At 43.4% G+C, this 72089-nt stretch overlaps 3 protein-coding genes across 3 annotated transcripts; 1 reads left to right on the plus strand and 2 right to left on the minus strand.

Moving 5' to 3' along the window:
* Window positions 1-2311: 2311 nt before the first annotated feature.
* On the minus strand, window positions 2312-18290 carry pamr1a (peptidase domain containing associated with muscle regeneration 1a; the record flags this gene model as incomplete). Its single annotated transcript, XM_083792234.1, has 12 exons — window positions 18137-18290; window positions 17645-17764; window positions 13503-13688; window positions 12367-12492; window positions 12003-12117; window positions 9408-9619; window positions 7729-7926; window positions 6952-7152; window positions 5821-5887; window positions 4937-5175; window positions 3318-3688; window positions 2312-2896 (listed from the first exon to the last, which is right to left on the minus strand). Exons 2-12 carry the CDS (start codon window positions 17727-17729, stop codon window positions 2312-2314), a joined length of 2385 nt encoding a protein of 794 aa, XP_083648360.1. The 5' UTR covers window positions 17730-17764; window positions 18137-18290.
* Window positions 18291-28333: 10043 nt separating this feature from the next.
* On the minus strand, window positions 28334-35854 carry sh2d7 (SH2 domain containing 7; the record flags this gene model as incomplete). The annotated part of the gene is made up of 7 exons (XM_083791174.1): window positions 35729-35854; window positions 34970-35059; window positions 33932-34100; window positions 31771-32214; window positions 29891-30392; window positions 29050-29327; window positions 28334-28381 (listed from the first exon to the last, which is right to left on the minus strand). Exons 1-7 carry the CDS (start codon window positions 35830-35832, stop codon window positions 28334-28336), a joined length of 1635 nt encoding a protein of 544 aa, XP_083647300.1. The 5' UTR covers window positions 35833-35854.
* Window positions 35855-46148: 10294 nt separating this feature from the next.
* grpr (gastrin-releasing peptide receptor) lies at window positions 46149-70743 on the plus strand (the record flags this gene model as incomplete). The annotated part of the gene is made up of 9 exons (XM_083791185.1): window positions 46149-46276; window positions 48676-48788; window positions 48916-49146; window positions 50085-50357; window positions 56173-56289; window positions 67427-67553; window positions 68192-68540; window positions 69682-69795; window positions 70462-70743. 9 exons carry the CDS (start codon window positions 46149-46151, stop codon window positions 70741-70743), a joined length of 1734 nt encoding a protein of 577 aa, XP_083647311.1.
* Between the last annotated feature and the right edge of the window lie 1346 nt (window positions 70744-72089).

Below are 72089 nucleotides of genomic sequence, written 5' to 3' on the forward strand. Positions count from 1 at the left end.
CATTACCTGCTGTAGAGGGCGAGAGCATGAGACTAGTGGGTGTACTACTAGAGGCATTCATTGGCCGGTCTTAAAGGGTGTTCTGAGCTGGAGGAGAGAGACAGAGAGAGAGACAGAGAGAGAGAGACAGAGAGAGAGAGAGAGAGAGAGACAGAGAGACAGAGACAGAGAGAAGAGAGAGAGACAGAGAGAGAGAGAGAGAGAGAGAGAGAGACAGAGAGAGAGAGAGAGAGACAGAGAGAGAGAGAGAAGAGAGAGAGAGAGAGAGAGAGAGAGGGGGAGAGAGAGAGAGAGACATAGAGAGAGAGAGAGAGAGAGAGAGAGAGAGAGACAGAGAGACATAGAGAGAGAGAGAAGAGAGAGAGAGCGGTGTGTGTCTGCATCTCAGGAGTAAGAGCTATGTTTAGCAAATCCCTTCAGTGCCATTCTCAATGACATGCACATGTTGGACAGTCTGTGGAGGAACTCACGAACGTATGAGCTCACATGCAAACTGAGCGCAGACACACACACACACACACACACACACACACACACACACACACACACACACACATGAATGTACGCACACGCACATGTACTCTGTTCAGATGGGTATAGGCCTTGTATTTAAGCCCTTTGGGCCTCTTGCCTCCTCCTGGCAATCGTTTAGTTTTTAAAGATTTTGTGCACACATTTAGTACTTAGTTTTAAAAACTGTGCGAAATAAAATCAATCTAATTGAAGTATAGGCTACTTGAGTGTATTTACTCCAATCAAATATTACTCCACTACAATGAAAGTTGCTATAGACTTAAAAAGGCTTAAATCATGAAATGTCTTTCCTCTGCTACACTAATGACTGTTAATGATTCAGTCGAATCATCTGATCTTTTTAATTTTACGTTCAGTATCAGGAACACATGACAACATGCATGACAATTACTTTGTTGATAAAACAAGTGGCATTGATCACACAATGTTTGGCTTTGAGTAACAACTGTTATATTTCAGATACCAACATAGATATTAGGGCTGCGAATCTTTAGGTGTCCCACGATTCGATTCGATTCCGATTCTTGGGGTGACGATTCGATTCAAAAACGATCTTTTCGATTTTTCCGATTCTCGATTCAAAAAAGATTTTTTTTCGATTCTAAAGCAGTTTATTTTATTTTATTAAAAACAATTAAATAGAATTTTAGCATGATCTACTCCAGTCTTCTGGCATGAAAGCAACTCAACATTTAGTAAAAAGCTTGTATAATTGTAAAGGTTTTATCAACTGAATGATTTAAACACACAAAGGTTAAATCCAAGAGTAAGAACATGTCTCATTTATTTAGCTTGCACAAATTTGAACCAGTACAAATCTCTTCTCACTCAATACCAGAACAATACATTAGTATTAAAACAGGTGTAAAATAAATACAATTGGCAGGCTTGGTATGCAGAAACCCAGGCCATAATGCATTGCATGCACAGGTACATTGTGCATGCAATGCATTATGGCCATTATTATTATTATTAAAAAAATGATTTTTGGAAAATGAGAATCGATTCTGAATCGGACGGCATTAGAATCGCGATTCTAACTCGAATCGATTTTTTTTGACAGGCCTAATAGATATTGTCGCTGTTTGGGCAGAAACCTCCACATGATCTCCATATTTCAATTTCTTCATAAATGATTTCCACATTTTATATCGTCGCATAGCAGTGCATAGCAAAAGTAGCAAAAGTAGCAAAAATAGCGCCTTTACAAGCTCATCACATGGTTCTAGCCTGGCCAACTAGGGTGGGCAGGAAGAATATATGGGGGGGGGGGGCAACTCAGCACGTGCCACTAAGCGGGAGAAATATTTTTGGGGGTTCAAAATAAATCCCCCAAAATGCATAGAAAACTATCCAGACTTCCTATAGACGTACAGAGTAGGCTATAGGGCGCCATGCTTTTTCACTAGGCAGGAAAAATCCTGTTTAGTGCAACAAATTGCTAAGGGTCGGCACTGCCATCATCACATCAGGTTGCGGTCTCAACAATTGTCTGTTGTGCATATTTCGCGAGCCATCGGCCTGTCACAATCTTTCTCCGCCTCTTTAAGGAGAGAGACTCCTTTTGCGTTATGTGTTTAGTTGGGTTTGAAGTTTTGATTGGGTTTGCCCCCCTAGAACCGGCCCTGCATTGTGATGCATTGCTATTTATACTGTTTATGAATCTGAATGAGTCTTGTGTCTGTGGTTTATTTTATAAATATTTAACCAATGAAAATTATTCACAAGTGCTTGTGGCAATAACTATAATGGATCCATTTCCACCCTAAAGTGACATCTATTTCATGTTTTTCTCGATCCAATTTCTGAAGTTAAGTATCTGCGTGTGCCCAGTGTAAACGAGCTTGTGACAGTTCTTTTGGTGGTGAAAGAGGCTCTCTAAACTGAACAGCTCCCACACAATGGCAGAGACTCTGTGCGTCTCCGTGTGACCTGCCGATAACGGGGTCCTTGCGGTGGGGGCGACCGCCGGGGAGGCGACGTACGGTACGACGGTGATGCCTGGCAGGACGTTTGGACAAGGGACATCGGGGTGAGTGGACGACGGTTTGCTAACGAGACACAGCACATTGTCTGTGAGCATGGACACGTCCGTTCCCATTCGTGCAAACTCCCGTTTGCACTGAAGAAAGTCGGCCACCTCGGCGACGTTGTTGTCGACGACGGAGTGTGTCGGGTCGTTGTGTCCTAGCGTCCACCTAGCGGCGTACGCCTCCGTGGCCATCACCTCTCCGCCTTGCCTCTTGGGTAGACAAACCGGCGATACGAGCCGGCCGATCCTCACCTTGTCTTGTAGCTTGAGCATGGCGAGATCAGAGTCCAGGGTGGACTTGTAATTCGGATGAACCAAAATACTTGAAACCTAAAATGGGGCAAAGAAAAAGAGAAACAGGTTTGAGTGAGGGCTGGTTAATTAATCGTTGCACAGTATGTCTAATCATATCACACCAGCTGCTACAGTAGGCCTATGTAGATACCAATTTGACCATGTGTTTAACCTCATGCTTTAACCCATTCTGACCTGAGATCAAATTCTAAAAATGTATGTTTGAAAATGATTTGAGTTTGATTGATGATGATTGAGTTTTCTGAAAAAGCTATGTTTCTATGTCAGTCGTTCTTCGATTTAAAAAAAATAGCAGATCTACAAGCTCTATGAGCTTGTAGATCTGCTATGTGTAGCCTATAATGTAGATTATGTTTTACATGTGTTCTCCCTGCTCTCCCTCTCCCCTGCAGCCCCACAACACACGCAAATAAAATAAATTTGCTTCTGATTGTACCCTCAAGCGTTGAAGGACATTGGCCTGCAGGCCCTCAGAGGCATTCTTCTCGTACTGCATTCCCAGCACCACCCTCACGTGTTCCGGATGGAGGGGCCGACGCTGCCGCTCGGTGTCCGGGGACACCACGCAGTGTGCTGCCACCAGGACACTGCGCTGGGTGACCAGAGCGCCACTGCACACCAAGTGCCACAATGCTGCCTCCTCCGCCTCCTCCTCGTCCCCCGACGACCCCTGCTGGCCGCCCGGGGCATTACCAGCAGTGCTGTGACCACCACCAGTAGCAGGTGAGCGGACATAGATGGCTGCGTGCCAAGGCCAGTGCGTCCCTGAGGGATTCTGGGAGTTGAAAGAGGTAACTCTGCCACACACTGGGGGGGGGGTAGAGTGGGGGGGGGGATGAGATTATACCAACAAAAAAAAGAAGAAAGACAGAATAGAGAATTACATTTTATGATGAAATTCAGAAACATAGGCTGCATGAAAGGAACTTGAAAAAAAAATTCCCAATCCCACTTAAAGGAGTAGTTCACCCAAAAATAATGACTTATTTTCTATATACACACATATTATTATATGCACAAATTGGAAAAATAGCAGATCTACACAACCACACAATGCGTCACAATGCGACTCGTTGTGAGTTTGCGGTCCGATAGTTTCACCAGGTGAAATGAAGCGTAAAATTGGGCTTATAGAAGGGTGTGAGGATAATTGATAGAAAATAAGTCGTTTGTTTGGGTCAACTACTTCTATAAGCCCAATGTTACGCTTCATGTCACATGGTGACATGATTGGTCGCATTGTGATTATATTTTCCCAATTTTAAAAAAATTGGTTTTTGTTTTGTTTTTATTATGGCCAACATATAGGGATGATTGAGAAGTGGTTAAAAAAACTAGGCTATATGGGGAATAATGGAGCAATAGTCAATGTTTCTCTCTTGCTACTCGAAGGAGGCGGTCGCGCTATGAGAAGTATATAGCAGCGCCGAAATATGGCTGCAGCTGGTGTAACTCTGATTGTTGTCTCTATCCCCGTAATTGCAATGAGTGTCTGCACAACCAAATTTCACCCATGTTACTTGTAATGTGTTGTGACAATAAAGTCTGATTGATTGATTGATTGATTGATTGTTGAGATCTTTTATCATATTCATTTGACTGTACGCACTTGAGCCATTATGCCAAATCGCCCGGCTTCATCAGGAATGGTGTGCTTGTACTTTGCTAAGAGTACAAGCATCCTCAAAAATTGCAGAAATCATGAACCATGTCCAATCCACCCAAAATTTGAATCACATGTCGTGGGTGATGGCATCAACACAGAGCCAAAAGCAATTCCATTTTCATCCATAGGGGGTGCCATAAATTAGAATATTTTAACTGTTTGTTGAAGAAATGTTTTTTTTGGGGGGGATAAATCCCATCCAAATTACTTACACATGATCACAGGGGTGACGTGACATTGTAATTGGCTAGCAAAATGTGTGGGAGGGGCCTATATATGCGATTGCGGCAACCACGCTTTGCAATTTTTTCAAAACTCTAGTTGTTTTTGTCTTTGCCATCCATACAATTAAGGGTGAAAGACAGCGACTGAGCCACTGCTGCCCCCACCTGGTGAACAGGACACATGGCGGCCGGTCCACTTGCCGGTCTTCAGACAGCTGCGTCGGGAGCTGCCACTGTGGTGGTACAGTGGGGAGGAACACTTGTACTCGATGCTGGTGTGGAGGTGGTGAAAACCACGAGGGAGCTCCGGCAGATGTGTGGCCTCACTTTTCGGGCGCCTGTGTGATGTGAACAGCCTGAAAGTGGACGGCAGCACGTGGTGGTATGCCGAGGACATGTCCAACCTGTGTGGAGGATTTCATGAGCGATCATTAGTCAGGTTTGACCTGACAAAAATGACTTGTTTACTATCAATGTGATGGTCATAACATTATCGGCTTTAAAGGGACACTTCACCATTTTTGCAAAAATATATATGTTAATGACGTTTAGAAGCTTTAGAACACTTTCCTGGGGGGCTTTATGTGTGTAATATGTGGTTTTAGATATTTTAGATTGTAGCAGTGAGCCTGTTGTCTCTGATGTCATGGACACTGGGCTCACTTCCTTCCTGGACTACATGTTGTCTCAGTAAGACAGCTCTCCCCCTATCCGCAAGGAGGAGCAGTGCACCAAAGAATTATGGGAATTGTAGTCCAGGAAGGTAGTGAGACCAGTGTCCATGACATCAGAGACAACAGGCTCACTGCTACAATCTAAAATAACTAAAACCACATATTACACACATAAATACCCCCAGGAAAGTGATCTAAAGCTTATTAACATATATTTTTTTGCAAAAAGGGTGAAGTGTCCCTTTAATGCGACACAAAAGAAGAAAAAAAAATCACTTATAGCACAAATCGTGCTATATAAAAACGAAACTATAGGACTAAACTAAAAAGCTTATTGGAAAAATCTAATGAAGCTAATATAAAATAGCGTCATACTTTGATGTTTGATGTGGCTTCAGAACCGTCTGAGTCACCAGCTGTGATACTTTGGGCTCTCTGCAAGCTGGGAGACAAATCAATGACATCATCCATATCATTGTTATATATATTGTTATATATATTGTTATATCAGTAGGCTAGTTCAAAACATGTTGTGTCAAGGACCCCCAAATTTATGTAGGCTATAGAGCACCGAAGTCTGACGTCACTTTCAGTAGAGGGCGTCAGTCCCCAGGTTCATGTATTTGTTTAGTTGCATTGAAATCCCCATTGAGGCGATTTGAGATCGCCTCATATAACAACTGTGTTTGAAAAATAAACATGTCACCCTGGCCGCTTCACTCATATGGATATGAAGAATCAACTGACTGAGAGAAAACGCTAATGTTACTGCTGCTGAATTAGTTAGATTTTCGCTAGAAGCAGACTGTATCATATATGAGTGACTGACTGTTGCAAACGATACAGAGACACCTTCCCGACAATAACGCCAAGACAGCTTGTTTATTTTTGGACCACAACGCTTATAGTAGACGATATTAAGATCACCCCATGTTATTCGCCATAGAGAAATTACTTCCGCGAACCAGGGGAATCGTCGGGATGAGCGAGTTACGTCAGGACTTCGGTGCTCTAAACAATACTGTATGCAGATATACAAGCTCGAAGCATGGCACAAAGTGACGCACAGATGCACAGTGATCTTGTAGATGCTATATATATATTTTGTTATATATATCCAAGGTTTTTTTTTTTTTTTAACTCAAACTTTTTCTTGCCAAGAACACAAAACATTTTAGATATTTTTCAAAAGATTTCTCTCCAAAATAGCATTTTTTTAATAGCCAAGATAATACATGCGTATGAAGTGCTTACAATGATTGAAAATGGTAAATGGTGCATTTACATAGCATTATATTCACACACACATTCAGACACGATGGCAGAGGGTAACCATGCAAGGCACCAACCTGCACAAAAAACAACTGGCCGCTCTACCCGCCATAGCCCACCAATGAGAACAACTATAAACCAGGTATATAGTTATAATGTTGTATAAACATTTGAAGTAGTTCCTTCCCTTGGGGCTCAATTACGATTTTGGTTTTGTGAAAGTGAGCAGCCTACCTCTCACACACTGGGGTGGTCTGCTACTCCATGATCCATTGGACAGGCAGGTAAGGGTGGGTTCTCCACACAGAATGTAGGAACCTTTACAGAAGAACTCCGTCTTGCTACTACTGCTGCTGCCACCAGATCTGGCAGCTACAGGTTTATGATAGCCATTGGAGATTTTGGGTGGTGGAGCACAGTGTCCCCTGCTTACTACTGGAGACGAAAGGAGAGGGAAAGAGAAGAGAGGGGAGAGATAAGACCATTGGAAAGTTGAGGACGGGGGAGAGAGGAGGAGAGGACGAGAGAAGAGAAGAGAAGTTTCAAAACCAGGCAAAGTGCAAATTTCGGTCGACAACATGGCACGCCAGTGGCGTGCACAGACATTTAGAGGGGCAGGTGCTCAAGTGAAAAAAAAGGGCACCTTGTGCAGCGCATTTTGGGGCGGGAACCCATTTTGGTGCTTTAGCTATTGAAAAATAGCAGATCTACAAGCTTGTAGGTCTGCTATTTTTCTTTAATCGAAGAACCACTGTCTGACAGAAACATAGCTTTAGATTGTGGGGGCTTAAATAATATAGTAGAAGCGTTTTTTTTTATCAAGATTTGATCAATGTCACCGTGTTCCACACACTACAAATTAGGGGAAAAAAATTAACTTTTTTTCCCCTTTTTTTTAAGAGCAAAATTGCCAAAAGGGCTCTAGCACCCCCTAGTGTCTATCTGTGCACGCCACTGTGGCACGCAACTAATAAATCAGGCTTGGGTCCAAACCTTCATAATGAAACATACCTTTAACACACTTGGGTTCAGTTCCAGTCCAAGTCGCGTTGGGCAGACATGTCCTCTGCTCAGAACCAATCAGTGTGAAGATGGGGTGGCACACATAGCTGACAGAGAGGAGGCGGTGCCCCGGGCCCGGCCCGTACACAGGCAGGGCATCCCCGTTGGCTGGCTTCTCTGGAGGCCTACACTCTACTGTCTTGGCAGCTGGAGCAGTGTTAGGGGGGGAAATAAATAAATCATTTTATTTTTCTAGGCTGTGGTGGACAAAGTATATATACTCAAGTATTAAAACTTACAAATACAATATTAGTAGTATTCACTTTTTATTATTTAATTATTTAACATTTACCTTTTTTTAAATCCAAAATAAAATCAGCAATGTGCTTTTAAATAGTGAAAATAGCAGATTGTGGTTAATTCATAATATTTTGTTCTGAAGCAAAGATTTGAATTAAACATGTTTGGCTTGAAAAAATAATTATATATATATATATATATATATATATATATATATATATTAGGGCTGTCAATCAATTAAAATATTTAATCCGATTAATCACATGATTGTCCATAGTTAACTGTGATTAATCGCAAATTAATCGCATATTTTGTATACGTTCTAAATATACCTTAAATCAGTGGTTTTCAAGACTTTTCATATCAAGGCCCATTATTTATTCTGCATTTGAGCCACGGAACCACCATTTGATGACATTTAGCCTTCCAGACCCAAACTAAAGAACTGTATTGATGTTGGCCAATGGTACCATTACGAGAGATAACAGGCCATGTTGATCAAAATAACATGTTTTCAAAGTTTTCTAATTGTGTAGACTCACTGGGAGAGAGAGAGGGGGAGAGAGGCGGGGCTCACTGACTGCCTGCATTCACATGCATGCGTCTCTCAACCATTCTATCAAACTTCACAGTGCGTTAATCGCGCATTAAAAAAATTAGTGCCGTTAAAAGGATTGTGAGTTAACTAGTTAATAGTGCGTTAACTTTGACAGCCCTAATATATATATATGCTATGCAAACAATTAAAGATTTCTCAAAAAAAACAAAAATGGCAGATCAATAGAGCACCGAAGTCCTGACGTAACTCCCTCATCCCTTCGATTCCCCCTGGTTCGCGGAAGTAATTTCTCTATGGAGAATAACATGGGGTGATCTTAATATCGTCTACTATAAGCGTTGTGGTCCAAAAATAAACAAGCTGTCTCTGCGTTATTGTTAGGGAGGTGTCTCTGTATCGTTTGCAACAGTCAGTCACTCATATATGATACAGTCTGCTTCTAGCGGAAATCTAACTAATTCAGCAGCAGTAACATTAGCGTTTTCTCTCAGTCAGTTGATTCTTCATATCCATATGAGTGAAGCGGCCGGGGTGACATGTTTATTTTTCAAACACAGTTGTTATATTAGGCGATCTAAAATCGCCTCAATGGGGATTTCAATGCAACTAAACAAATACATGAACCTGGGGACTGACGCCCTCTACTGAAAGTGATGTCAGACTTCGGTGCTCTATATGGCCAGCATATAAAATTCAAGTGGTTCAAGTGGTCATACGGACTCTTTCCCGGTTGATAAGAGGTATAACTGCCTGAGCTCTGCTGATAGTGGAGAACTAACCCTAACCCTAACCCTAACCCTGGGTTGATAAGAGGTATAACTGCCTGAACTCTGCTGATAGTGGAGAACAAAGCCGTCCAGGTTGCTGTAGCCGTCTGAGACGAAGAAGATGTGGAGAGTGTTCCCTGTGGTTCTGACCGGAGCAGGAAGCTCTGGTCCACAGTACCGGCCCAGGACCGGCGAGTTCAGACTGTCGCCGTCACGCAGTTCAATGTAGTCGTAGCCACAGAGGTGGTCAGACTCCACACTGAGCACTGAAAACCTGCCGGGTCAGGTCACCAAAAAACAGAATAAAGGGGGGAAAACGTGTTCATGTTAACCCATTCTGACCTGAGATCAGATTCATACGAGGTTTCCACTGGACACACACTGGTCTGATTAACCCATTCTGACCTGAGATCAGATTCTAAAAATGTCAGTCGTTCTTTGATTTTTCAAAAAATAGCAGACCTACAAGCTCGTATCGCGCCACTCGGTGGCGCGATATGAGCTTGTAGATCTGCTATTTTTAAATAGCTAAAGCATAACATGATGCTAACACCAAAATGGGTGCCCGGTCAGAATGATCACCAAATTGACCTGCATCAGAAAGTGTTTTGTGCCAGGGAATCCCAGAAGAGAAGATTTATGTAAAAAATTTAATATATATATATATATTCCAAATTATTCAAAGATTTCAAAACATTTTCTATAATATTTTCAAAAATATCACATGTACAAGCTCGCAGCGCAACACCACGTTTGATTGAAGTATACAAGTGACATGCTGTGAGATTGTATGCTATTTTTTAATCGCCAAAATATAAATGGATTAAGTGGTTAAACCCACCAATGACCCCTGGTATATATATATATATATATATATATATATATATATATATATATATGCTTTTCAAGCCAATGACTTTGAGAACCAATGTAGTAGCCTACTAAATAAATACTTTGTTAAAAGGAAACAGCCTGCATTAAAACATGTATACTTCAATAAAAGTATTCTAGTCCGGCAATCGGGGTTGTGGAGTGGGAAACTTGGTATATAGCCTTTTTTATTGGCCTAACAGTCTACATACATTCATGAATCCACTTGCTGATCAGCTGTCTGTATTGTGCAATTTGTTTATATGTGACCCTACCATTAACATCCTATATAGGCCTAATGCAAAAATGTCAAACATGTCAAACTTTCATTATGCTTTAAGTAGCATGTGATATGTCAAACTAGGGGGTTTTCATGATTCTGAATCCATTCCAAGCATTAGTTTTGCACAAAAAACACTCCTTGGGCTAAAAACAGCCATAGTCACTTGCCCACATTTGCCCAACATGTGCTGACCTCATCACATTATTTTGTGATGACCTCATCACATTTGTCATGACGGACGAGTGATTTTTGTGCAAAACTAATGCTGGGAATGGATTCAGAATCATGAAAACACCCTAGTTTGACATACCACATGCTACTTAAAGTATAAGGAAACTTTGACATTTTATATCTTAAAGGGACACCTTTTTGCAAAAGAATATATGTTAATGACTTTTAAGATTTAGAACACTTTTCTGGGGGTCTTTATGTGTGTTATATGTCGTTTTAGATATTTTTGATCTTAGCAGTGAGCCCAGTGTCTCTGATGTCATGGACACTGGGCTCAATTACTTCCTGGACTACATGTTGTCTCAGTAAGACAGCCCTCCCCCTATCCACAAGGAGTAGCAGTGCACCAAAGCTTTATGGGAATAGTGTCCCTTTAAGAGTTGTGTGAAAATAAATTAAAAAGTCCCCCCATTCTGTCTTGCCTGGAGATCTGAAAGAAATCAGTAACATACAGTACATCTTTGTGATGTCACTGAGATGTACTTCATGATGTCACTGATTTATTTTCAGACCATAACAATATAATGTTGAAAATGAGTCGTATTCCCCTTTAAGCCCTATTTTATATTATATTAAAATAGCTGATTTACAAGTTCACAGACATGAGCTTGTAGATCTGCTATTTTAAACAATGAACTATTTCACTAGTTAGTATTATCTAAATCAGCAAAGTAACTATTAATGTGTAATAACCGTGGCAACAGTGGAGGTCAGACTTCAAACAAGAAAATTGCAGTGGGAGCAAGTAGAATGGGACAGGAGTTTTGAAAGAAGGTCCCACCTCAAACAGAATGGGACAGGAGTTTTGAAAGAAGGTCCCACCTCAAACAGAATGGGACAGGAGTTTTGAAAGAAGGTCCCACCTCAAGCAGAATGGGACAGGAGTTTTGAAAGAAGGTCCCACCTCAAACAGAATGGGACAGGAGTTTTGAAAGAAGGTCCCACCTCAAGCAGAATGGGACAGGAGTTTTGAAAGAAGGTCCCACCTCAAGTAGAATGGGACAGGAGTTTTGAAAGAAGGTCCCACCTCAAGCAGAATGGGACAGGAGTTTTGAAAGAAGGTCCCACCTCAAGCAGAATGGGACAGGAGTTTTGAAAGAAGGTCCCACCTCAAGCAGAATGGGACAGGAGTTATGAAAGAAGGTCCCACCTCAAACAGAATGGGACAGGAGTTTTGAAAGAAGGTCCCACCTCAAACAGAATGGGACAGGAGTTTTGAAAGAAGGTCCCACCTCAAACAGAATGGGACAGGAGTTTTGAAAGAAGGTCCCACCTCAGCTCAATGCTGTGTCCAGGGTCTACTTGCACTCTCCATTCACAGCGGGCATTGGTCGGGTAGCTTTCTAACGCCACAGATCCATGGGCCCGCTGAAGGACTCCTCCACATGCTGAACAAAACACATAAAACACAATATTTACATAGTTTGTATATATTTTAAATGTAATGGTAGATTTATTACAGGCGAATTACACTCAACTGTTATAGATTTGTTTCAAGATAGGATCATTGAACCATCATTGTTTTTTTCTTTTCTTTTTCTTCTTTTTTAATATAGAGCTCTAACATTCAAAAGTATCACAAAAAGTATCTAAAGAAAAAAAGCCCTTCGCCAAACTTTATAAACATGCCACTGTACTTTTGCAGTCTCCTCCACTCCAGCCCTGACGACAGTCCTTACAGAACGTCCCTCTGACAAAGAAGTTATCGTTGGACTTCCATGTCCCATTGTTGCAACTCTTACAGTTTTCAAACAGACTGCAGCCTGCGGGGACAAACAGACAGACAGCGCACATTGTTCAGATCACGTCACACATCGGTGTCGCTTCCTGAAAGGAACAGATCACCAAGCTAACAGGTATTGTTGACAAGAAACACAGCGATGGTGTTTGTTGACTATTAGTCTATTCTGATGTGTGTTGTGACTTGTAAGTAGGCTGGATATTATTCTCTCTCTCACAAAGGCTTACCGAATATCGAATAAAACTTGTTTTGGACAGAATTTCAGAAATGCCATCTGGGACAAGGAATCTGAGATAAAGGCGAGAGAAGGAACAGAAACAGTGGGTGTAGATGCATGCGGCGATCAAGATGGACACTTTTTTGAAGGGCGCTAGCTTAGTAGCTAGTGTTGCACGGGTCAGGACCTGCGGGCCCAGCACGTATTAATAATTTGACTCAGCCCAGCCCGCTCCGCACCACCGCATCAATCACAACCTGACTTGGCCATGGACAGTTTCTAACCCCTGCTTCGTACAGCCAAAGATTGAGAGCTCTGGAGATCCCTGACTAGTAGACCACATACCAAGCATCCACCTTGACACCCCTACAGCCCCTGGGCCTAGGCCATATATGTCAAACTCAAGGCCCGGGGGCCAAATCAGGCCCGTGAATGAATTATCTTTGGCCCACGGGATGATATTTAATTATTATTAGCACTATGGCCCTCTGATATAATTGCACGGACCACCATAATACTACAAGTCCTGCTTTGTGAGGATCATAGAACAGGAAACTGAGCTTAATAATAATGCATTTTCAGTTTTAAATGCATTTACTTTTATGCTATTTGCCTGGGACGTCCTCCTGACCGCGTGTGTTGAAACACAGTCCGGCCCTTTGACTTCTACCAATTTCTTTATTTTGGCCCACTGTGTATTTGAGTTTGACATCCCTGGCCTAGGCTATGGGATGAGTGATGAGTGATACCGGTGTGTACGATACAAGGGTCATATGATATAGGGTCCCATACTGTATGTGATCAGACTAGTATACCTGGGTGAATGATACAAGGGTCACACTGGTCCAGAGCGTTGCGGCAGCATGGCACGGTGTAGCCCACCCGGACCCTCGGCTGGGCAGGACACCTGCACTGAATCAGCTGGTACTCACAACATGGCCGACACATGACGCTCCACTCAGAGCTGGGACAGCTGTCCTCCCGGTCCGTCACTGCAGACTCTAAAACGTAGAGGAACACATTCACATTACTGTAGGATTCAACACAATTGGTTCTAAAACCAATTTGAGAACCCCAAAAAAAATGTTATTTTTAAATTTATTTATTTTGTACTATTATTGATGCACAAAATGGTAAATGGTGGTGCATTTATATAGCGCCTTTATCCAAGGCGCTTTACAGAGATTGTGCATTACATTCACCCATTCACACACACATTCATACACCGATGGCAGCGGAAACCATGCAAGGTACGAACTAGCACATCGGGAGCAATTAGGGGTTCAGTGTCTTGCTCAAGGACACTTCGACAGTAACTCTGGGGGAGCCCGGGTTCGAACTGGCAACCTTGCGGTTACCATCCAGGCACTCTACCCCTGAGCCACCGCCGCCCCAATGACTTCTATTATATCACTTTCCAGGGAGAAAAAGGCAGTAGTTTCTAGTTTCTATTAGCTTGGAATCCCCAGCGATCATTGGTAGGACATAAGGTATTGGTTTCTACAGCCATGCTCTGCGACACAGAGTGAGTGTGACCGTTAGCCCATTCAAGTCACATAAAACTTTGCCAATTTACACTTACAATTTACAATTCTGACCTGAGATCAGATTCTAAAAATGTCTATTACATCCTGACAGTTTCATTATTAACCCATTCTGACCTGAGATCAGATTCTAAAAGTGTCTTAGATTGCCCGGTCAGAATGGGTTAAGTTGCACTGGTTAAAGTGCGAAATGCATGATTATTGTGAAACCCAATAAAGTGTGTTTGTTTGTCAACTACGCCACCTTTTTATAGAGGAAGGTCCCTGCTGTTCTAAACCAATGTTCTAAATTCTAAGTCTTTAGAAAACAAAGTGTATCACACATATTATACTCTGTGCGTGCGTGCGTGACTGCCTGCCTGCGTGCGTGCGTGCCTGCGTGTGTGCCTGCGTGTGTGCGTGCGTGCGTGCGTGCCTGCGTGTGTGCCTGCGTGTGTGCGTGCGTGCGTGCGTGCCTGCGAGCGTAGATTTTGTGCATTTGGTTCAGTAGAGAAAACTACGAAGCACTACAATATAAATCACACTTTATTTTCTGCAAGGAAGGATTTAATCTGTAAAATGAAACAAATGGTTTTACACTTCCTGGGGAACCTAACCCCGCAGGCAGGTCCACCACATTGCATACTTTATTCATTAGATCACATTCACATTTACATAGAAATACATTTTATTGTATTGTGTTTGTGTGTGTGTGTGTGTGTGTGTGTGTGTGTGTGTGTGTGTGTGTGTGTGTGTGTGTGTGTGTGTGTGTGTGTGTGTGTGTGTGTGTGTGTGTGCGTGTGTGTGTGTGCTGTCGAGAACTGATGTTTTGCAGTGTGCTCGTGGAATAGTAAATCCATCACCTCCTCAATTGGCCTGAGTTTTTAGAACACTGTAAATCTTACAACACTGTCTGTAAACTTATAAATCGCTCCTAATTCCTAAACATTTAGTTTTAAGGTGTGATCAAATGCTTTTAATCAGCCAAACACTGTAGGGGAGAGGACAAAAACATGTTGGGTAACATAACACTGCAGAGAGAGAGAGAGAGAGAGAGAGAGAGAGAGAGAGAGAGAGAGAGAGAGAGAGAGAGAGAGAGAGAGAGAGAGAGAAAAGCAAAGGCTAAGGTATGGCAAGTTCACAACGTGCATGCGTTGTGCGGTTATTTGGCTCTTCGTTGGCCTATTTTGTGCTATTTGTGCAGTTAATTGCCTATTTGCTGCACCAGCACATTCACCTGTGCAGCTGCTTGCACCCAATTGACGAGAGAGAGAGAGAGAGAGAAAGAGAGAGAGACCTTAACCCATTCTGACCTGAGATCAGATTCATACGAGGTTTCCGCCGGACACACACTGGTCTGACGAACCCATTCTGACCTGAGATCAGATTCTAAAAATGTCAGTCGCTCTTCGATTTTTCAAAAAATAGCAGACCTACAAGCTCGTATCGCGCCACTCGGTGGCGCGATATGAGCTTGTAGATCTGCTATTTTTAAATAGCTAAAGCATAACGTGATGCCGACACCAAAATGGGTGCCCGGTCAGAATGGGTTAAGCACACCTGGCTCTGATCATCAAATCTCACTCACCTGCCTGCCATCTTCTCATCACCCACCACTCCATAAAAGGCCTGGTTTCCTCGCCGCACGCTGCCAGATCGTCCCACAGTTCTCCGTGCGGTAAAACGCTTCTAGCTGTTATTTCCTATTCTAGGTCGTTTCGAGGAAGCAATCTGATCAAACCAGCACTGTTCACCACCTAATCAAAACAAATAATTCAGCCGCTCTGTTTTCCCAGAGCGCTAGCAAACTGGGTGGCTATAGGCTAGCTAGTTTCTTGGGACATTTGTGGTCGTAGTGACTACATCTGTCATTTTTTTCAGCGATTTTCTTAGTTTTAAGGGTAACTGTTGTAGAATTGCAATATTACACTCAAGGGTGTTGTTTTTTTGTTTTTTTTTAAGATATTTTTTGCGGCTTACGCCTTTTATTGGTTTTTTGAAGGGACAGACAGTATAGGCTGACAGGAAACGGGAGAGAGAGATGGGGGGATGACATGCAGTAAAGGCTGTGTCGGGCTCGGGAGTCGAACCCGCGGCACACTGCGACTGGATTACCAGTCGGGTGCCCAGACGGTTACGCCACGGCCTGGGCGGAGGGTATTGTTTAACGTGATTATTGCCACTTCAGTGATGCTTGCGGAACTCGACTTCGTCTTGTTCCTTACCGCATCACTGTCGTGGCAATAATCACGTTAAACAACACCCTCTCGTGTAATATTGCTTAAGTGTTTCCTAGTGACAATTATTCCTAGTGTTTTTGCTCTACTATAGCTTTGTTCCAGTGTTTTTTGGTTTTTGACTAAAACAATGAGATGTTTTGCCACATAACCCGAAGAGTCCTACATTTCACTACTTTGGCTATTTCATATTAGATTATTCTGCCGTTGACCGGCACCACTCGATTGATTGATTGATTGATTTAAATATTTATTAACAGTTTGTAGAATTACAGTACATTTAAAGCACAAACTCAATACAAAGACTGTTAACTGTGAGTGGACAACCCAATTAAGCATTACATGAGGTTTACAAGAGGGTCCACCTTGTTCAATTCATCAAAACATTTAGAGACGTACACATAGACACTTCTATATAGTCAAAGAATTTAGTCCCTTGTTTGTGCCGAATCTGGGTTGTACATGGTTCGTTACACTCCCTCTGGTGTTGTGGGTGTGGACTTCGTTAACATTAGGTGTATCTAGACAGGTACATGGTAAGATGCTGTACTCTGTCGTCGACCCTAAGCCATTCCAGCCTGTCAAAGTGGGCAGGGGTGAGGTGGGTTTGGGGGGTGAGGCCAAGTAGGAGCCTGAACAGTTTGTTTTGGGAAGTCTGGAGCCTAGTTTTAAGGGCCTTTGAGGTGCTGTGGTACCAGGAGGTGCATGCATAGTCAAAGAAACCTTGTACGAGGTGTTTTTGTTGACCAGTGAGGAGATCCTGTAAAGGAATCTTGTTCTTTGGTTGACTTTTTTTATTACGTTGGTGGCCGTTTCTACCTCATGTCATCATGTCAACATCACAACACAAATAATACAAACTATGAAAAACTACGCCATCACATATTCAAATGAAATAGTGTGGTTTAAAGAACTGAACTTTATTCCTACAAAATCATGACCGTACGTTCACAGTGAATGAGTGGCTGCCGGCCCAAACTGAACGTGGAAGTGTTGGCTGCATATAGCCCATTAAAGGAGGAGAAAGAAAGACAAATCAATATACTTTAGAAATCAGTGGTTCTCAAAATGGTTCATTTCAAGGTATAGGCCTATACGTCATAACTCAGAGTGTAAATGGAACCAAATGCAGGTCCATTTGGTTCCATATCGAGAACCTCTGCCTTCGATGAAGTGCAATCAAAACCCTTTACTTACCAAGTGGCCAGGCCACGTGAAGGTAGACCATTAGGAGAAGGACGAAGGACAGTTTGGGGTCCAGAGAAGTGGGCATCAGTGCCATGCTGGTGTGTGCAGCCAGATGTTGGCAAACCAAGCCTATAGTTATGACAATGAAAACTATATTTTAAGGCATTTAGCAGACACTCTAATCCAGAGTGACTACAATAAGCATGAAGGTAAACAACACATACATCAAATAATGCAGAGACAGTGTAGTCAGTGCCTCAGGAAACTAGGATCACAGGTAAACAAAGAGCCTATATCTGCACATTGAAACTAGGATACTAGGTAACTGTTAACTGTTAATTTAGATGGAATGTCAAATAACATTCCATCAAAATTATATTCTTAACATTGTGCTCAAGAAAAATAAATACTAATACTTATACTAATAATAAAGTTGTGACTTCTGAGGTAAAATCTTCCGAAACAACAGTAACTGGAACAGCACTACAATAGGCGACTTGCCTTTCTGCCTTTGTCTTCTTATTAGGAGTGATGCAGCTGTGAGCGGATGATTCAATAAAGCTTAAAGGATGGAGATCTTTACTGTAACTCTTTCCTCCCTGCCATCTGACATAGACATTAACCTTTGTGCTGAGCATGGAGAGCAGCTGCTGTAATACTCTCTCTCATTCTGTAGTTCTGTAGTAGACTCCTCCTTATGCCATATGGGGGAATGTCTCACTGGACGAGGCTGTGGAAAGTGCATTTCAGGGCCTATCACGGCCTGGCGGTCCTGTTTAATGGGGAAAAAACTGTGACGGGAAGCAGGAATATTTTCCATCTGCTGCAATAGAATGAGAGAGAGCTTTGAATTTGGAACAAAAGTGCAATCAGGTTTGCGGCTTTGCACGGATCACAGCAAGCTGGATGAATTGTTTCCACTCACTCAAAAAAAAAACATTCCCATGCATGACAGCACTTAATGTTTCGTTTCTGCATGTTTGATTTATTTGCTTTGTCACCTCCCGACGCTGGCTGTCAAAGCCCTTACATTACAAAGCTCCCAGCAGATGTGTGTTAATTTGATCGAGCCTACGCAATGTTTATGGCTTGCACTCTCTGTTTGCCCAGAGCTATGGATCAGAGCGGCCTTCTTTTACCACCACATTTCAAAGACACAGTTGTTTTCCATTACCTTTAACATGTCAACTAGGAGTTTCCATGGTTCCTTATGAATAAATATTGATTATTGTGTCCCTGTTTAGATGTTGTTGGCCTAAGTACATTTTTTGTGTACACATCTCATCCTCTGCATTTTAAGAGCGGTGTGTGTGTGTGTGTGTGTGTGTTGGAAGGTGTTGCTCTGTCAAACACAAACTGAAACTGAACTCTCTCTGCAGAGCAAGGTGAACCTACTGAATTATAATTAACAGCACAGGTGCCTGTAATGCAGTCTCAATCAGTCCAATCAAAGGCCCTCTGCACATGCCTGTTGGCAAGGCATTGGCTGATTGGAGACTCTTCTTCTTAATTAGTATTCAAAACAATTGGATTCAGTTCTAAAAGAAGTTGACTTAACAGATTGTGTTGTTTTTTGCTGGTGGGCCGGTGGGGATGTGACGTTTTTGGGCGTTCCTGTCTTAATTGCTCCGTGTCGGTGTATGCAGCAGAAAAAGACTGATGAGAGACTGTTGATTATTTTTGTTTTATATCCTGCAATTATTTATTGGGAAATGTTTTTTAAAGAAATCAACTCACACATCTATCTAATGTAACAAGTAAACAGCACACATCTGGATAGCTTGCATGCTGGCTCCGTCATTAGATCTGACCTCAGGTGCTCGTTAGCAAAAAATACAAGTAAAAGTCCTGTCTGTTTGTACCATGAGATGCAGCTGACCTGCAGCTGCACATCTGGAGGTCATCAACCTCCTGATTGAGACATGCACACACGCACGTGCACGCACGCAGTCACACGTCTGATTTTAATAGCAGATCTACTAAGCTCTATAGGGCTGAAACTATGGTCGCATTCATACCAGAGAGCTTTGCTGCGATTAAAACGAATCCTGCTGCGCATTGTCAGAAAGTGCGCTTCGTTTGGCAGGTGTGAAGGCTCATTCGAATCCTAATGCGCAGCAAATAACCGCATTTTACTCCTCCCAAAAACGTGGGTTTCGCTTCGCTTCGAATCGCACTTGACTACGATTCGGTGCAGGTGTGAATGCAATCCGCAGTAAATAAAGGAAATGAAGCAAACAATGTGGCGGGTGAGGAGCTGAACACAGTTGGAGACGGAGAAGGCATATTTTACGCAGCGCAAAGATGTCCCGTTACTGTGGATAGACGTGGTCGAATAAGGAGACTGAAGCCCTGATCGAAATGAGGACGTGTACATTAATCAATTGCTTAAGAAAACACATAAAAACACTGCAGTGTATTATAGCCTACATAATATTCTGTCTGTCTGTCTGTGCGTGCCGTAAACATGGAGTGCTGTCACTGTGTGGGACTGGGGAGTTATATCAGTGCGCTCATGCAGCGCTGTGCCTCCATGCCCAAAAGAACAGTGTGTGGCGGCTGCGTGCGTAGAGAGAGAGAGAGAGGGGGGGGGGGTCCCAGACGGCACGACACATGCACGTTATGAGTGTAATTTTATCACCATAGATTTCACTGTGTATGCTAGTTTATGAATGGAACACATTGATAAAGGTCCCCCCTGCTGCGTTTCCAATTGCTGCGAATGACAGTGTGAAGGCAAACCGCAGCCAATTAAATATGCAAGAATTCCATGTCCCCGCCCATACGGATCTGAGTCTACCGAAGTATTAGGTGAGAATGTGACCTAAGTGGTTAATGTATAAACTAAAAGTTATTAATAAATAACTGTAGTGGAGTAACATTTTAAATACGTACATGGACTTACTTAGTTACTTATACATCACTGCTCATTAGTGAGAGGTGAAAGGGTAACAAGACTACTCGCCCCGTTTCTGTTTTCCTCCCAGAATTTTCCCCAGTGAGGGGTGGGAGAGGCTGGACAGCAGACGGCTGGACTTTGAATTTCTCTAACTATAAACTTTCATGACAGCAGAACAGCCTAAGTACAAATATAATTTATGAAAAGCTACTACAGTGAAGTTTGTTCACAGAAGTTGTTGTAGGATATGTGGGGATTATCTGACGAGGTACCATTTGAGGGGGCAAAACCTTACATATACTAAATAATACTAAATTGTTTATAGGGTCAATATAAGTAATATAATATATAGCCTTTCCACAGGAGTATCTTTTTATATTTTTCCAAAAAGAATACAAACAGCCAATAGCATATTACAAAGTTATCCCCCTCACTGGGGAAAATTCTGGGAGGAAAAACGGGCAAGCACCGGGGCGAGTAGTCCAGTATTCGGTGAAAGAGTCTCCACATGCACACCTGAGACTTGGACTTACGTATGTCCAAAAACCATTACATTTTTATTATTTTAAAAATATGTTGTAAAACAGTGGAAATATAGCTCATCTAATAATAATAAATCAAACTTATAGAGCACTTTGCTACTTTAGATACTTCACAAAACAAAACAAATAACTTTATTAACATACATCATTAAATTAAATACTGGCTACAAAAGCAGACTAAAAGCTGTAAAAATAGAACAGTAAACCAACGGAAAAGGGATTATGTGGAGAAGGCAAGTCTGATGAGGCGTTTTAATCAGACCAGTGTGTGTCCAGTGGAAACCTCGTATGAATCTGATCTCAGGTCAGAATGGGTTAAAAGAGTGAGACTCAGGGCTGCGTTGATGTGGGTTGGAACTTGGAAGTGATCGAGTCCCACAGACAGTCAGTGGATTGAAGTGAGTCCCACAGACAGTCAGTGGATTGAAGTGAGTCCCACAGACAGTCAGTGGATTGAAGTGAGTCCCACAGACAGTCAGTGGATTGAAGTGAGTCCCACAGACAGTCAGTGGATTGAAGTGAGTCCCACAGACAGTCAGTGGATTGAAATGAGTCCCACAGACAGTCAGTGGATTGAAGTGAGTCCCACAGACAGTCAGTGGATTGAAGTGAGTCCCACAGACAGTCAGTGGATTGAAGTGAGTCCCACAGACAGTCAGTGGATTGAAGTGAGTCCCACAGACAGTCAGTGGATTGAAGTGAGTCCCACAGACAGTCAGTGGATTGAAGTGAGTCCCACAGACAGTCAGTGGATTGAAGTGAGTCCCACAGACAGTCAGTGGATTGAAGTGAGTCCCACAGACAGTCAGTGGATTGAAATGAGTCCCACAGACAGTCAGTGGATTGAAGTGAGTCCCACAGACAGTCAGTGGATTGAAGTGAGTCCCACAGACAGTCAGTGGATTGAAGTGAGTCCCACAGACAGTCAGTGGATTGAAATGAGTCCCACAGACAGTCAGTGGATTGAAGTGAGTCCCACAGACAGTCAGTGGATTGAAGTGAGTCCCACAGACAGTCAGTGGATTGAAGTGAGTCCCACAGACAGTCAGTGGATTGAAGTGAGTCCCACAGACAGTCAGTGGATTGAAGTGAGTCCCACAGACAGTCAGTGGATTGAAGTGAGTCCCACAGACAGTCAGTGGATTGAAGTGAGTCCCACAGACAGTCAGTGGATTGATGTGAGTCCCACAGACAGTCAGTGGATTGAAGTGAGTCCCACAGACAGTCAGTGGATTGAAGTGAGTCCCACAGACAGTCAGTGGATTGAAGTGAGTCCCACAGACAGTCAGTGGATTGAAGTGAGTCCCACAGACAGTCAGTGGATTGAAGTGAGTCCCACAGACAGTCAGTGGATTGAAGTGAGTCCCACAGACAGTCAGTGGATTGAAGTGAGTCCCACAGACAGTCAGTGGATTGCAAACGGAGAATGCCCCGTCCGTCACCCCCCTGGTTCAACACTTGGTCCTGCATGAGGACCTTTCCCCCGTCACCCCCTGGTTCAACACTTGGTCCTGCATGAGGACCTCCGAGGAGGTTCAAACTTCAAAGCCGTTACACACATCCTTTTGAGCAGTGGCGTGCACAGACATTTAGAGGGGCAGGTGCTCAAGTGGAAAAAAAGGGCACCTTGTGCAGCGCATTTTGGGGCGGGAACCCATTTTGGTGCTTTAGCTGTTGAAAAATAGCAGATCTACAAGCTCATAGCGCGAGCTTGTAGGTCTGCTATTTTATTTTATTATCGAAGAACCACTGACATAGAAACATAGCTTTAGATTGTGGGGGCCTAAATAATACAGTAGAAGCGTTTTTTATCAAGATTTGATCAATGTCACCGCATGGTCCACACACTACACATTAAGAAAAAAAAGAAAACGATTTTTTTTAGCACATTGCCAAAAGGGCAGGGGTGCTCTAGCACACCCTAGTGTATATCTGTGCACGCCACTGCTTTTGAGGGCAGGCGACGGACCCGCAAGACCACCAGAGATCAAAAGCAACAAACCAGGTGTTCGTCAGAGTGAGTCATTAGTGAGTAAGAACATTGGGAGAAGGATGCTGAAGAAAAAAGGTCTTCTTTGGAAGTCATAAGCGGATTAAGCGCGGCCCATACTCCTTCTGACGTCCGAATCTTTGGAACGGGATGTGATATAACTAGTAGTTATTAACTACAACTTGACGTCATTCCGAGCACGGGAAGGACTGTCCCAGATCCTTTCCCCGCTGCCCGTGGACCTCCATTATGTCCTGACTTGCTGAACTTTGAGCCAGGTTGTTAAAGGACAATTTCATGCTAGAAGGCTTTCGTTGCAGTTGTTAGGTCCGCACCAAAGTGGTCCAGGTATTATTCTGTTCAAAAACGCATTATTGTCTATTTCCCCTACCCCACCATAAGCCCTGAATGGGGTGCTGGGTTTTAGTGCTAACAAGCAGGACAGTGGAAGGAATGGTTAGAGGAGGCAAACATCAGAGAGTGTAGACCGTACATCATTTGGAGGACAGTGACTGTCTGAAGCAGAGACTTCACCAAGACCAACTCGGAGATCTAAAATGTGAGATCACCTGAACCTTGTGTCCATTGTTCATGTTAATTAATAGTTGTTGTTTTCAGTAGAATGTTGAGAAGAGTTGTTTTACAATGTATTCGGTCAACTGTATTTAAATCCAGCCATTATGTTGTTATTCTGAATTGTTTGCAAGACACAGAGCGTTAAGAATTAGGATGAATGACACTCTGGAAAATGGCACCAACTCCACCATCCCCTTCATATCCTCAGAGACAACACCTATCTGGTGCTACAAATAGCTTTCAACTCTATCAACAATTATTATTATTATTATTATGTAGCACCCCGGTACCGTCTTAAAGGGAATAACGGGGCATTTGAGTTCGTTAACTTAACCTCTGTATAACCCTGTATTTATAGAATAAACCACAAGGCTGATTAACTTGACTTTAACTGCATGCAAACTAGCAGATCTACAAGCTCAATAGACCTATTTTAAAGACATACACCGGACCGTACACTTTAAATGTAAATCAGATTTACTGATAGGGTAAATAGGTTGTTTTTTAAATGTTTAAAGAAAATAATGAAAACATGAAATATACAATACAGTAGACAATACAACTATGGCAAACCCTTTTTAGAATGAACCAACAGTAGGCCTTACATGTGGTCCTTGTAATTATAACCAATTAGGCTCAAACCTTTAAACCAGTTAAATCAAATTATCTACCTGATGTAGAGTCCCTTAATTACCTTCACAGAACCAAACACTCTTGACTTTGGCTTAAAATAAAATGTCAAAATCTGTACGACTTCTGTGCAAAATCCCTTTTACCTTACACAACTGAAAAATAAGCTATCACTATTCCTAAATAGCAGATACAAAATACAAAACTCTAATACATTAAACCAGGGGTTTTCAACAGGTGGTCCGTGGACCACTGGTGGTCCCTGGAAGTATTGCATGTGGTCCCTGACCATTCATTTAGTAATGTAGGATTTGTTGATTTTTTAAAAATGTCTTTCCACTAGTTGAGAAACAGTGAACTGAATGACCTGGTGACCTATGATGACCGTCCATGTAGTCATTTACTGACAAATTGGAGGTCAATAAATTCAACAGAAAAAGGGAGTTATCATCTTAAGAGCGGGAAGTGCAGCGGACTGTCTGGTTGAGTCATTATTATTAGGAAATTATACTTTCAGTCAGTGGACAATTGGTTGAAAAACTGTGGAATGTATACACATGGGAGGCATAGCAAGTGTTACAAAAGCATTAATCTTAGCCCTTACCCCATATCCCCACCCAACACAACAGTGGTCCCCAGGTTGATTCTAAGTCAGGGTGGTGGTCCCTGGTTCACAATCAGTTGAAAACCCCTGCATTAAACACACAGTGGGCTCACACTCATACACACACGCACACACACACAAACCAAAAGGTGCAGGCCTGATCGTGGTGATGGTGGGGTGATGATGATTTACTCCTCAGTCCTTGTTGTTGATGAGCAAAAGTCCTACTCACAGTTCTTTGTCAGATCTGTAGAACAGTTGGTGAGATGGTGAGATGTGATGAAGCCGAGCAGACTGCAGGAACGTCGAATCCTCGCCAGGAACACACTCCAAAACACAGTCTCTTAGAATGAGCCAAATAGTCTCCTCTTGTTGAGAAACTAACTTGCTTTCTTCACTCAGTAACACATGTTACATTTTACCACTCACTTCTTATAACTCACTCAAACAAACAGTGGCGTGCACAGATAAGACACTAGGGGGTGCTAGAGCACCCCCTGCCCTTTTGGCAATGTGCTCTTTAAAAAAAAATATATATATATATTTATTTATTTTTCTTAATTTGTAGTGTGTGGACCATGCGGTGACATTGATCAAATCTTGATAAAAAACGCTTCTACTATATTATTTAGGCCCCCCCACAATCTAAAGCTATGTTTCTATGTCAGTGGTTCTTCGATAAAAAAAAAAAAGCAGACCTACAAGCTCGTAGCGCGCCACTCGGTGGCGCGCTATGAGCTTGTAGATCTGCTATTTTTAAATAGCTAAAGCACCAAAATGGGTTCCCGCCCCAAAATGCGCTGCACAGTCAAGGTGCCCTTTTCTTTCACTCGAGCACCTGCCCCTCTAAATGTCTGTGCACGCCACTGATCGTGGTGATGGTGGGGTGATGATGATTTACTCCTCAGTCCTTGTTGATGATGAGCAAAAGTCCTACTCACAGTTCTTTGTCAGATCTGTAGAACAGTTGGTGAGATGGTGAGATGTGATGAAGCCGAGCAGACTGCAGGAACGTCGAATCCTCGCCAGGAACACACTCCAAAACACAGTCTCTTAGAATGAGCCAAAGTCTCCTCTTGTTGAGAAACTAACTTGCTTTCTTCACTCAGTAACACATGTTACATTTTACCACTCACTTCTTATGACTCACTCAAACAAACAGTGGCGTGCACAGATAGACACTAGGGGGTGCTAGAGCACCCCCTGCCCTTTTGGCAATGTGCTCTTAAAAAAAAATATATATATATATATATATATATATATATATATTTATTTATTTATTTTTCTTAATTTGTAGTGTGTGGACCATGGTGACATTGATCAAATCTTGATAAAAAACGCTTCTACTATATTATTTAGGCCCCCACAATCTAAAGCTATGTTTCAGTGGTTCTTCGATTAAAAAATAAATAGCAGACCTACAAGCTCGTAGCGCGCCACTCGGTGGCGCGCTATGAGCTTGTAGATCTGCTATTTTTCAATAGCTAAAGCACCAAAATGGGTTCCCGCCCCAAAATGCGCTGCACAAGGTGCCCTTTTTTCACTTGAGCACCTGCCCCTCTAAATGTCTGTGCACGCCACTGCAAACAAACAGACACAAGAATCATGCGCTGGGCATCAAACTATCAGAAAACGTCCACTTCACTTCTGTGTCATGTCAACCTGTGTCAGCTGTCATACACTCTCATTCCACTCCTTCAATATTCTCTCTCCTCCCCACTTCACCTAATTGAGAAACCCGCAATCAAAACACATCACTTGATCACACACTGCACCAATCAGAATGAAGAACTCCAGTACCTGGTTAACTTATTTAGAGATCTATTTATTAAACAACCTTTTATTAAAGGCATACATTTTTAACTTTAATAGTCAACTGTTTTAGAATGACTTGTAGTATGTATTAAAATATTAGAATAGGGCTAAGGGCATGAAATAACCACTGGGCTACACCTATTATTATTATTATTATTATTATTATTTCATGACATTTTGGACCACCACATGAACAGTTGCATAATCAGCTGCCACAGACCAAACGTAATCATGTCTTCAAAATACAAAGAAATACCATCGTCCATCAATTTACAGTATCTGCATTCAAATAAGTAGGCTACAAAACAATTAAATAAAAACAAAACATAACTTGAATTAGCATGCTCAGTTAGCATGGCTGCATAGCAGTTAGCATGGCCAACCAAACATACTGTTAGAACTAAAACAACAAATGCACATACTTTTATGCTATAAAAAGCAATACAAAGACTATGCCATGTGTAAAGCATGAAGGTCAGCAGCAACATGCTGCTGCTATCAGGCAAGATCTTGAGAAGAATGAGAAGCACAGTCTTCCTGCTTGTTGTATCAAAATAACATTTATATTAAGCAAGGTCAACAGGTTTTTTTTATTTGCATTGAAATCCCCATAAGGAGATTTTAGCTTGCTTCAAGAACTGTGTTTGACCGATCCGGTCCGGTCAGGGGGGTGGCTGTGCGTTGTTAATGATGTCCATTAATATTTGATACAGCCAGTTTCTGGAGAAAATGCAATTGATGTGGCCGCAAAAGCCTTGAAACTACAAGGGTATGAAAGCAATATCGCTGCTAATATACGTCAGGCCCAGCTGTCAACGAATACCGGAAGACTCGACCCGGTGCTTGCCCGTTTTTCCTCCCGAAATTGTCACCAGTGAGGGGGATAACTTTGTAATATGCTATTGGCTGTTTGTATTCTTTTTGGAAAAATATAAAAAGATACTCCTGTAGAAAGGCTATATTATTTTACTTATATTGACCCTATAAACAATTTACTATTATTTAGTATATGTAAGGTTTTGCACACTCAAATGGTACCTCGTCAGATAATCCCCACATATCCTACAACAACTTCTGTGAACAGACTTCACTGTAGTAGCTTTTCATAAATTATATTTGCTGTCTGCTGTCATGAAAGTTTATAGTTAGAGAAAGTCCAGCCGTCTGCTGTCCAGCCTCTCCCACCCCTCACATTGGGGAAAATTCTGGGAGGAAAACAGAAACGGGGCGAGTCTTCTTGTTACCCTGTCAACACATTGCGTTCCTGAGATTCCTCGTTGACGTAAGCTCAGCTGGCAGTGACTCGACTCGTAGTAACCACGAAACATTAAATATCAATACAAAAAATTAAAAAAATTAATTAACATGTCAGTTTCTGTTGTGCGACGGGCAACAACAAAATGTGTGTCAGAGCCAGATCAGTCTAGGTGAGACGTGACCTTTGTCGATCTAAATGTCACGATCTAAATGTCTCAATAGAAGAGCAGGGATACAAAATACAACCAATTGTATATACATTATATTTTATTAACATAGCTAATTAATACCATACATATTGGACAATTGTGTGATGCGTGCATGAGTGCGTGAGTGCGACGTGAGTCTGTGCCTGTTGGTTTGTTGTTGGGGGTATATTGTGCTTTTATTTCTTCTTGCTTTCAGGAAGGAATTTCCACCACCTGCACATATTCTGTAAACAGACAATAGAAGAGATTAGCACCTCAATTAAGAATAGAACATGGCAGCCCATTAAGTTCAATGGGGAAGTGGTGCCATGTTATATTTGGCTATAGTAAATCAAACTAATCAATTCTCAAATCAATTACTGTAATTATCAGTAATTTTAATAAAATAATATATTTTTGGGGGAAAGGTTAAAATAGTGAAAATAGCGAATGTACAAGCTTACATTGTAAGCTATGCTATTTTCAGAGAAAATATTTAATAAATAATGTTTTAACAACTCTTGATTGTAAGCTTGTAGATCTGCTATTTTCAGAGACAAATATTGAATAAATAATGTTTTAACCCATTCTGAACGGGTGTTAGCATCATGTTATGCTTTAGCTATTGAAAAATAGCAGATCTACAAGCTCATAGCGCGCCACCGAGTGGTGCGCTACAAGCTTGTAGGTCTGCTATTTTTGAAAAATCGAAGAACGACTGACATTTTTTTAGAATCTGATCTCAGGTCAGAATGGGTTCATCAGACCAGTGTGTGTCCAGTGGAAACCTTGTATGAATCTGATCTCAGGTCAGAATGGGTTAACAACACAAATGTCGCATGGGGGGGTCCCTGTCACAAAATATTTTCACTTTGACTTGAAAACGCTTGAGAAGCGGTGGTTTTGGACCTACATTCTTGGATTGCTTGGTCTTGGCGTCATCCAGAGTTTCGTATGTGTTGTCCTCCTGCACAGCTGGGATTGGCTCATAGGTGTCATCGACTGCCTGGCGGTTACGGTTAGGGACCATCTCGTTTGGAACCTCTGCGTACATGCCGTCACCCTGGTTAGGGACCATCTCGTTTGGAACCTCTGCGTACATGCTGTCACCCTGCGCTGGCAGTGCACCACCGTCACCCTGGTGGTCACACCACTGGTACAGCGGGTTGTACTGGTCCAGTCTGTCACCACCTGGGTGGCAGGGGTGGAAGATACACACACATTTTAATAGTTTTACTTCAGAAAAACTGGTGAGGGCAGTGGCGTGCACAGATAGACACTAGGGGGTGCTAGAGCACCCCCTGACCTTTTGGCAATGTGCTAAAAAAAAAAAAAAAAAAAAAGAAACGTTTGTAGTGTGTGGACCATGCGGTGACATTGATCAAATCTTGATTAAAAAAAACGCTTCTACTATATTATTTAGGCCCCCCACAATCTAAAGCTATGTTTCTATGTCAGTGGTTCTTCGATTAAAGAAAAATAGCAGACCTACAAGCTCGTAGCGCGCCACTCGGTGGCGCGCTATGAGCTTGTAGATCTGCTATTTTTCAATAGCTAAAGCACCAAAATGGGTTCCCGGAACTTCCCGCCCCAAAATGCGCTGCACAAGGTGCCCTTTTTTCACTTGAGCACCTGCCCCTCTAAATGTCTGTGCACGCCACTGGGTGAGGGTCACAGCACTTTTATTCTACCTGAATTGAAAATGGGTGGTCCTTTTAGTACAGCACTTGAGTAAATGTAGGCTACTTAGTTACTTTCCACCACTGCTTGGTGGCCTGCTGGTGACGTGGTGAGACAGTGTCTCATGGCGTCCCGGGGGTCGTGTAGGAGGGAGTACGTTTGGCAGGTGAAGAAGGGCCTTTTGGGGGAATCGGACGTGATGAATTCTGTGAGACTAGGGTAGCTGAGTTGAGCGGAGGAGGAGGAGCTTCCTTCCGCTCCATTTTGATCCAGTCGCGGAAGAGACCTGCTTCTATTGTCCATCACGTTGAGCTCCGAGTATGTCACGTTGGACGTGGCAGCGGTGTGATTAAGATGGCCGTTGTCATTATGATGATGAAGCAGTGATGATGATGATGATGATGGCTGGTCCCCTTTCTCCGGGCTGGGACGTCCCGTGACCGTCCTGCCACTGTGGTCCACTAGGGTGTATAGCATTCGGCTGGGGGGATGATGTGAGGTCTTATCAGGCAGAGTTCCACTCATGGAGTGGCTCACTGTCAGAGGGAGGCCTCTCTTTGGTACTGGAGGCAGTGCCTGGGATAGAAAATACAAATAAGGATTGATGGAAAGTACATTTTCTTTATAGCTACTGTACTCAAGTACAATTTAGAGTTTGTTTTCGTTTTGTTTGTTTGTTTTCATTTTTCTGGTTATTTTACTATACTTGAGTTGAGTATTTCCAATATTCAATACTTTTACTACATCTCAGAGGCAAATATTGTACTTTTTCTTCACTACAATCCTTTGAAAACTTGAGTTACTTTGAAGTAACTAAAACGTACATTAACCAGCCACCTATATGCTTTGCCTGTTTGAAACATTACCTAGAAACCATTTGGTGACGTCACGGCTCCCTTCATCCGTTATGTTTGCCAGGTGCTTGAAATGCAGCCTGGACTACAATTGCTACTTCTCTACTAGCAACCGTAAACACGACCTTAGTGGACACGTTTTCATGATTGGCTGCCTCTAGGCTGCCTCTAAGTCAATAGGAGACTTAACCATAAAACCCATAGACTGAACACCGCAACGTCGTGAAGCCCTATTGGCTGCTGTTGTGTAAGGGGTTAACACCAGTGAAGTTGGACCTTGAACGGACGGCAACAGAAGCTAATGTTATGAGCTAACTGTAGTTGAAGAAAGCCATAAAAATAACTAATGAAAAAAACGTCGGGAACGAACGAAAACAAGGGCCGGAAGGTTGTGACAGAGAAACATACGTCTTTTGGGTAACAAATATTTTACGAAGATGCACAGTGGACAAGAAACAAGCAGCGGTTGTGCCTGGCAGTTATGACGAGAGAGTCATTCTTGTTTTACAGTTTATGAGTGGTTGAGTATAGGCGGGTTGGAAAGTGGTGAGGGATTGATGTCTTTGTCAGTGCACTGGTGACACCTGCTGGTTGGTCACAGTAGTGCCTGTTCAGCAGGTTGAACCACTGTGTATGTATTATGTTCTGTTCTTTTTTTACTGCATAATTTTAAACCAGTTCAGAGTGTTTCCACTGAAAATGAATTGGTTCAGAACCATAAAAGTTGGTTCGGAACTTGAATCAAGAAATACTTTTTTGCCCTGAACTGGGAACCAGAGTGGGCATGTCACTATTCTACAGGTTGGAAGATGCACATGTGATATACAATGGCAATTTTTTTATTTTTTTTAACTTTAAAGACATAGGAAACTATAACTGCCATTGTATTTCCCCTGTGTAATGGACTTATATTCGACACATTGCTATAGCAGGCCTGGAATCAAACCTGTGGCAACTGGAGACTCCTGCTCCTCAGGCAGGCTCTTTACCCATTCCGCTATGACTGACAGACAGACAGACAGACAGACAGACAGACAGACAGACAGACAGACAGACAGACAGACAGACATCTGTAGTATGAATGATAGTTCTCACAATACCTGTGAAGTGGATATTGTGTCTACAGAGACTGTTCCTTTTAGCTTTCTGCTTTTCGCTTTAGCTGGCAACGCAGGTGGAAATGCAGGTGGCATTGGAGGTGGCAGTGTAGGCGACAGCACAGGTGACAATGAGGGAGCTGCAATTTGCTGCTGGATTATGTCATGGTCAAACGGGTCACTCCTGTGGTCAGTGGTGTGGTCTGTCTTCTGGTCACTCCTGTGGTCAGTGGTGTGGTCTGTCTTCTGGTCCCTCCTGTGGTCAGTGGTGTGGTCTGTCTTCTGGTCCCTCCTGTGGTCAGTGGTGTGGTCTGTCTTCTGGTCCCTCCTGTGGTCAGTGGTGTGGTCTGTCTTCTGGTCCCATAAATGTCTCAGAGCTTGGACACTCACACCAATCTTCTCCTTCGGTCCACATTTCACCACGTCATACAACTCTACTGAGTTGCTCTGAAATAATAAGAGATTACCGTCAACTTTCTTAGCATCCAATGCTGTATTTTCCCTACATATATATATATTTTTTTTTAAACATATGTTTATTCATTTTCTTTACAGTACAAAGAAGTATTTTCAAACAACATATTTCCCCCCACATCCCCATGGCAGCACACATACAAACAAAATCTTATCACAAAATGTTTTGACAATAATAAATACAGAACAAAAATAAATAAATAATGACATACAGTAAAGAAAAATAAAACGAAAATAAAACACATTACATACAGTTAAACAAACACATGCCCAATGTCCGTCACAGTTCCCTACCCCCACCCCACAGCTGACTACTCAGTTAACCTTTCCCTACATATTTTAATTAAAAAAATGGTTATGGTGCCTTTCTTCAAAGTGCTTTACATTAGCACGCTCATTCACACACCGATGGCGAGGGAAACCATGCTCATCGGGAGCAGTTATGGGTTCAGTCAGTGTCTTTCTTACGGACACTTCAACAACACTAGCCTCCGAGACTGCATGCGTTTCAAAATAAGGAAAAGTGGCATAGGATCGCTAACCAATACGTGCGTTGCTTTAAATTTGGTGACGTCAATGCCGGAGCCGTAGAGTAAGACAGAGTTACGACATTGAGGGGGCAGAAAACAGCCTGGTCACATGGTTCATGTACTCGCACGAGCCCATAGACTCCAATGCATTCCGTAAACTTCCGGTTGTCCCCATTCAATAGAAGTCTATGTAGAAGAGCCGTATTTGATTTCATACTTGTAAAAAAATAATTAAAGAACTGAATCAATTAGATCAAGTTTCCAACTATATTTAGATTCATACTCCTATTTTAGAGCCGAATAAAAGTCGGTTCGGGTCTGTAGAGCCTACAATTTGACGTCATTTGAGGTTCGGGGGGGGGGGGGGGGGGGGGGGGGGGGGGGGCGGGTACCGTCCTAAAGTCGGCTCTTCGGTGCTACTGAAAATTTCTGACGAGCCGAAATCATTTCGGCACTACAGCGCCGAAGCAGCGGTAAAATAGGAGTATGAATCGGCCCTTAAAAAGGGGAGGGAAGGGAAACATGCTGCCCAAAGTCTAGAACCAAACGACAAACAAACAAAAGCACAAGGGTGCTCTCCTTGCGGCCTCCTGCAGCCTGTGGAGAAATGCAGATCTGAAGTGCTGTGAGAGCAGGTCTCTTAAATAGTAGCCTGGGCACCATTTCATTTCGGTATATGATCCGGGAGGGAGCGGATGATATGGTTACGTCATGTTGTAGTATTGTTTTGTAGTCGCCAGACAGGAACAACAGGCGGCGGCAACTTCCTTTTCCCTCTCAATAAAAGCTACAGGCTACGAGAGCTTTTATTGAGAGGGAAAAGGAAGTTGTCTCCGCCTGTTGTTCCTGTCTGGCGACGACAAAACAATACTACAACACTTAAACAGAGACCAGGCTTTCCTCCGAGGTGGTGGAAAGCCTGGTGAGGCGAGGTTACTTAAATAGTGTTTGAACTTTGAAGAGACAATGGCCAGGTGTCTCCCCTTCCACTCATCATCTCTGGCTCCGCCCTCCAATCCAGCACTGCAATGGACTTGTTAAATGCACAGCCACACACACACACACACACAGAACCCCATAGTAGACTAAAGGCCCAGGGTGCCGTCACAATTTCAACAACATGGTATGGGGGTCCCTGCCTGGCAGAAAATATTGTTTACCTGGTTGTTCCAGCCGGAGGTGAGACATTCTCCAAAGGGCTGAATGGGGCTGATCTTGTAGTGCTCTATGAGCTCAGAGAGGCTGCGGTGAGCCTGGCAGTCTCCTGTGATGATGAACAGTCCCGCTGGGTTCTGGTTGATCACAAAATGGCGGCATCTGTCCTGACCCCTTCACAGGAATTACGCGGGCAGTGAAATGAGGGACAATGGTAATAAAGTAGTGTGTTGTTGTAATGTTGTAATGTTGTTGTTTAAATTCTGAAAAAAGGAATAGGCTACTTGCAGCAGTATCGTCTCAACTTTTAGTTCAATGAATGCAAAGTTATTGCTAGTTAAAATTAACTACATTTTCACGCAGCCTTTATACCTATCCGCTGATAAGAGAAATGGTCACCGTCACCGAAGTATGGCCATCTGAAATGGTAAACACTGCTATAACACTTCTGTCGTGACTCGTGATGCACTTGCAGCACCCAGGTCCACTGTCATATATACCTGTGCAACCTTCTTCTCGCTTTTCTGATCAACCCAATTGACAACAGTGGCGTGCACAGACATTTAGAGGGGCAGGTGCTCAAGTGAAAAAAAGTGCACCTTGTGCAGTGCATTTTGGGGCGGGTACCCATTTTGGTGCTTTAGCTATTGAAAAATAGCAGATCTACAAGCTCATAGCGCGCCACCGAGTGGCGCGCTACGAGCTTGTAGGTCTGCTATTTTATTTATTTATCGAAGAACCACTGACATAGAAACATAGCTTTAGATTGTGGGGGCCTAAATAATATAGTAGATAGAAGCGTTTTTTATCAAGATTTGATCAATGTCACCATGGACCACACTACAAATTAAGAAAAAAAAGAGCAAAGAGCACATTGCCAAAAGGGCAGGGGGTGCTCTAGCACCCCCTAGTGTATATCTGTGCACGCCACTGGATCAACCCAATTGACAACCTCAGTTGTCCATTGTAACCAAAGCCCATGGTGGATCAAAAGAGAGGTGCAGTGCCCAGCCCTGCTATAATGTAACTGTAGATGGGCTCACCTGTAGGACAGAATGTATCCAATGGCTTTATCACTGAGGCGGATGAGAAAACAGCCCAGGCTCCCGTCCCTCAACAGCTCCTCTGCATCCCTGCACCAACACAAACATCACACCCGTGTGAAGTGAGGGGCGCTTGAAGTGCTATGGTGATGTAATGGTGATGTAGAACAAACAGTGCCAACACAAACATTAAATTCTCTTTATTTTTAATGGCATTTAATGTTTGTGTTAGGGACAAAATGACGTAAATTTCAGTTCATTGTCAATGACGTTTTTATAAAACAAACATTGAACTAAAGACAAACATTAAAACTATAGGAGGGGCCCCTCAAAAATACCCTCCCTTCTTTCTATCGTGTCTGTCTGTCTGTCTCTCTCTCTCACAGCACGCACACGCACACGCACACACACACACTGCAAAATCTGAAATGGCATTATTACGGTAAAAGTATTTGAAACAAGCATAATAATCTGTGACCAACTGTGGGTTTGGACTAATTTTGACAGATACAATAAGCTACTGAAAAATTTCGATTTTCACAATTTTGAAGTGTAACATACGGCAGAAGTTGTTGACCAATTGTTGACATATGAAATAAATAAATGAATAAATAACCATTCTTCAAACCATCATTTACAAAAGTAACCATAATCGCACAGGAAACAATCGAGAGTCACAGCCTTATACACATAAGACAGCATTTACTTTCCCACACATCTGCGTGTGTACTTTATAGCGGTGAATAAAGTTTCTCTTACTTTCTGGAGGTGAATCCTTGGAACCAGTCAGGGACGGAGCCGCCCGGCAGGACGCGCGACGCCTGTGTGTCCGTGAACCACCGGTGCACTTTGTCCCTCATCATGTCCCCCTCTGTGGGTCGCTCCATCACCTGTACGTCCTCCTCCATCATCCTCACTGCTGCGGCGTCAGCATACACAATGAACACACACACCTCACAGCGTCAGCGTACACAATGAACACACACACCTCACAGCGTCAGCATACACAATGAACACACACACACCTCACTGCGGCAGCGTCAGCGTACACAATGAACACACACACCTCACAGCGTCAGCGTACACAATGAACACACACACCTCACAGCGTCAGCGTACACAATGAACACACACACCTCACAGCGTCAGCGTACACAATGAACACACACACCTCACAGCGTCAGCATACACAATGAACACACACACACCTCACTGCGGCAGCGTCAGCGTACACAATGAACACACACACCTCACAGCGTCAGCATACACAATGAACACACACACACCTCACTGCTGCGGCGTCAGCGTACACAATGAACACACACACACCTCACTGCTGCGGCGTCAGCGTACACAATGAACACACACACCTCACAGCGTCAGCGTACACAATGAACACACACACACCTCACTGCGGCGGCGTCAGCGTACACAATGAACACACACACCTCACTGTTCAGCGTACACAATGAACACACACACACCTCACTGCTGCGGCGTCAGCGCACACAATGAACACACACACACCTCACCGTTTCCTCCCATGACGTTTTCTGCTTCGTTTTTTTATCTGCACTTGGGGTTTTCAACATCTGGCCCGTGGACCATCTTGGTCCACCTGGACTCTTAAGGTGGTCTTTAACCAATTTAGGCCTGACGTCGAAAAAGAAAAAAAAGGTCTTCTGAAAGAATATATGTTCAAAAATGTGTGCCGCATTTTCACGATTTTTCAAAAATAGCAGACCTACAAGCTCGTAGTGCGCCACTCGGTGGCGCGCTATGAGCTTGTAGATCTGCTATTTTTCAATAGTTAACACACCAAAAGGGGTTCCCGTACAGAATGGGTTAACTCCGAGAGTGTGAATGGAATCAAATGGAGCCTTTTGTAGCCGTCTGTAACTCTGAGAGCCACAGACCTTGTTTGATGCATTTCCCTTATTGTTACTCACCAAGTTCATATCAAACTTCATTTTGTATAGCACATTATTTTGCAACAGCCCAAAGTGCTGAACATGGTCAAAAGCAAAGCAATTCAAAGCAACGATACAAAAAGAAACATCAACCAAAAATATGCATTGACACAGATCAAAATATGTCCAACTATACTGCAATAGTTTTGTGACTCTCAACCATTGTAATCCCCCACAGTTTGACCTGCATTACAGTACACCATTAAAAAAAGAAAATTGCAATCTCTGCAACCTTCATTTTGCAAAAATCCTCAGTGCTAATTCAGTAGACGTACACACAGACGTTACTGACCCGTATAAGGGTCTGTTTAGATCCTGTGGCGGTCCCCAGGCCCTGTGGCGGTCCCCAGGCCCTGTGTTGAGAGAGGTTTTATCTCACCTGGAAGAGCAGGGCTCCTCATTTGACTGTTTCCGTTGTATCTGGTCTGCTGTGAACAGTAGGTGCTGTGTGTCAGTTTATCTGCATACCAACCATGAACACTCACTTCATTTTCATATCTCTCTTCCTCATCCCTCACTCTGCTGTGAGGGATTAACAATAACACACATATTGTATAACAGGTTTATTACTCTGTTGTGTATAAAGCAAACCATCACTAAATATTCACTGTGCTGCAATAATAATAATAATTTACAATTTACAATTTAGGCATTTAGCAGACGCTCTTAATCCAGAGCGACTTACATTAAGCAAGAACAAAAGCATGGGAATACATCACATAAAAGCATTTATCATGAAACATGCGTAAGCTAAGAAAGTAACAGTGGAATATCTATATAATGAAACTATACATATATACTACTATGCTATACATATGTACTATGGCGTGCTATATACAATGCAATTATAGTGCTGTCTACATAACATGCTATAAGTCTGTATCAAATGCTATCTAAGTCTACGGAAGTGCTATCTAAGGGGGTGGGGTAAGTGCTATGGGCCATGATGGAGTCTGAAAAGGTGGGTTTTCAGACTACGGCGGAAGATTGGGAGTGATGCTGCAGTTCTGACTGCAATGGGAAGTGCATTCCACAGTTTTGGAGCCAGAAGGGAGAAGAGTCTGGGACGTGTAGAGTGTTGTCCCAGCGTTTTTAGTGAGGGTACTTCCAGGTTCCCTGCGTTGGCTGATCTGAGTGCGCGGGAGGGTTTGTAGGGTTCAATCATACTTGCAAGATATGGGGGAGCTGGGCTGATTCCTGGGTGAGGAACGGTCTAATTCGTTGTTATAGAGTTTGAACCTACAGGATTGAGTGACAGCTGTGATGTGAGCTTTGAACGAGAGCTGACTGTCCAGGACAACACCAAGATTCCTGGCTGTTGGGACAGACGTTACCAGGGCGTTGTCTACGGAAATAGTTAGCTCCCGCATAGGGCAGGACTTAGCTGGGAAGAAGAGAAGCTCAGTCTTGTCTGGGACAATAACAACAACAACACACGCACGCAGACACGCGCGCACACACACACACACACACACACACACACAGGACATTATAAGAATATTTTTGCAACTCAAGATCCAAGATAACCTTTTCCACAACAAGCGGCCAACAAGGTATTCTATATTTTAGATTAGTCTTTGATGTTGTGTTGTTTTGTTTGACAGACACGTTCACCTGCGCATCACGCATTTCTACATGTTTATTTCATTTGTTTGATCAATATTATGTACTGTCTGTGATGCACTTTATTGATTGTTCAAGCTGTGTTTTATTATTTTTGTGTGAACATACAGTTCTCACGGCATGCACGGAGGGATGGGAAGAATGCCTGAAATAAATGCCCGTTTATAAAGAACCGACCTGTTGTGAGAACAGCTATCCATATAGGGGACATTAGCTTTATACTTTTGAAAGTGGACAGCAGTATTTCAATGTTTTTGCATTCATTTGGATATAAACATTTGTGTGATTTTCAGTATGAGAAGTGAGAAGTGTGTCTCTGATGTCTTGGTGCAGTGGGCAGACGGTTAGGAAGTGTAACTCAGTCTATCTCGTTTTGTGTGCAGTGGGGTATCCCTTATTGAAACTGAAATCAGAGAGAGAGATGAATAGTGGGTTCAGTGGGTTCTGGGCAGGCAGTCCTCTGAGTGCCGTCCACAGTTCTGGGTGAGATGTCTGCACTTTCTAAAATGTCAGGCCCGAGATGTCTCTACTTTCCAAGTGGGCGGCTCGCTTGGTATTCGTATTGTACGTACAGGTAAAACAGAACCAATCAAAAACTATTCCCAGCGTGTGGTACCACAGACGGTAGGGTCTTTCATAAACTGTGGATGTTTATGAGTCACTGGCATGACACCCATTACTCTGGCCCTCTTAATGGCTTTTGTGACCTCCCATTGTTTTCTTGCACATAGGCCAGATATGTGCCGGCCATAGATTCTACCCGTGTGAGGGGATATAAACTGTGAGAGCAGCTGGGCGTTCTTATAATCCACTGGAATGTCGTGAAGAACGCAGACTTTGGGCGGCTGCTTGAACGGATCCTCCATCTTCACAGGCATGTCGTCGTCGTGTTGACTCACACTGGACAGACTCTTCACAGGCATGTTGTCGTTGTGTTGACTCACACTGGACAGACTCTTTGGATTGGAGAGTCTGGGTATGAAGACACGTTTCAGTGCAGGTCGCAGTACTCGGAGAAGGGACATTTCAGCGGAGCCGACAGAGAATACAATACTACTTGTGTGGCTGCCGAGCGCCACATGTCTGAAGAAGGTAGTCGCTGACCACGTGGTGGTCATATTACAGTGTTTATGATGTCATATCGATACGTCATCATCACAGATACACACATTATGGGAATGCCAGATCAGATTGTGTCAGCCTCTTTGTCACAATCCATATATGGACATGGGTATCACCGCACGTAATCTCCATATATGGTCACGTGAAGACTTTTATGCGCACATATGGAAATCCCTGATGTCATCAATATGATGTCGTAGTCCTGACATCGGCTGGACGGGCCTTCCCACTGGACACATCACACCCTGTTTTGGGGAAGACTAGAAAAGCTGCGTTTCCATCGAAAGATACAATAAGTAAAACATAATATATGATATAATATAACATGTTTCTGACTGTGGCATTATTGCGTAAAGGCGTCCCGGGGAAACAGTGGATTGGAAAGTACCGGCGATTTCGACCCATCACGTGGCAGATGAAACGCAACATGGCGGCACAGTTGGAGCGCGAGGCTGAGAACGAGTACTGGATCAGCAGGCCGTACATGACTCCGGAGCAGGAGTTTGGCCATGCTGCGGAGCGGAAAGCACAAAGGTGGCTTAACATCAGGGAGAATAACTTCCACAGGAACTTTCCCCAACACAAGTACATCACAGACCACCTGGGTCATCTGAACACGACCAAAGCATGGTCAACGTAACAACATGGTTGTTGTGAGAGATGCACAGAGTTCTTCTTCTTCCAGTCCGTAGCAATCTCAGATAGTGTTCTGCCAATATCGGTCGCAGGCCACAGCTGATGGGGGGGTAGGTTCGGCAAGGTCTTCTGGGCATCATTCTGGATTCAACCCTCTCCTACCGGTCACATATCAAATCCATAACCAAATCAGCATTCTACCACCTTAAGAACATCTCCAGACTCCGCCCTTCACTCTCCGACTCTGTGGCCGAGACCCTCATCCATGCATTTGTTAACTCCCGCCTGGAATACTGAAATGGAGTCCTGTTAGGGGTCCCAAACAACAGTGGCGTGCACAGACATTTAGAGGGGCAGGTGCTCAAGTGAAAAAAAGGGCACCTTGTGCAGCACATTTTGGTGCTTTAGCTATTTAAAAATAGCAGATCTACAAGCTCATAGCGCGCCACCGAGTGGCGCGCTACGAGCTTGTAGGTCTGCTATTTATTTTTTAATCGAAGAACCACTTGACATAGAAACATAGCTTTAGATTGTGGGGGGCCTAAATAATACAGTAGAAGCGTTTTTTTATCAAGATTTGATCAATGTCACCGCATGGTCCACACACTACACATTAAGAAAGAATTTTTTTTTTTTTTTTTAGATTACATTGCCAAAAGGGCAGGGGGTGCTCTAGCACCCCCTAGTGTCTATATGTGCACGCCACTGCCAAACAAGTACCTGCAGGCTGTAGTATGTCCAAAACTCACCCGCACCAAGCCTTGGCAGCACATATCACCCCCACCCTCAAACAACTGCACTGGCTTCCTGTCAAGTTCCGTATCAATTATAAACTCCTCCTTCTCACCTACAGATGTGAAAAAGCCCTGCTGGCTCCACAGTACCCATCAGGACTCCTCCATAAAGCCCTGTAGCTCCACAGTATATCAGGCCTCCTCCATAAAGCCCTGTAGCTCAACAGTACCCCTCAGGCCTCCTCCATAAAGCCCTGTAGCTCCACAGTACCCATCAGGCCTCCTCCATAAAGCCCTGCTGGCTCCACAGTACCCATCAGGACTCCTCCATAAAGCCCTGTAGCTCCACAGTACCCATCAGGCCTCCTCCATAAAGCCCTGTAGCTCCACAGTACCCATCAGGCCTCCTCCATAAAGCCCTGTAGCTCCACAGTACCCATCAGGCCTCCTCCATAAAGCCCTGCTGGCTCCACAGTACCCATCAGGACTCCTCCATAAAGCCCTGTAGCTCCACAGTACCCATCAGGCCTCCTCCATAAAGCCCTGTAGCTCCACAGTACCCATCAGGCCTCCTCCATAAAGCCCTGTAGCTCCACAGTACCCATCAGGCCTCCTCCATAAAGCCCTGTAGCTCCACAGTACCCATCAGGCCTCCTCCATAAAGCCCTGTGGCTCAACAGTACCCATCAGGCCTCCTCCATAAACCTGGCTCCACAGTACCCATCAGGCCTCCTCCATAAAGCCCTGTAGCTCCACAGTACCCATCAGGCCTCCTCCATAAACCAGGCTCCACAGTACCCATCAGGCCTCCTCCATAAAGCCCTGTAGCTCCACAGTACCCATCAGGCCTCCTCCATAAAGCCCTGTAGCTCCACAGTACCCATCAGGCCTCCTCCATAAAGCCCTGTGGCTCCACAGTACCCATCAGGCCTCCTCCATAAAGCCCTGTAGCTCAACAGTACCCATCAGGCCTCCTCCATAAACCTGGCTCCACAGTACCCATCAGGCCTCCTCCATAAAGCCCTGTAGCTCCACAGTACCCATCAGGCCTCCTCCATAAACCAGGCTCCACAGCACCCATCAGGCCTCCTCCATAAACCAGGCTCCACAGTACCCATCAGGCCTCCTCCATAAAGCCCTGCTGGCTCCACAGTACCCATCAGGACTCCTCCATAAAGCCCTGTAGCTCCACAGTACCCATCAGGCCTCCTCCATAAAGCCCTGTAGCTCCACAGTACCCATCAGGCCTCCTCCATAAAGCCCTGTAGCTCCACAGTACCCATCAGGCCTCCTCCATAAAGCCCTGTAGCTCCACAGTACCCATCAGGCCTCCTCCATAAAGCCCTGTGGCTCCACAGTACCCATCAGGCCTCCTCCATGAAGCCCTGTGGCTCCACAGTACCCATCAGGCCTCCTCCATAAAGCCCTGTCTCCACAGTACCCATCAGGCCTCCTCCATAAAGCCCTGGCTCCACAGTACCCATCAGGCCTCCTCCATAAAGCCCTGTAGCTCAACAGTACCCATCAGGCCTCCTCCATAAAGCCCTGGCTCCACAGTACCCATCAGGCCTTCTCCATAAACCAGGCTCCACAGTACCCATCAGACCTCCTCCATAAAGCCCTGGCTCCACAGTACCCATCAGGCCTCCTCCATAAAGCCCTGTAGCTCCACAGTACCCATCAGGCCTCCTCCATAAAGCCCTGTCTCCACAGTACCCATCAGGCCTCCTCCATAAAGCCCTGGCTCCACAGTACCCATCAGGCCTCCTCCATAAAGCCCTGTAGCTCCACAGTACCCATCAGGCCTCCTCCATAAAGCCCTGTAGCTCCACAGTACCCATCAGGCCTCCTCCATAAACCTCCTGTGAGACACGGAACCTGCAGTGCACAAACTTTAAAACGACCCGGTCACAATTCTATGGTCTTCTTTTTCTTCCATGTTTCTATGGCTTATTGTGGCTTATTCTTATTGCCTATTGCCTTCCTGCTTAATTGGTCCTGCCTTATCGCTGCTTGCAGCAAAAAAGAATCTAGTATTAGCATTAGTAGTATTAGTAGTAGTATTTTATATATATCTTGTTTGAAATTACAAAACATTCATAGCGATGATGACACTGGTAGGCATGTTTCTGAACTACCCATGCAGTCCTTCTCTGACTCCGAGTCTGAGTAAAGAGCATTAGTGAGGATCATCATTCATCAGTTATAATTATGAAGATAAGGTTGACATAAAGTGGTCCTTTAACCATGATTGTTTGATACTTGTCTCCCAACATAGACAGAATATATCTTTTAATATTCATATTTTTGTCTATAAAGATTCATATTTTTTGTCTATCTGTCTGGGGCTAAACTCACAAATTCCTTTGAGAATTTATTGTGCACGCTGCCCCACTGTCAGTGGGCCAAATATATGTCCTGCACACATTCCCACCACATTATATTTCTTTAATATTTAACTTGAATGGTTGGGTGAATGTATCACAGATGCCGCAGAGTAGCCTCAGCATGAAAGCCTAACATCTCTCTTGTCTTGACAATACACGGTACAAGTACATTTTATGTTGTATTCACAATTGACCAGCAGATGGCAATGACATGCTATAGGCTATACAATGCACCCAGTCTGTATTTATGCAATGTAATGTTGCATACCATCAGGGGTGGAAAACTTGATGGATGGTCGAGAGGGCCACTGAATGTTCACACTCACTCTTGGGTGCCACATGCCATACACCATACGGTATCTGCATTCTCTCCAGTAGTATAGGCCATAAGTGTAAACTTGAATCACTCATATAGTCCATAATAGTCATAAATGTAACAAAGGTAAATTAACATTATCCAATGTAACATGTATTTAGTAATAGGCCTACTGATATTAACTTTATAAACTTTATTTTATTTTATTTTTTATGTTTTTTTGTGGCTTTCGCCTTTATTTAATATTTTTTATGGAGGGATAGAAAGTAGGCTGACAGGAAATGGAGAGAGAGATGGGGGGCAAGACATGCAGTAGCCTAAGGGCCGTCGAGATCGGGAGTCGTCCACGCGGCACACTGACTGCCAGACTGGATTGCCAGCCAAGATGCCTGGACCGCTGAGCCACGGCCCAGGCCTAACTTTATAAACTTTAAATACAAATTGTGTCAGTTGTTGTTGGACAGACGACAGCCGGGTTTCAAAATCACAAATTCTCTTTATTTTCAAACTATCCATACGGGATGACATACCGGCTGCTTGCCATGCTATGCTACTAGATCTCACGATCCTGCAACAAAAACATTACCATCTGCTCTTCTGTGTAAAAGTTATCCGTCCGGACAGTGGCTCTCCCTGAGTCAATGGCGTGCACAGATAGACACTAGGGGGTGCTAGAGCAATTTTTTTCTCTTAAAAAATAAATATATATATATTTTTTTTTCAAATCTTGATAAAAAACGCTTCTACTATATTATTTAGGCCCCCACAATCTAAAGCTATGTTTCTATGTCAGTGGTTCTTCGATTAAATAAAAATAGCAGACCTACAAGCTCGTAGCGCGCCACTCGGCGCAAGTCTTACCCAATACCAAATCTTTCTGTTTTATTAACACAAGGCTGCTGTACTTTATACCTCATACTTTAAATGCTTAGTATGAGGTATAAAATACAGCAGCCTTGTGTTCATAAAACAGAAAGATTGGGTATTGGGTAAGACTGAAATTATGTATCTTTCAGGACCCTTCACTGCTTTGTCTCAACCATTACTCAATGGCTCTGGTCTCAGCCACCACAGTGGATATTTTGACATTCCGTTATTATTATTTTTTTATGTTGCCACTACTGTTGGAGCAGCCATAAACTACACAGGTTCATCTCGATGTTCTGGGCATCTTTGTAATGTTAGTGTTAGTAAAAAAGCAGGTAAAGGAGTAACGTTTGAGGCAAACTAACATCAGTCACTCTGCCGTTCACTGTAGTGGAAGAGGTGCGCCTGGTGAGGGTTTTACTCCCGCAGCTATGTCGAGTCCGCCTACAGGAAATACGTAGGCTGCGACCATGAGACCCGCTACGGAATCGGTCTATAAGATGGTACAGAGAATCAGTTAGAACTGTGAGTGAGGGACAGCAGAGAGAGAGAGACAAGGGGAACCTAGGCGCTCTGCCTGGGACGAAGGCCTCAATATGCTGTAACCATGGAACGAATGCTTGTAACCTGTAACTGATAGAAGGAAATATGCCTGCTTGGACATGAATGTATGTGTATGAATGTATGTGTATGTATGAATGTGTGTGTATGTAGCTGCAACACCTACAGAGGCCAGTAGAGCGAGCGTGCGCGCACGCACGCACGAGAGGCCAGGGAGGAGTACAGTACAGTACAGTACAGTACAGTACAGTACAGTACAGTACAGTACAGTACAGTACAGTACAGTACAGTACAGTACAGTACAGTACAGTACAGTACAGTACAGTACAGTACAGTACAGCGGCCCTCAAAATCACACAGGTGTGATTTTTTTTAAATATTTATCTGAACATCTAAAGCCCAAACCACACCGGTAAAGAGACTGCTTATTGGGACAAAACCCTGTTAAGGTCAAAGGTCGACCCCACCAATACGACTCAATGAGTTTCATTGGTGTGGTCGACCTTAAAAGACCTGTCTTGTCCCCACACGACCTTTTGGTGTTGCTTTGGGGGTGACGGCGTGCTCAGCCCAGCAACCCTGTACTGCATGTACTGTATCTGAACAGCAGCAGCTGATTACACTAGACAATTTTCTCAGACGCTGTTTTCAGCGCCTGTACGGTTATTATTATTACGCCACGCCGGCGTGCGGTTGTACATTAACTTTCCACTGGGTGTCGACCGCACGGCCAACGCTGGTTCGTCGAGTTCGTGTCTTTTCGGGGCATAAAGGGAGGCTGTGAGACGCCGACAGACACGCTCACTCGGTTCCAGAATGAAGCTCTACTGTGTGTCTGTTCTGCTGTTGCTCTGCTGTCTGTCTGAGGCTCACCCTGATCATGAGGCTCAGACTGGACCAGCTGGTTCCCTGGTACAACAATCCGATGATCCTCTTTGGGCCGAGCTAAGAGATCTCAGGGACATGGTGGTAGAGCAGAGAGTCCAGCTCAGCGTCGTAGAGGAAGACTCCAAGGACCTCCGAGACGAGGTGCTCCGTCTGGGAGCCACCGTGGTCCAGCAGAGAGAGAAGCTCAGCTACACGGAGTTCAGGTACGGGAATTAGTTTTTTTTTTTTTTATATAAATTTAGGTAAATTTATTTATTGAGTATTAAGTACCACAGACGAAAAACAGTCTAAGTCCACGAAAAGGCCTTGTTGTCCTGAACCCTTATCTATCATTTTTACATTATGGATAAATAGTGTGGACTTAGACTGTTTTTCGTCTGTGGCTTTCCTTAACGGCCGTAGATAGCCTACTTTTCCAAATTGGATGTCCTCATCACATTTTGTGAATTGATTCAGAGTCATGTAATGCTACTTAAAGGGATTGTGACATTAAAAAAAAGGTTTTGGAATTGTTCTTATTTTTTTTAGGTTTTCTAATCTCAATTGCACCCAAAAAACATGAACTTTTAACATTCAGTAGATTTTCTGTGATCTGGGGTTTTCTGGCTCAAACAGGTGCTCTGATTTTCTTGCTGTTTGTGATGTAAGATCCTGCAAATCCCATATATGTCAATGGGATTTGCCAGCAGATGTCACTGTTTTCACTGTTTTGCCTGTTTTCATTGTAGCTCAAAAGGCTTCCAAACCCCAAAGAAAACTTCAGACCACAGAAAATCCACTGAATGTTCAAAGTTCAGTTTTTTTGGGTGTAATTGAGGTCATAAAACCTAAAAGAAAAAAGAAAAAGAAAAAGAAATGAAAATGAATGTCATAAAACCTTTAAAAAGGGGTGAAATTGTGTACATTCTGTCTGTATAATGGTTGGCAAAGGTATATGCTTCCAGCAGCTGTCACAAAGTGTCCCATGAGGGAGTTTGTTTGGATGTCTGAGCTTGTTAATAATTATTGATAACGATCACCTTATCGATCAGGCTTATCGAGCCGGGTTCTTATCGAGCCCACTAACGAGCATTTTCTATTATCTTGTGGAATAATAATAAGACAAGACATTATGAACAGAACCAGTATCTTTTACTAGAGCCTTCAAATACAGTACTTTTCTAAAGAGAGGGGAGTTGCACTACTCGGTTCACACAGGTGTGATTTGTTGATACCTTAGGACTTAGGTGGTTATATTTTTGATACCTTAGGACTTAGGTGGTTATATTTTTGATACCTTAGGACTTAGGTGGTTGTTCAGCAACTTATATTTTTGATACCTTAGGTCAGGGGTTTTCAACTGGTTTTGACCCAGGGACCACCATTCTGACTAGCAGCAGCCTGGGGACCACCACTATTGTGTCGGGTGGGTTCATCGTAGATCTACGATGGACCCACCCGACACAATAGTGGTGGGGCATTCATGCACCATGGGTTAAGATTGTTTTTGTTTTCTTCTTACTTGTTACTCACTAATCACACTATCACAGGCTACATTCATGAGCTGGACAAAAAAAAACGATGTTTCAAAGTATTTTATTATCAAAAGTTTTACAAAAGTGTTTTTTACTTGTACTAAGCATGACTCAAAATAAGTCTCAAAATAATAATCCATTTCAGTTAATCACCCAAACACTGAAGACACATTTGACCCCCCCCCCCCCCCCCCCCCCCCTCGTATGTCTGTATGTATATGACTGAGCATGGAATGTGATGTATGACGATAAGAGCGCCCCTCACTTCACACGGGTGTGATTTTTGAGTGACGCCTAACCACTCCTATGCGGAGCTGTGTGTGTATGAATGCATGTGTATGTAGCATGCATTCATGTATATGTGTATGTAGCATGCCGCTGCTGCTAGCCTGTTGGTAGCCTGCTGCTAGCCTGTTGCTAGCCTTCTGCTAGCCTGTTGCTAGCCTGCTGCTAGCCTGTTGCTAGCCTGTTGGTAGCCTGCTGCTAGCCTGTTGCTAGCCTTCTGCTAGCCTGTTGCTAGCCTTCTGCTAGCCTGCTGTTAGCCTGTTGGTAGCCTGCTGCTAGCCGGTTGCTAGCCGGTTGCTAGCCTGTTGCTAGCCTGTTGGTAGCCTGCTGCTAGCCTGTTGGTAGCCTGCTGCTAGCCTGTTGCTAGCCTTCTGCTAGCCTGTTGCTAGCCTGCTGCTAGCCTGTTGCTAGCCTTCTGCTAGCCTGCTGTTAGCCTGTTGGTAGCCTGCTGCTAGCCGGTTGCTAGCCTGTTGCTAGCCTGTTGGTAGCCTGCTGCTAGCCTGTTGGTAGCCTGCTGCTAGCCTGCTGCTAGCCTGTTGCTAGCCTTCTGCTAGCCTGTTGCTAGCCTGCTGCTAGCCTGTTGCTAGCCTGCTGCTAGCCTGTTGCTAGCCTGCTGCTAGCCTGTTGGTAGCCTGTTGGTAGCCTTCTGCTAGCCTGTTGCTAGCCTTCTGCTAGACTGCTGCTAGCCTGCTGCTAGCCTGTTGGTAGCTACTGTAAAATATAGTAGACCTTTATGAACTAATTTGTGAAGACAGCTATAATAAGCATTTTATTTTTCTTTCTCTAACTCTCCCTAACTAAAGGGTGTCAGCCAGCGAGGAAGAAGCCAAGGAGCTCAGAGACACCGTGGTGGAACAACGGGTTCATCTCAGCAACATGGAGGCAGAAGTCCAGGAGCAGAGGAGCTTAGTGAGAGGTAAGGATCTGGTCTACATTTGTACTGTGGTGCCCTCAGGTGGTCGGGGGAGGGCATTCCACAGCCGAGGAGCAGCTGAGCAGAAGGCCCTGTTCATACATTTATCTCTCTGTGATATTGTTTTCAGAAATGGCTGCCAAAGTGAGTGAGAGTGAGTCCCAGGTTGCAGAGTTCCAGACCAGGCTGAACGCGACAGAGACCAGACTGGAGGCCACCGAGGTCTACGTTGAAGACCACCAGAGCAGGCTGGGTTCCACAGAGACCAGACTGGGTGCCACAGAGACCAGGCTGGGTGCCACAGAGACCAGACTGGGGGCCACAGAGGTCCAGGTTGAAGTATTGGAGAAACAAAGTGAAGGTAATTTGAACCCGTTGATGTGGGGGAACATACTCTGGTCTAGCCCCCCCCCCCCCCCCCCCCCAAAAAAAAAAATAATAAATAAAAACGGTTGTGTAAAATCATAATCGAAATCTTAGTGTTTAAATTCACCCGAAACATACCGAAACATTTTGTAAGCATGAAACATCAACGCTTTCGTTCTGGGCCCTGCAGGGACGACTGATTTGGATGTCCAACTTTCCCTACGCATAATGTTTGCACTGCCACCCTCGGCGTGTTGCCCTACACATAGTTCGTCTTGTGCGTATATGTGTAGCGACGGCGCTGTATGGGCCATGAATGAAGCTTGTTTTGATCAAAAGGGAATGTTGCTGCTGGAGGAATGAATGCAGACGACAAGATGACTTTAACTTTAACATTTAGCTGCTGGTGGAATGAATGCAGACGGCAAGATGACTTTAACTTTAACATTTAGCTGCTGGTGGAATGAATGCAGACGGCAAGATGACTTTAACTTTAACATTTAGCTGCTGGTGGAATGAATGCAGACGACAAGATGACTTTAACTTTAACATTTAGCTGCTGGTGGAATGAATGCAGACGGCAAGATAACTTTAACGCTTATTTCCTGCATGTTTACTCGTCGCCTAGCAACTGAGGGTCATTGAGATGGTGGCGACGAGCTCCATATATCTTATTCAACATAATTAAACAAATTACGTTGTGAGATGGAGGGTGACTGATTTATCCTGTTATGCCTTGATCAAGTCCATGCACAACAGGTGCGCAGCCACACCCACCCACAGCAACACCCAGCTCTGAGTCCAGTTGTAGTTTGACTCAGACCAGGTGTGACTTCTTAAATCAGTCATCGTCCATCTCACAGACGTATTTATTGGTCAGTGGCACAGAATGAGTTTTAACATACATTTATCTCTCTGTGATATTGTTTTCAGTAATGGCTGCTAAAGTGAGTGAGAGTGAGTCCCAGGTTGCAGAGTTCCAGACCAGGCTGGAAGCTACAGAGGTCCAGGTTGCAGAGTTCCAGACCAGGTTCGATGCTACAGAGGTCCAGGTTGCAGAGTTCCAGACCAGGTTTGATGCTACAGAGGTCCAGTTTGCAGAGTTCCAGACCAGGTTTGATGCTACAGAGGTCCAGGTTGCAGAGTTCCAGACCAGACTGGGTGCCACAGAGGTCCAGGTTGCAGACTTGGAGAAAGAAAGTGAAGGTGATTAATTTGGGGGCAGCAGTGACTCAGCGGTAGAGATGCCGGTAGAAAAGCTCGATGGGAACCGAGAGGTTCCCGGTTCGATCCCTGTGGGCTCCTCCAGAATTACTGTCGAAGTGTCCTTGACAGCGGCGGAACTACCGGGGGTGTAGGGGGGGTGGTCACACCCCGGCCCGGACCTCCTGAGGGCCCGGGCTGTCAGCTGACCGATTGACGATTTTTTACACAGTCACTCGTCACGACTGATAAAACCAGCGGGCCCCGCGAATCCCGCAATTAACCAGATACAGAGCTTATATAGCCTATATAATAGCCTACACTTTAGCAAAATATCATGTCTGATGAGAATGTACTGCGCTGGACTGTACAAGCACCGTGGAGTCTGTCTCAAGCCCACCACACACCGGCTGCGTCCGCCGCGCGGCGCGGACACAGCCGCCTCCATTATTTTCAATGAACCTAACGCACACCGGCTCCGTCCACCGCGTCGCGCCGATAGAACCCAGTTCTATTTTCCAGGCGGCGCCGCGCCGCAGACGGTCGCAGACGGTGTGTGTCGGGCTTCACACTCTCTCCAACAGACATCCTCAGCCACGCTCCAAAAGTGCAGCACCTGTCACTCATTAGTAGGCTAATCACTCTGTGAGGATTTAGGAGTGCATATGTGTGGATAACTTCCTTTTCTCCACAACGGACTGTTTAGATTCTAAACCCCTTCTTGTTTCTTTTCCCTGTGTGCGATCACTCAGAAGGTGAAACAGAACACAAAGATGAGTAGTAAGTAGACTATTTATTTTTTAACACACTGACGCACGCACCTCTCTCTCTCTACGTCTCTCTCTCTCTCTCTCTCTCTCTCTACGTCTCTCTCTCTGTCTCTACGTGTCTCTCTCTCTACGTCTCTCTCTCTCTCTCTCTCTCTACGTCTCTCTCTCTCTCTCTCTCGTGTGTGCACTGCTGCGCAATGTCACAGACACAGGCGCGATCAATAATATATAGCATAAATAATAGGCAAAATATAGCACTTTCCCTCTATCTGTGACTGTGATAAGCTCCTCACACACAACTCCTCTCTCGACAATCGTTCATGCACGCCTGCTCAAATTAGCAGTAACTGTTTGCGTAAATGTTTTTTTTTTTTTTCGTCGGGGGGGGGGGGTGCTGTTGAGAGTCAGGTTCGGTGAGGCCCGGTCGTGCCGTCTCACACCCCGGCCCGGGCCAATGTTGTTCCGCCACTGGGTCCTTGAGCAAGAAATTGCTCCCGATGTGCAGGTTGGTGCCTTGCATGGTTTCCTCCTCCATCGATGTGTGAAGTTGTGTGTGTGTGCGTGCGTGCGTGCGTGCGTGAATGAAGTGACGATGGAGGGCTTGTCTGTCTGAGTGTTCATCCATCCAGATGAGCTCAGAGAATAGATAATGTAATTTACTGTATTTATCATACAATCCAGCACATTAAACTACATCTAATAATTGTGATTAATTATGTAACAACTATTATCAATGATTGAATTGATTAATGGTAATCTTGTGTTGATTTCAGCTCATGCTGCTCAGCTGTCCAGCGTAGAAACACACCTGACTTCTACTGACAACCAAGTACAGGATCTGAGGAGTGAGTTTATTTATTATACATTATGTTATAATGAACTGAGGAGTGAGTTTATTTATTATACATTATGTTATAATGAACTGAGGAGTGAGTTTATTTATTATACATTATGTTATAATGAACTGAGGAGTGAGTTTATTTATTATACATTATGTTATAATGAACTGAGGAGTGTATAATGGCGATTTCACTAGTCACAGTAATATCGAGCAGAACTTTTAGTATTAATAATAATAATAATAAAACTTTATTTGTATAGCACCTTTCATGACATGAAATGCAGCTCAAAGTGCTTTACAGAACAATGGAGAATAAAAGAAAAGCAAGGCAACGACATTAAAAAACAAGCAGTAATGCAGTACAGTGAGGACATGAATAATAAAAAATAAAAGATCAATTAAAGGCAATGTTGTAGAAGTGGGTCTTGAGCTGAGCTTTAAAAATGTCTACAGAGGCTGCCTGACGAAGGTACAGTGGGAGCTTGTTCCATGCCGACGGCCCGTAGAAGCAAAAAGCTGCTTCCCCGTATTTTTTAGTTGCCATTTTTTTGGGGCAAAGCGAGCAGGCCAGCGGTGGAAGACCTTAGGGGGGCGGTTTGGGACATATTTAGGGCAGGCAGTCATGTAGGTAGGAAGGTGCGAGACCATTGAGAGCTTTATAGACAAGTAAAATAATTTTAAAATCAATCCTAAAAACAACCAGCCAGTGCAGTGATGCCAAAACTGGAGTAATATGTTCTCTCATCTTAGTTCTAGTTAAAACTCTGGCTATTGACTCGTATCATTGAATAATTCTCCACTTCTTATTGTTATGAGACTCACAACATCCAATGAATGGCGGAGATCGACTTTATGGGAATTTATTGCAAAGTCCCAATCCTTTATTTCCATCCACAAACAGAATTCCTCCTGAGCTTCTCTCAAAAAGTATCCACTTAAAAATAATGAACTGACTTTTTTTGAGGTTTGGGTTGTGTAGTTACTTTGCCATGATGCAACTCCAAATGTGGACAAGAAATAAAAAATAACTGCTCCAGTGATTAGAAATTGATAATTCAAAATATGCTCCTCATTGACTTACATTGTATCTAAAACAGCTCTCAAAGTCACTCTTTTAGTATGTAAACAAACACAAACAAAGTTGATTCAGACAATATAGAGCATCACCAAAACTCATGCCGTTTTATTTTTTCATAAAAATGTTTTCTTCCTGTTGATTTTACTATTTGAAGATCTGGATCCAGATCCACGGATCCAGTCCGGGTTTTCTTCCCAATAAAATGGACAAATCAACAGGAAGTAAACATTTTTATGAAAAAATAAAACAGCATGATTTTTGGTGATGCTCTATATTGTCTGAATCAACATTGTTTGTGTTTGTTTACGTACTAAAAGAGTGACTTTGAGAGCTGTTTTAGCTTCAATGTAAGTCAATGAGGAGCAAATTTTGAATTATCAATTTCTAATCACTGGAGCAGTTATTTTTTATTTCTTGTCCACATTTGGAGTTGCATCATGGCAAAGTAACTACACAACCCAAACCTCAAAAAAAGTTGTCTTACCCTTTAACATCAAAGAAAAGTAATAAAAACACGATTCCTTTAGTTTACAGTTCACGAAGTCTACGAAGATTACGGTCAAAAACTTGTGTCGTTCCACTGTTGCATCAGCTCAACTCTGAATTTACTTTCGCTTTTATCTGACGTCACTGGACAACTTCACATACTCAGTAGCTGTTATATCGCTCAATATAACACAGTATACGAAATACATCATAAAACATTGCAACAACACCTAATATTAGTAAATAAACCAACAATACCAAAATGCAAATACTGATAATAATAACATTATATCACCTTGTTATAATACAATAACAATAAACAATGCAATAATATTGTAAATCACTCAAAATGTGCTTTAGGTCAGTTTTGGCTCCTACAGAGTGAGTTTATTTATTATACATTGTTATAATGAACTGAGGAGTGAGTTTATTCATTTAATATGTTAAAGACTAAAGACTAGTTTTTACTCCACAGTCCGTTGCAAGTTCTTGGTGGAGAAGGCGCTTTAGAGCCTCAATCTGGGGTACGACGTCTGCGACCGAGGCGTCAGCTTTGCTAATGGCCCTAGTCATCTCTTCAAATGGGGCAAGAATAGAGATAATGTTCTGTATTAACACCCACTGGTCTGGAGTGAATGATGCGGGGAGATCATTATCGGCGCTGTATGTAGCCAAGACTCGCTTTTGGGAAAGGAGGCTGTCTAGCATGTAATAAGTACTATCCCACCGTGTACTCACATCTTGTTGGAACCGTTTCATTGGTACACCAAGCTCATGCTGTATCGTCTTCAAGCGTGAATAGGCCAGTTGAGAATGCTTGAAATGGCCTACAATTCTTCTGGCTATGGCCACAGTATGGGCCATGCAACGTATGTGACCCCACTGACCGTCTTCCATAGCTTTAGTCATATTTCTTGCGTTGTCGCTGACTATTGCGTGCACTTTAGGTGGGTCGATATGCCAGGTGTTGAACATACTGGCGAGTGTCGAGGTGATGTTTCGTGCTGTAAACTCTTGTGAATGCAGAAGAGTCTTTTGCAGTTGGAAATCCTTGTCGATCCATTGTGTGGTCAGCATGCTGGTTATGCTCACGTCCGAGCTCCATATGTCTGTCGTGAAGCTGATTGCTGTAATATCAGTAGCCAAGAGCTCATGCATGTGATTTGCAAAGATATCGTACAGTTCGGGCAAGCATTCATCTGCAAAAATACCGTCTGCTTGGCAAGTTATAACGAGGCTCAATGTGACCGATAAGCCTACGGAACCCAACGTCCTCTACGACCGAAAATGGTTGATCATCCATGGCCATGAATTCCATTACCTTTCGATTAATGCCCTTTGCCTTGAGACCATCAGCAGTAAACTTTCTCGTCTTTTCAAAAACGTCCTCCACAGAACGGGTCGGTATGCTGGGAGCGACGGTGGCTTTTCTTTTTCTTGCTTCACGTGTTGCTTCCTCATAATCTCTGTGTTTGTCCGGGTGTTTGTTTTTTAAGTGGCTGAGTAACCCTGAAGTGCTTAAAGTCTTTGTCGTTGCCCCCCCACGAGAAGCTTGAAATGCACACAGTTTACAAATAGCAAATCGAACGTCTTTCTCTGATATATAAAAAAATCTCCAAACTGCAGAAGACTGTGACATGTTGGCGGTGAGCCAGCAGTATCGACCTACAGACTGTGTTTACTGGAGACGCGTCTGGCTGCAGACAACTTCCAGGAGTTGATTTAGCTGCTAGTGCTAGGCTGCTAGCTGGCCAGGCAAGCGTGTGGCTTGGCTGTGTGCGCGGCAGTAGTCTCAACTCTCAAGACAGACTGTTGCAGAGGGCGCTGTTTTTCCTTTATTTTTTGATGATCGGCTCTCAGATTGGTGTTTAAAAATCTTTAAAAATGTCTACAGAGGCTGCCTGACGAAGGCACTACGTGGTACGTGCTACGGGCTGTAAGGTGGTCGAGGCTAGGGCAAGTGCTACGGGCTGTAAGGTGGTCGAGGCTAGGGCAAGTGCTACGGGCTGTAAGGTGGTCGAGGCTAGGGCAAGTGCTACGGGCTGTAAGGTGGTCGAGGCTAGGGCAAGTGCTACGGCCTGTAAGGTGGTCGAGGCTAGGGCAAGTGCTACGGGCTGTAAGATGGTCGAGGCTAGGGCCAGTGCTACGGGCTGTAAGGTGGTCAAGGCTAGTGGTATTCTACACACGCAGTACTTCAGAGTAGTACCACCAGCTACTATAATGTACTCTAAAGTACTGTAGAATACTATATAGATACTTCTGTAAATTACTGTAGTACTGTTTACTACTGTGTCTTGTTGAAGCTGATAGTTGGATGTAAAGCTACTGCACTGCAATTTACACTGTACATTTAATTGGTGTATTATTGAAATAATAATAGTAATACTAATAATAGTAGGCCTATAATATATGCTTTTACAATTACAATTTAGGCATTTATCAGACGCTCTTAATCCAGAGCGATTTACAATATGCAAGAACAAAAAGCATGGCAATACATCACATACATAATTCATATTAATGTTATTCATATTGATGTTATAAACAATGTATTATTGAAATAATAGTAATAATTGTAAACGTAAAATATGTGTTTTTATTAACATTGTTATAAACACTGTGATAATGTCTCTGTGTTGACAGACCCACCGAAGGTGGCGTTCTCTGTTGGTTTGGGTTCTGGAACAATTAGTTCTGCCACCCCTCTGATCTACCGGAAGGTCTTCACCAACGTGGGCAACGGCTACGATCCATCTACAGGTTGGTTATACGATTCGTTCATGTTGATTCACTTCATAGAATACATTACTTTACTATTTAAACCAATAGACAGGAAGGATGAGAGGAGAGAAGTCTAATGTGATTGGTTGTGAGCTTGTAGATCTGCTATTTCTAACAGTCTACAATATGGTGGTGTCTCTCTCTCTCTCTCTCTCACACAGGAATCTTTACATCAGTCCTGAAAGGGGTTTATCAGTTCAGGTTCACTGCAATGGGCCTCAGGAAATCATCGTATGTGGAGATCCAGATGTACAAAAATGATCAGCAACTCATTCATAACTCTCCATATATTACTTCTGCTGGTTGGGATACATATGTGTCTAATGGAATGATCCTAGAGCTGGAGCAGGGAGACACAGTTTACATGCGTTTACCTGCTGGGCAGACACTCTATGATAACTCTGACAACCACAATGTGTTCAGTGGTTTTCTGCTCTATGCTATGTAACTGTTACTACATTACATTAACACTGTTACTGTACCATTAAGACTGTTACTGTACCATTACATTAACACTGTTACTGTACCATTAACACTGTTACTGTACCATTAACACTGTTACTGTACCATTACATTAACACTGTTACTGTACAAGTACATTACTGTAACAGTACATTATTTGTAACACTGTTTGTGGTAACGTTACATTAAAGAGACGAGTGTGTGTTGACCCCATAATGTATTTATACATTCTGTCAATAATAAACACTTATTAAAAAAGTACTGTTGTTTATAGTGTGTTTTACTGATTATTAAAAAAACGTACTGTTGTTTATATTGTGTTTTACTGACTAGAACACATCTAAAGACAGTGATGAAGTGTTTTGTCCAAAAGAACACCGAAAATCCAGACTATGAATGAGCCTTAAGGCACCACATGCCTTTATTTTTGGTTTCCTACAAGCTCTCAACATGGTGTCTATTAGCCCTGTGACTGACGTCACCGGCTCATCCCCTGGTTCTGAAGTCCTGAGGTCACTCGCTCATCCCCTGGTTCTGAAGTCCTGACGTCACTCACTCGTCCCCTGGTTCTGAAGTCCTGACGTCACTCGATCATCCCCTGGTTCTGAAGTCACTGACGTCACTCGCTCATCCCCTGGTTCTGAAGTCCTGACGTCACTCGCTCGTCCCCTGGTTCTGAAGTCCTGACGTCACTCGCTCGTCCCCTGGTTCTGAAGTCACTGACGTCACTCGCTCATCCCCTGGTTCTAAAGTCCTGACGTCACTCGCTCATCCCCTGGTTCTGAAGTCTTAGTCCTGACGTCACTCGCTCATCCCCTGGTTCTAAAGTCCTGACACGTTATATTGTCGGGGAGGTGTGTGTATCGTTATATTGTCAGGGAGGTGTCTCTGTATCGTTATATTGTCAGGGAGGTGTCTCTGTATCGTTATATTGTCAGGGAGGTGTCTCTGTATCGTTATATTGTCAGGTAGGTGTCTCTGTATCGTTATATTGTCAGGTAGGTGTCTCTTTATCGTTATATTGTCGGGGAGGTGTCTCTTTATCGTTATATTGTCAGGGAGGTGTCTCTGTATCGTTATATTGCCAGGGAGGTGTCTCTGTGTCGTTATATTGTCAGGGAGGTGTCTCTGTATCGTTATATTGTCAGGGAGGTGTCTCTGTATCGTTATATTGTCAGGGAGGAGCTGTCTCTGTATCGTTATATTGTCAGGGAGGTGTCTCTATCGTTATATTGTCAGGGAGGTATCTCTATCGTTATATTGTCAGGGAGGTGTCTCTGTATCGTTATATTGTCAGGGAGGTGTCTCTGTATCGTTATATTGTCAGGGAGGTGTCTCTATCGTTATATTGTCAGGGAGGTGTCTCTGTATCGTTATATTGTCAGGGAGGTGTCTCTGTCGTTATATTGTCAGGGAGGTGTCTCTGTATCGTTATATTGTCAGGGAGGTGTCTGTATCGTTTGCGACAGTCAGTCACTCATATACGATAGTCTGTTTCTAGTGAAAATGTAACTAATTCAGTAGCAGTAACAATAGCGTGAGCACAAACATTGGCTGATGATTGGCTGATCACCCCATAGCGATGATTTGATTGGCTGAGTAAAGTAGGCCTACATAATGAGGTTAAAAAGTGAAGGGCATAAAAGTCCCGGCCAACGCCATTGGCCGGGATGACATTTGTGATGATTTGATTGGCTGAGTAAGCACGCAACGTGATGTATGGTGATGTGTGGCGATACAGAGCGCCCCTCACTTCACACAAGTGTGATTTTTCTTTAACTTTGATGGGCTCCTTATATCACTGTGCAAAAAGAATGGAATACGGATGTGTATATTACAGGAAACTCCCGTTAAACTTTACAACAAACTCCAGTAAACTCCCTAATTGTACCATCACACCTGTATATTACCGTATATTAACTGTATATGCTGCTAAACTTGAGGTTTACGGGCTAAATACAGTGCCTGTTAACTCCTATTTTCACGCAGTGATTATGTCATACATGTGTTAACATTAGCAGAGAGAGAGTGTTGTTGCATCAGATTGTATAGAATATTACAGTACTATAGTTGTACTGTACAGTGGTATGTGTATCTGTCCCACATAGAATACTGCACTGTACATCAAACAGAATATCTGATGACCAACCATTCTGTACGGGAACCCCTTTTGGTGTTAGCATTACGTTATGCTTTAGCTATTCAAAAATAGCAGACCTACAAGCTCATAGTGCGAGCTTGTAGGGCTGCTATTTTTTTAAACTGTCAGGGTTTAAGACATTTTTAGAATCTGATCTCAGGTCAAAATGCGTTAAAGAACCATTCTTCTGTGCGTTAGAATCTGATCTCAGGTCAGAATGAAAACTGTCAGGATGTAGAAGACATTTTTAGAATCTGATCTCAGGTCAGAATGGGTTAACAGGTGGCGCGCTATGAGCTTATAGGTCTGCTATTTTTGAAAAATCGAAGAACAACTGACATACAAACGTAGAAACAGCTTTTTCAGAAAACTGTCAGGATGTAGAAGACATTTATAGAATCTGATCTCAGGTCAGAATGGGTTAAATTGCAAACACCACATACAAAAACCCATTTAACATACATTTAACCCATTCTGACCTGAGATCAGATTCATACGAGGTTTCCACTGGACACACACTGGTCTGATGAACCCATTCTGACCTGAGATCAGATTCTAAAAAATGTCAGTCGTTCTTCGATTTTCAAAAATAGCAGACCTACAAGCTCATAGCGGTAGCGCGCCACTAGGTCTGCTATTTTTGAAAAATCAAAGAACCACTGACATAGAAACATAGCTTTTTCAGAAAACTGTCAGGATGTAGAAGACATTTATAGAATCTGATCTCAGGTCAGAATGGGTTAAAGGGGTATTTGACTTTTAAACACGTTTGGGTAATTTTACTGTCTACTCTATCGATACATCATAGATACATGCATGCATACCTGTATCCATACACACACACACACACGGACTACATACATATTGTACATAAATACATTCGTGGGCTGGGGCAATGGAGGAAACTATTGAGTGAGGGGTGCATATTGCGTCACGCGAGCCACGGGTGAGTCTTTAACCGGGCACGTATGTCGGACTGTTCGTACGTCGGACTTACATCTGACCCCCCTCAGTGAGATGGTGACGTATGCAGGTGTAAGGGGTGGACAGGTGCTCCTCTGACACTTTCATGAAAATTAGAGATGCGGTCATTTTTAACGTTACACCATCCATCTCTCTGGAGAGGAGCGGAAAATGTACAGTATTCATTATTGATTGTCTTTGTGTCCATTTGCTTTTTGCTTTTGCACACACACAGTGTGTGTGTGTGTGTGTGTGTGTGTGTGTGTGTGTGTGTGTGTGTGTGTGTGTGTGTGTGTGTGTGTAGCTTACCTTGTAGAGTTGGAGTACACTGTTAGCGTGGCGTTATCATCCACAAATGAGTCTCTATTTATCCAGTATACCTCATCAAACTCTGAGTGCAGGACAGCCTTGCAACAAATCACCAGCTGTGAGTCTATATACAGCTAGCTTCATGCCTACCTCCAGCAGACTGCTGAATGCTTATGCTGAATACACACACACACACACACACACACACACACACACACACACACACACACACACACACGATAATGGACTGAGGCTTACCAGCACCTGCGTCAAATACATCTCCATTTTGAGGTGAGATTATTGTTGGAAGTTGTTCTGACTTGTCTATGCAATACGGTAAAGAGAGAAAAATTATTTATGAAAAGCATTTCGTTTATTTTCTCTCTTTTGTATGGGAACTTTTGTAAATGTCACATTTAAAACAACGATAATAAATCAAATCTTACTCTTATTATCGACAATAAGATCAATTGTATGGGTGTGATTATACAGCTGACCATTATACAGGTAAGACCTGGTGGATGGATGAACACACCACGGCCCTTCTCTTCAACTTCACTTAGGACGTAACAGTAAGATGAAGATCGCAGTGACACATGTTCCTACAAGAAGCATATTAATAATATTAATACAATAGAATAAAATAAAATGCAAAGACTTGCGTATAGGATGGTGTTATATTTGTGTCACTGGAGCTTCTTTGTACAAAATACCTTGTGACAAGCAGTAATGTTTCTGCTTAGCCCCGTGATATTTAAATGAGTTGGGCATTTCAACTCGCAGGGCCTTCCTTGATAACATGTTTGAGGGTGATGGGTTTTCTCTAGCCCATTCTGAACGGGAACCCATTTTGGTGTTGGCATCATGTTATGCTTTAGCTATTGAAAGAATAGCAGATCTACAAGCTCATAGCGCGCCACCGAGTGGCGCGATAAACAAACGAGGTTTTGTTTATTTCCGGGAAATTCTAAACCCTCGCACGACAGTGGGAAATTATGCTAGAGGGCGGTCCCCACAGGGCGTTAGTGAGAGCCTCGCTGACGCACTGGACCAGGGCTAGGAATTGTGGACAAAATCTTACCCAGCGATAACAGCAATATTCTTTAGTGTTGGGTCCGAGAGGCTAAATGTCATCAAATGGTGGTCCGTGGCTCAAATGGGTCTGAGAGGCTAAATGTCATCAAATGGTGGTCTGTGGCTCAAATGGGTCTGAGAGGCTAAATGTCATCAAATGGTGGTCTGTGGCTCAAATGGGTCTGAGAGGCTAAATGTCATCAAATGGTGGTCCGTGGCTCAAATGGGTTTGAGAGGCTAAATGTCATCAAATGGTGGTCAGTGGCTCAAATGGGTTTGAGAGGCTAAATGTCATCAAATGGTGGTCTGTCGACGTGCAGGTTCTGGAGGGATGCTGGTATATTTTCCTCATATATCAATCTTCTTTTATGAGCAGTCCAAGTAGCATGACTGTACGGTTCTTCATTAGCAGAGATCTGTAGCATCAGCATCTGTTGAAGTAGTATGTGATCTGTCACTTAATATATAGCTTCAACCTATAGGCTAGAGAAAGAACAAAAGAAAAGAAAAATGCTCATTATTAGCAAGTTGCTGTTCTTGCTTACTGTAAATTGTTCTGGATTAAGGGCATCTGTTAAATGCCTAAATTGCAAATTGTTGATAAAATAATAAAAATACACACACACACCTTGCTGTGTATATATTTAATATTATTTCATCAACAATGTACAATTTAGGCATTTAGCAGATGCCCTTAATCAATATAGTATAGGTAATATAGTTACCTTGCCATGATGGGACTCCAATGAATGATGGGAAATGAAATGCGTAGATTGTCGTGAAGAAATGAAATTCGTCAATTGTTTCATTGAATGAAACACACGCGCACGCATACACGCACGCACACGTGCATTAACATCCACACCACCACAACATCCTAATAGCTAGTATGTAGGGTAATACGGTACGGAGCTGCACTAATTAATATCTGTTAATTTGGGTCACTAGAAGAGTGACACAAATTCAATGTTTGCCACCTGAAAAGTACTACGAAAGGGGGTTAATCAAACAGAAACTACAACATGTGGCCAACCTGGCGGGAAGGAAACCACAAGATAGGGAAAACATTTGGCCACCCTGGCGGGAAGGAAACACAACCTTGGGAAGGAAACACAAGATATTCAACAGTTGGTACTCTGAAGCGATGTGAAGAGATGCGACGTCGACCAGCTGAAACCGAAAACTAGAGAAGAGAGAAAACTAGGCTGAAAACCGAGGTACAGGAGGCCGGATAGCCGAGCACACTGGACGGGGGGTCGCACGAGGGACCGCTGGGTACGACCCGGTTCCTGCACAACCCAGTTCCTGCACGACCCGCCTGCCCATGGCCCGACTATTGATCCGGGATTCAACCCATACCCCGGGGAGCACTACACTATAGCTGACGTAGATCCAGCGTCGTCCAGCTCGTAGATTTAACGTTGTCAACGTCGGGCCCAAATTCAACATAGATTACACGTTGGGCCAATTAAAAACAGATTCAACACACATACCCCACACACACACACAGTCACACACACACACACACACACACACACACACACACACACACACACACACACACACCCACACCCACACCCACCCACCCACACCCCCCCTTAGGCCCATCACAATTACTACATAATAAGTATTTGTGATAATCGCAATACTTTTGGGATGATAGTCATAATCGTCATACTGGTTCCCATGTTGGAACGTAGTGGAAGTAGCAGATCTAGGAGCTCAAAACCGTTTTGATCTCGTAGATCTGATACTTTCACTATTCATGTATTTTTATTGTAATTTAGATAATGTATTAATACTTGTGATGGGCCTAATGTACCTCAATGTACCAGCTTGAGCGGTACATTTGGGGATTCCAGACAACATAGCGCGCCCACTATCGTTGACCGGCTGGGGAGACCCTTGAGTCTCGACCCAACCCCCGGCGTTCTGAGGTCACTGTGCTGGCGGGGAGACCATCGACCCTACCCCTGGCGTTCCCAAGGAGCATTCCAGACATCAAGGGCAGCAGGCATAATTTTCCTTTAAAAATAAATAAACAAAAAAAAGGTGTTAAAAACAAGTGTTAGAAATGACTGCACCTGTACGTGCCCATCGGCCTACTTGAGAACGATGCAACTAGGGAACCTAATAATACCCGTTGTCAACTTGTCATAGCACCCGTTTTAACGGGTCCCTTTTGTGCCCATACTGTATATGGAGGCCTCTGCATCTGTCTGTCTGTGCCTGAAGAGTACAACTGGGGGGGTCCTTGAAATTAAACGGGTTGAGAATCACTATAGAGAGCCGTCAAAATATTCATATGGGGGTCCGCTGGCTAATTAGTGTCAATTTGGTGGTCCTTGGTATGAAAAAGTTTGGGAACCCCTGATCTAATTAACTATTTGCTGCTACATCAAAGTGAAATTACACACAATTCCATCAACTCCTTTAATGGTAGGCCTAATTAAGTAGCTAATTAGATAAGCCAGTCCACCAGTGGTCCTTGAGGGTGGTTACTTCCAGGTGGTCCCCATGCAGCTATGACGTTTAACCAAATGGACCCTTATTAGATCTTTAACTCGAGATGGAATAAAACCAAATACAAGTTTGGTTGACCCGTCAAGAGTAAAAAAATATTGTTAAAATACCTTTTACCATTAGGCCAATTAATTTACCATAAAAAAGAATTGTCATTTTGATCAACATGTGCCTGTTATCTCTCCTAATGGTACATTGATTGATTGATTGAAATATTTATTAACAGTTTGTAGAATTTACAGTACATTTTAAGCACAAACTCAATACAAAGACTGTTAACTGTGAGTGGACGACCCAATTAAGCATTACACTTGTTTACAACAGGGTCCACATTGTTCAATTCATCAAAACATTTAGAGACATACAAATAGACACTTCTATGTAGCTAAAGAACAGAACAGGAATTCATCATATAGGAAGCAAAAAGGGAAAAGATACATATACAGTGAGGGGAAATGGGGTGGGGGGGGGGGATTCAGATTTTACAGAGGCCAGTTTCGAATTGCAGCCATCCGTAGGTGCCCTTTGAGAGCGGTTTTGAAGGAGTCAAGGGATTCACATGTCTTAATGACTGTTGGTAGGGCGTTCCACATTTTGGTGGCATAGGAGCGAAAAGAATTTAGTCCCTTGTTTGTGCCGAATCTGGGTTGTACATGGTTTGTTGCACTCCCTCTGGTGTTGTGGGTGTGGACTTCGTTTACATTAAGGAAGTATTTAGACAGGTACATGGGTATCTTGGTGGTGTATCGAATCTTGTGGACCAGACCCATTGCAAGATGCTGTACTCTGTCGTCGACCCTAAGCCATCCCAGCCTGTCAAAGTGGGCAGGGGTGAGGTGGGTTCGGGGGGTGAGGCCAAGTAGGAGCCTGACCAGTTTGTTTTGGGAGGTCTGGAGCCTTGTTTTAAGGGCCTTTGAGGTGCTGTGGTACCAAGAGGTGGATGCATAGTCAAAGAAACCTTGTACGAGGGCTCCTGTTAAGGTCTTCAAGGTGTTTTTGCTGACCAGTGAGGAGATCCTGTAAAGGAATCTTGTTCTTTGATTGACTTTTTTGATTACGTTGGTGGCCATCTTATCACCGGAAAGATTGGCCTCCAGGATGGAACCTAGGTACAGTAGGTAATTTGATCTTTTCGTGTGATAATATTGTCACCCACTCTAACCAAGAAGCCATCTGCCTTGCTTACAAACATCAATACAGCATGGAAGTATAAAGTGTGGACAAAACAAACTCTTATCCAACGACAACAACATTCTCTAGTTTTGGGTATGAGAGTCTAAATGTCATCAAACGGTGCTCCGTGACTCAAATGGGTCTGAGAGGCTAAATCAGAGCTTAAATGTCATCAAATGGTGCTCCGTGGCTCAAATGGGTCTGAGAGGCTAAATCAGAGCTAAATGTCATCAAATGGTGCTCCGTGGCTCAAATGGGTCTGAGAGGCTAAATCAGAGCTAAATGTCATCAAATGGTGCTCCGTGGCTCAAATGGGTCTGAGAGGCTAAATCAGAGCTAAATGTCATCAAATGGTGCTCTGTGACTCAAATGGGTCTGAGAGGCTAAATCAGAGCTAAATGTCATCAAATGGTGCTCCGTGGCTCAAATGGGTCTGAGAGGCTAAATCAGAGCTAAATGTCATCAAATGGTGCTCCGTGGCTCAAATGGGTCTGAGAGGCTAAATCAGAGCTAAATGTCATCAAATGGTGCTCCGTGACTCAAATGGGTCTGAGAGGCTAAATCAGAGCTAAATGTCATCAAATGGTGCTCCGTGACTCAAATGGGTCTGAGAGGCTAAATCAGAGCTAAATGTCATCAAATGGTGCTCCGCGTGACTCAAATGCCCAATAAATAAATGGACCCTGGTGTGAAAAAGGTAACTGAGCTAAGCTCACCTGAGTTTGATCAGCTGATGGATATAAAGGCCTAGGCTACTTCTGGTTCCACAGCTTCTTGTAGAGGCGCTTTTTGTTGTCTAGTTTTTCACCAGCCTGAATGGTAAAAACACTGACCTCTAATTAACTCCATGATGTCAATAAAAGCTGCATTCCGAGGTGTTTAATATTAAAACAAACGGATTGTTGTAACAAACACTGCCTCTAGAGCAGCGTGCTTTGTTGGGCGTGTGTGTGTGGTGGTGGTGTGACCAAAAGGTGGCGTGCACGAGCTGATGACTTAAATACATGCACGTGCGTTATTATGGATCCCCCCCTGCTCAGAACCCCCACTGAAAAGGCACGCACGCACACGCACGCGCGCGCACACACACACACACACACGCACACAAGCATAGTCTATTTTTTATTTTATTCATTTATTTATTTTTCATGACAGTAGCCTATGACTGGCTGGCGTTATCTGGCTGCATTGAAGTGTAGCCTGCTATGATAAACTTTTAACGTTTATAATATTAGCTCTTTTCCATAGCCTATTAGCCTTACTGCTCCTTCGATTCTGCACTGCAGGGCAGAATGGAAGGAGCAGTAAGGCTATGGAACAGAGCTATAGGGCTAGAGTACTGTTCCTACAATATATAGCCTTAGATGACAATTAATTCCTAGTACATACATTAACTGAAAATTCCCTAATATTTCTAGTCCAGCCCTAGCCCAAACATGTAGATTCTCGTAGAGGTTTTTTTCGATTCTGACGAATCTCTCTACTAGAGTCTAAAAACTAACCCCGCCCCTAACGTCGAAGAAGAAGCGTTTGTGCCTCAAAGTCACTCTTACCTTGTACAAATGAAGAATCTAAGCTGCTTTAAATGTTGCCCCACTTGTTTGTGATCTGTGCGCACCCATATTAAACACCGCACATGCTTATTTTTCAATAAAAAAGGTATTTTAATCAACTCTGTCTCGGAATCTGGCGGCCATCTTTCTTTTCTCTCCATTGTAAATGCGCAAGAGAACCCTGGCCGCTAGGGGCGCGGGCAATATTCTGTTGCGCCGTTTACCGCATTTACAATGGAGGATTCAGAAACAGAGTGGATTAAAATACCTTTTTTATTGAAAAATAAGCATGTGCGGTGTTTAATATGGGTGCGTACAGATCACAAACAAGTGGGGCAACATTTAAAGCAGCTTAGATTTTGCATTTGTACAAGGTAAGAGTGATTTTGAGGCACAAACGTTCCTTTTCGACGGGTTATCTTTTAGACTCTCGTAGAGAGATTCGTCAGAATCGAAAAAAACCTCTACGAGAATCTAAATGTTTGGGCTAGTCCAGCCCAGGGTATTAAAAGTGACTTTCGAGTCTCGATAGGGTGCACGGCCGGTGCCAACTGAACTGACAAATCGTATAGCCTACAAAAACATTAACCGCATGGGGACCATAGAGATGGGGACGCGCTGCGCACGGCGGCAGCGGAACGATCAGCAGCAGCAGCTTTGAATGCCCAGATGAACATGGAAAAAACGAATTCAACTTCAACTCTATTCTACACTTGCGCTCTAGAATTGAAAGCAGTCAATGTGGTCGGCGTTGCCATTGCTTCAGTTTATGGTGTAATTATTACCGTTGGACTGATCGGAAACACCACTCTCATCAAGACGTTTAGCTCTGCGAAATCTACTATTCGGAATATCCCGAACCTTTTCATGACAAGTCTGGCGCTTGGGGACGTTTTGCTCCTTGTCACCTGCGCACCAGTGGACGCAAGCCTCCACCTAGCGGAAAACTGGCTGTTCGGTAGATTGGGCTGTAAAGTCATCCCTTTTATTCAACTTACTTCGGTTGGGGTGTCCGTGTTCACTCTTACAGCGTTGTCAGCTGATAGGTAGGCTACATGTTTTTCTATAGCCTACTGCCTATATCTTCTGCGGTAACAGGTACGGTCGCCCCACTCTATCTAGCTGTAAATAACAAACATAATTCATGTTGGTGATTATATAAAAGGTATTATCATATTCATTTATCATTGTTAAGTTAACTCTCCAACGGGCATAATAGCATGATGAGGCCATTACAAAACATTATATAAAACGAAATGAACTGCTAAATTAAGTAATTAAGCAGTCACTGTCTCTGTGTCATGTTAGCAGATCTACAAGCTCATAGCGCGCCACCGAGTGGCGTGCTATGAGCTTGTAGGTCTGCTATTTTTCTTTAATCGAAGAACCACTGACATAGAAACATAGCTTTAGATTGTGGGGGCCTAAATAATATAGTAGTTTTTTTTATCAAGATTTGATCTATGTCACCGCATGGTCCACACACTACAAATTAAGGGAAAAAAAGATTATTATTATTAAAAAAAAAATTAAGAGCAAAATTGCCAAAAGGGCAGGGGGTGCTCTAGCACCCCCTAGTGTCTATCTGTGCACGCCACTGATCTTATGGGGATAATAGACTGACTGACTGACTATAACTGTGATTCCAGTATCTAACGGTCTCTTCCCATGTGTACTGCATCAGGTACAGAGCCATTGTGAAGCCCCTGAACGTCCAGCGGTCCAGCGGTACCTCTGGCACCGTCCTGCGTGCAGCTCTCATCTGGTTGTTCTCCATGACGCTGGCCGTGCCCGAGGCTGTACTCTCTGACCTGCACACGTTCAACATCAGCTCCACCAATGAGACCATAGTGACCTGTGCCCCTTACCCACTGGCCGGGGAGCTGCTCCCTAAGGTCCACTCCACGGCGTCCTTCCTCATCTTCTATGTCATTCCCCTGTCGGTCATCTCGGTCTACTATGCCTTCATCGCCCGCAGTCTGCTCAGAAGCACCTCTAATCTGCCGGAAGGGAACGTCTGTGCCAAGCGACAGGCAAGTCACAACTCTTTCTTGACATATTTTTTGTTGTTTGTTGGCTATAACACATAAGAGGTGAATTGTATCATGGATGAGGACACTTCTGGCATCAATATACATGTCACTGCCTATAAGTTCCGGACATGCATTATACAAACAGACAGTTTCCCTGTGTTCGGCTAAACTTCACAGGATGGGTTCATAAGTCACTGTTATAATTTTGTTCATAAATAAATGTTGTCTCCAGGGACTAGATTGATTTAATCTGGGATAAAGTGATGTGCGATTTAAAATGATATAGGCTACTATACATGATAATGCTGAGGAAACGCGTACGTTTGTTCACTATCTCATCAGAGGTAAATAAAAATCATGCAAAAGGACATACAATGACTGCTGGCATTTTCTTCACCTCAACTTAGGCTACTATACATCCCTACACCCTATGTCCAACTACCACACCTAGATCTTTGACCTCTGCCCTCACTGTGATCTCAACAGCACACCTGTAAAGATTTGTAACACAACTTGCATGGAAACATGCTGCCAAAGTCTACTGAAAAACACTTTTATGGTAGTTCCTGTTACAAGAGGTGTCTTCAGGACCACATTTAGCCATGATCACGCACGCACACATGCATGCACACACACACAGACAGACACACAAGGTGAACACTGCCAAACGATTGGTAACAAAATGTCAGTGGGCTAAACATGCCAGAGCTCTGCCATAGTTATTTAATCCATTAAGATCTGAGGCCAATCCTATACAAATCTCAGTTTTCAGAAAATACTTTTTCATGTCAAAGACTCCCGAATTGATGTAAAATCTGAAAATAAAAAATATTTTGATCCAGGGACCATGCAGGGTTTCTGCTTTAAAGGGTTTGATCCAGGGACCATGCAGGGTTTCTGCTTTCAAAAATATATAACATTCAAAGATTTGCAAACATTTTCACGATTTTTTAAATAATTGCAGAAACTCATAGCGCAAAGTGACATGTGATTCCAGATTGACTGCCTGTTGAAATAGGCATCCTATGAGCGTGTATATCTGCTATTTTTTAAATATATAATTATAAAGTATAAAATATGGCTAAAAAAGACACTTTCCCAGGTTTAACACTACCCTTGATTTTATTTGCACATCTAACAGGTGGAATCAAGAAAGCACTTGGCTAAGACTGTCCTGGTCTTTGTGGGTCTCTTTGCAGTGTGCTGGCTACCCAGCCATGTTATCTATTTATATCGCTCCTACAACTACTCTGAGGTACATATCTAATTATTTATACTATAATTGAATAGAGTTCTCAACTCTCTAACGCACTGGACCAGGGCTACAGTATAGGTGTCAGTGTGCTTATTTGCTTTTTTGATCATGGTCTGCTGCTGCGGCGTGCACAGATAGACACTAGGGGGTGCTAGAGCACCCCCTGCCCTTTTGGCAATTTTGCTCTTAAAAAAAAGTTTTTTTTTTTTTTTTTTGTAGTGTGTGGACCATGCGGTGACATTGATCAAATCTTGATAAAAATAAAAAAACGCTTCTATATTATTTAGGCCCCCCACAATCTAAAGCTATGTTTCTATGTCAGTGGTTCTTCGATTAAAGAAAAATAGCAGACCTACAAGCTCGTAGCGCGCCACTCGGTGGCGCGCTATGAGCTTGTAGATCTGCTATTTTCCAATGGCTAAAGCACCAAAATGGGTTCCCGCCCCAAAATGCGCAGCACAAGGTGCGATTTTTTTCACTTGAGCACCTGCCCCTCTAAATGTCTGTGCACGCCACTGGTCTGCTGGGACATTAAAACATTTCACCTCAATGGGAAATGTCAAGATTTATAGGTAAATTGGAAGGTAAATGTAAATGAAGGTAAATGTACAGTGACGTGTGTAGGCCTACAGTCCAGTATATAACTTTCTGTCTACCTCCTGCTAGGTGGACATCTCATTGCTTCACTTTGTGTGCAGTGTGGTGGCCCGCATCCTGGCCTACACAAACTCAGCCCTCAACCCCTTTGTTCTCTACCTGCTCAGCAAGAGTTTCCAGAAGAAGTTCAACCAGCAGCTGTGTTGCTGCTGTCCTACAACCCGCAAACGGTCCTTGCAGAATCTAACACCATACAACACACACATGACCTCCATTCGCAGCACACATCACTCCATGCTTAGTCTGAGCATAATCACTGGCAAGCAGGCCTATGAAGAAGACTGTCTGTAGAGGAAACTTGATCAAACTTGGGGTACGCAAAGCTACAATACAGGCAGGGTTTTCTTTATTTTATCCACTTGAACAATGTCACGTTAAATACTGCAATGCCAAATTGACTTATTTGACTTGGTTGGAGACACTGCATAATGGTAGACCAGATAGGACAAAGCATGGAACTCATTAGTTAGCATCTTAGGCAGATGCAAGTCAAAGATTGGCTCCAACATCTTAACAACGTAATTTGGGCGTCAGACAGTGTCATGCAGTGACAGGTTCACAGGAGAGAATATAAAGCACAGTAACGGCATGACGTTTAACTGTCTAGCTCTAAACATACAGTGATACTACAGTAGCTGGCCTGTCTCTACATTACCAACCATATACTGGTGAAGAACTGGCAGAGAGCTCTTGGCGGGGCTGGCTCTTGTAGCCTCTGGAGCTGATTGCAGATGCCGTTCCAGGTGAGGATATTGGGGCTGGGAAACACCTGCTGAGGTGTGCTCTGGAACCCTCTAGTGGCACAGAGCACTCACAGCACAGTTGTGGAGTCGATGGGGAGTGAGGTCGGTGCTTTCTTTGTGCTTTTCCCCTTATTATGCTGAAGTAAACTCGTAGATTGACTATTTTCGGCACACGACAGCGTCTTACAATGAAGTATCGGGCTACATCACACTCGGCGGTTCTCAAATTGTCATTTCAAAGACCCCCACAGGTCCCATGTGTGTGTCTCAGAGTTACAGTAATACAGACCTGTAAGGGTCCATTTGGCTGAAGGCGTAGTGCTATTGACTGTTTATAAACCACATAGATTCTGCTGCTTTCATCAGGCAATTAATCTGCGACCACATGTTAGATGTGGAGTCATCACATCACACCACCATATCCTAATTTGGTGCCGTGCACAGAGGAAAGAATTATGATGGGTGAGCACACTGTTCAGGCTGGGCAGTGTTTGTTTAATATTAATATAAGAACCACGCCAAATATCTGTCCTGCATGGTGTCAACCATCTACTTAACGCCATGCACTGTCTGGAGTCAGGTTGGACTGTCACCAAGGCTTACTCATTGTTATGCCTTTAAAAGGTGGAATATGTTTATACCGCTGGCTAAACAATGGTGCTTAAAACATAATTTCTTGACTCAATAAATATTAGCACTAAATACAAAAACTCTCCAGAGTTTTATGAATTGTTGCTGTTTGCTGTTTACAAGAAATGTGCATCGTGAAGACTGATCAAGATGAAATGGTTGTCAGAGGAGTGGTGCCACTACTAAAGTGGAAGGAAAGTTCTGACCTGTCATCTGATCATGTATTATTATCTCAATTGAATTATAGAAATGGAAACTTGGTGG

The sequence above is a fragment of the Protomyctophum parallelum genome (assembly GCF_964188405.1).
Source record: "Protomyctophum parallelum genome assembly, chromosome: 2".
NCBI classification, from domain to species: Eukaryota; Metazoa; Chordata; class Actinopteri; order Myctophiformes; family Myctophidae; genus Protomyctophum; species Protomyctophum parallelum.